At 36.4% G+C, this 72089-nt stretch overlaps 6 protein-coding genes and 1 pseudogene across 9 annotated transcripts; 1 reads left to right on the top strand and 6 right to left on the bottom strand.

Annotated features, from left to right (window-relative positions):
* The first annotated feature begins 21589 nt into the window (after positions 1–21589).
* Positions 21590–22800, top strand: LOC126693942 (uncharacterized). Its single transcript, XM_050389996.1, has 2 exons — positions 21590–21837; positions 22206–22800. The coding sequence occupies exon 2, from the start codon at positions 22211–22213 to the stop codon at positions 22658–22660; it is 450 nt and encodes a 149-aa protein (XP_050245953.1). The 5' UTR covers positions 21590–21837; positions 22206–22210; the 3' UTR covers positions 22661–22800.
* A 10863-nt stretch (positions 22801–33663) lies between these two features.
* LOC126696062 (B3 domain-containing protein At4g01580-like) lies at positions 33664–35520 on the bottom strand. Its single transcript, XM_050392846.1, has 4 exons — positions 35419–35520; positions 34406–34760; positions 34181–34308; positions 33664–33945 (listed from the first exon to the last, which is right to left on the bottom strand). The coding sequence occupies exons 1-4, from the start codon at positions 35518–35520 to the stop codon at positions 33664–33666; spliced, it is 867 nt and encodes a 288-aa protein (XP_050248803.1).
* Positions 35521–37803: 2283 nt separating this feature from the next.
* On the bottom strand, positions 37804–40154 carry LOC126696061 (uncharacterized). Its single transcript, XM_050392845.1, has 2 exons — positions 37884–40154; positions 37804–37809 (listed from the first exon to the last, which is right to left on the bottom strand). The coding sequence occupies exons 1-2, from the start codon at positions 40152–40154 to the stop codon at positions 37804–37806; spliced, it is 2277 nt and encodes a 758-aa protein (XP_050248802.1).
* Positions 40155–43305: 3151 nt separating this feature from the next.
* LOC126695033 (uncharacterized) lies at positions 43306–45483 on the bottom strand. 3 transcript variants are annotated; one of them, XM_050391641.1, is made up of 4 exons: positions 44943–45480; positions 44184–44287; positions 43959–44027; positions 43306–43384 (listed from the first exon to the last, which is right to left on the bottom strand). In XM_050391641.1, exons 1-4 carry the CDS (start codon positions 45023–45025, stop codon positions 43380–43382), a joined length of 261 nt encoding a protein of 86 aa, XP_050247598.1. In that variant the 5' UTR covers positions 45026–45480; the 3' UTR covers positions 43306–43379. The 3 variants fall into 3 exon arrangements, with proteins under 3 accessions (XP_050247598.1, XP_050247597.1, XP_050247596.1); XM_050391640.1 differs by having other exon boundaries at positions 43306–43395; positions 44943–45478; XM_050391639.1 differs by lacking the exon at positions 43306–43384 and adding an exon at positions 43558–43598 and having other exon boundaries at positions 44943–45483.
* On the bottom strand, positions 45185–52540 carry LOC126695032 (serine/threonine-protein phosphatase 7 long form homolog). Of its 2 annotated transcripts, XM_050391638.1 has the most exons (6): positions 51789–52540; positions 51529–51616; positions 47571–47969; positions 45738–46422; positions 45578–45637; positions 45185–45498 (listed from the first exon to the last, which is right to left on the bottom strand). In XM_050391638.1, the coding sequence occupies exons 1-5, from the start codon at positions 52532–52534 to the stop codon at positions 45588–45590; spliced, it is 1968 nt and encodes a 655-aa protein (XP_050247595.1). In that variant the 5' UTR covers positions 52535–52540; the 3' UTR covers positions 45185–45498; positions 45578–45587. The 2 variants fall into 2 exon arrangements, with proteins under 2 accessions (XP_050247595.1, XP_050247594.1); XM_050391637.1 differs by having other exon boundaries at positions 45185–45637.
* LOC126697998 (U6 spliceosomal RNA) lies at positions 50295–50405 on the bottom strand (annotated as a pseudogene).
* Positions 52541–59760: 7220 nt separating the features above from the next.
* Positions 59761–60869, bottom strand: LOC126695031 (VQ motif-containing protein 4-like). The gene has a single exon (XM_050391636.1). The coding sequence runs from the start codon at positions 60673–60675 to the stop codon at positions 59974–59976; it is 702 nt and encodes a 233-aa protein (XP_050247593.1). The 5' UTR covers positions 60676–60869; the 3' UTR covers positions 59761–59973.
* Positions 60870–72089: the final 11220 nt, after the last annotated feature.

Genomic DNA, 72089 nt, shown 5'->3' with positions numbered 1-72089 from the left:
TGGTTTGTTGCTTTGCTGTGTTTCTCTTTCTCTTTTCTTTTATTAATGAGTGGTTTATGTTTTTGTAGTCTAAATGCAAATCCGACCCCAAGGGAGCAAAAAGCTATTCCTCTAGTGATGATGTGGTATGATACTTTCCATCCCTCTTTACTTCTTTCTCTACTTGTTTTTCCTTTTGGGCTTGTCCATTCCTGCTTTTGAGTTGCCAATTGACACCCCTTTCTTTCCTTTCTTCTACAGGTGGAGGTGCCTCCCCCTGTAACTGGTGGTACCTCGCTAGAGGGAGTGGTGGTAACTCAGCCCCCAACTATTTCTGGGGTGAAGGAGGGACTCCCTAGTGGTGAAGTGTCTGGGGAAGCCAAGTAGGTAGTCAAGGATGCCGAGTCTGTGCAAGCTCCTATCTCTTTAGTTGTTCAAGATCCTGAAGCTACTCAAACCCATTGTCCCTAAAGATCCCAAGTTTGGGCAAACCCTTAGCCCAGCTGAAATTGTGATTACTAAGCAAACTGTTGAACTTGAGGTAGCTAAGGAATCCTTTGGGGCCACAACTTCAACTACAAGAACAGGTCGGCCTTATCTTGTCCTTCATTATTTTCTAAATATATTAGCATCTGCATTATTCATCTTCTCTGTTTCCTTCCTTTTTAAAGACACTGCTTCCTTTTTCTCAAGCTAAACCAGTACCTAGATTGCCCTTGAAGTTGATCCCACCTTAGAGACAAAGGCCTTTGAAGGTGTGCATTTTTTTTTTTTTTTTGCTTCAATCATGAGTCAATCCTCTATACCCCTCCCCTTCTTTAGCAATTTTGCTAAAATTTCCTCTCCTTTCTTTCAATGTGCAATGTGTTCTTCTACAGAGTTCCTTGAAAAGTCAGAAGGGCAAGAAGGCGAACCCCCCATGATAGTCGAGGTAGTGACTCAGATTCAGGAGGAAGTTTCACCACGAGAGACTGGTACTTGCTCTTTACCCTTTCCTTTTTCTCTCCTTCCTCTTTCCTACGCCTTTTCCTGCTTCATGACCTCATTGATTTTGCAGATGTTAATATGGGCACCAAGGAATCCAAGCTTGTGACTACTGAGGAAGCCAAAAGACCTCTCCCCGCTGCCCAGATTGTTGAGGCTCAGCCAGGGATCTCCCAGACCACCCCAAGGCCTGAGGGTCTTTCACTTTCTGAGGAAAAAGATGCAACGATAGAGGAAGCCCCAGAGATGGCTGTGCAGATCCCAACTCAGGGCTTCCTGCCTTTTGACTCCCTAGAGTTCAATAGCCATCCTACAAGTCATTTTCATCGCTTTGGGCCACCCTTCGTCAACTTCTTACGATTCTCTGTGCCTATTGAAGGCTTACCGCTCTTGGAGGGATTGCTTAAAGTCCACGGGGACTTCACTAGTGGGTTCAAGGGAGGTGTGTTCTTGGGGAATATTTTGATGGAGCTCCTCTGTGCTGTGCTGGTTTCCCTGAAGGATATGTCTCTTGATTCCTTATCTGAAGGGAGACTCTTAGAGTGGAGAGGGGTGGTGCAGGACCTCATGGAGGCAAGACTCAACCTGTCTTTTTTGTTGGAGTACCTTCAGTCTTTGGCTCATGCACTTTTTCAAAGGAAGGTCTCTAGGGACCTTGATGTTGAGATTGCTACTACTGAGGAGGCTTTGGCCCGTGCTCACAAGGTGCTGCAAGACTTGAAGATTAGAAAGCATTAGACCTTTTTTCTCCAACTACTTCCTCTACTTCTACAGTTCCTCGGGAGGGTTCTTTGCTAGCTGGTCTCATACCTTAGCTTTTTTTAAAAAAAAGAAAAAAAGAAAAAGAAAAAAAAGAAGAAGTTCAAGTTGTATAAGTTGTTCTAGGTACTTTGAGCTGTTAATTTTTCTTTTTCTTTTTGATATGTGAACTTCAGTGACTTCTTGCTTATAGTAACATGTACTTCATTTTCCTTTCATATGCTGTCTTTTCCCTTTTTCCTTTGTTTTCTTCCCTTTTTTTTTTGAAAACTAAATCCTGGGCCATGGTTTCTAGGGATTCACTTTGTGGTAGGTCCTGGGCCAGGTACTTTAGTGATTTTGCTCCTACACAGATCCTAGGCTAGGTACTTTAGATATTTATCCTCATCCAAGTCTTAGGTCATGGACCAGGTGGGCCCTTTTGTGACAAGTACTTAGGAGGCTTGTTTTTCCACTCAAGTCTTGGGTCATGTACTTGGGTCGATTCTGGTGTAGGTCTTGGGTCATGTACTAGAAAAAGACTTTTTCTTCCCTTTTTTTGAATCAAGTATTGACCTAGGTACTCAACCATGATCTTGGCCAAAATCAGGCCGTATTATATGTAGCACTATTTAAGCATAATTGTATGGTCTACTATAATTTTTGAAGGAAGATTTCATTGAAATTCCTCATAATAACTTAAAGACATAAGATGGAAATGAGCTTGCCATAAGGGGGCCCTTTTCCCATGGATTGTAAAGAAAAAAAAGTTGCTAAACAAAGTACTTGGTAAAACAAGCATATGACAAAAGATAATGCCTAATAACATAAAGGGTAATGAAACATTTAACGACATGAAGGATGACAAAAGGGTCCCTGATGTGCCCGAAATCTTTAGGTATAGTATTGCTTCAACCATTTTTCATTTGTGGGATTTGCCAAGGAGTTCCTATCCACCCTTGCAAGGTAATAATACCCGCTGTCGTGGGCTTCCTTAACAACGTAGAGGCCTTCCCCACTTTGGAGCAAACTTGGAGGGTCCTGGGATGTTTTTCCTTATGTGTTCAACTGCCCTTAGTACTAGCTGCCCCTCTGCGAAGATCCTTGGGTGTATTGCCTGCTTATATGCCTTGGCCATTTTCTGCTGGTACCTTTGACTTCTCCTCTTTGCAACTTCTCATTTTGCTTATATGCTTAATAAAGTACTTGGTAAAACAAGCATATGACAAAAGATAATGCCTAATAACATAAAGGGTAATGAAACATTTAGTGACATGAAGGATGAAAAAAAGGTCCCTGGTGTGCTCGAAATCTTTAGGTATAGTACTGCTTCAACCATTTTTCATTTATGGGATCTGCCAAGGAAGTCCCATCCACCTTTGCAAGGTAATAATACCCGCTGTCGTGGGCTTCCTTAACAACGTAGAGGCCTTCCCACTTTGGAGCAAACTTGGAGAGTCCTGGGATGTTTTTCCTTACGTGTTTAGCTGCCCTTAGTACTAGCTGCCCCTCTGTGAAGATCCTTGGGTGTATTGCTTGTTTATATGCCTTGGCCATTTTCTGCTGGTACCTTTGACTTCTCCTCCTTGCAACTTCTCATTTTTCTTCTAATCCTTCCAGGTTTACCAGCCTTCCCTTGGCATGTGCGTCATTCGCATCTCCTTGGATCTCCTCGAGCACCACCCTTGGTGTGGAGACAGTTAATTCTACTAGGTTGATGACCGTTGTCCCATAAACAAGGGAGAATGGTGAAAATCTTGTGGTTGTTTTCAGGGAGCTCCACTTTCCCCTGTACTCATGCTTCATTTTCTTCAGGATCTTTAGTATCACCCTATTAGTAGCCTTAGCTTGGCCATTTTCCTGTGGATAATAAGGCATGGATCTCTTGTGTTTAACATGGTATGCCTTTAACAGGCCCTCACATTCTTGTTTACGAACGGGGTACCATTGTCATTGATTAACCTCCTAGGGATCCCAAACTGCGTGATGATGTGCTCACGAATGAAGTTTGAAATTGCTGCTCTGGTGGCCTTCTTTAAAGGGATGGCCTCTACCTATTTTGTAAAGTGTTTGGTGGCTGCTAAGATCCATATGTGGCCATTGGAAGGTGGATTTATGGGCCCTATGAGGTCAAGCCCCTAAGTGTGGAAAGGCCATGGGGTAATCATATCTTGTAGTGTTTGGGTGAGTATGTATCGCATCTCCTAGTACTTGGCATGCATGACATGCCTTAACCAGCTCCTCGAAGTCTTTCTTTATGGTAGGCCAATAATATTCCGATTGTAATAGTTGCCTATAGAGCTTTCTCTTCCCTGGGTGACTCCCACCTTCCCTCGAGTGAACTTCCTTTACTGCTTCCCTAGCCTCTTTGGGCCTCAGGCATCTCAAAGGATCCCCATTATACCCTCTTTTGAACAAAGTCCCATTCTGTAGAAAATACAAGACAACTAGCTTTTTGAGCTGGTGAGCTAGCTTCCTGTCAGTTGGCGGGATCCCCTGAGTTAGGTATCCTACAAATGGAGTCTTCCAATCTTTTGCAACAAATACAACATAACTTTCCTCTTTGTCCACCGAGAGTTGGTAATTTTGACACTTTTCTTGTACAGTTGTTTCTTGTACAGTTGCAGCTTCTTTGTTCATGTTGGGCCAATAGTACCCCATATGCTATATCCTTCTATACAGACTGATTTTTTTGCGACCCCACATATATGGTTTTGTAATTCCTCTAGCTTCAACTTTCCTTATTTCTCACTAATACATTTGGATAGGATCCCTCTGGGCAACCTTCTGTATAGCTCCCCTTCTATCAAGGTGTAATCTTTCAATTCTTTAATACTCCCCTCACATTTTAGCTTTCCCACCTCTCTCTTTATCTCACTTCTCTTATCTTCTTCATCTGGTTACTCTGGAAACATCCTTTTAAGGGTCTTTGCGATAGAGTTTTGCTGCTTGCTTACCTTTATCAAGGTGCTTTCTTCCTTAAAAGGTATCTGGGATTCCAGGGTGGCTAGTGCGTCAGCGAACCAGTTTTCACTTCTTTGGGCATACTCCACACTAAAGGTCTAAAATTTCCTTTCTACCTTTTGTGCCCAAGTTCGATAGGATGCCAGGCTCTACTCCTTCAATGCAAAGTCTCCTTTGACTAAGGAGACTAGAAGATTGGAATCTCCCACTACCCTTATGTGCTTGATCCCTATACTAAGTGCTATAACTAGTCCAATCAAGTATGCCTCGTACTCAGCAGTGTTATTCAAACATGAGAACTCGAGTTTGAAGGATAATGGTACGGTGTCCCCATCTTCGCAGCTCAACACGACCTTTATGCCATTCGAGGTTGCTGTTGCTAACCCATTAAATCTCATGGTCCATTTCCTCCCTGAGAGTTCTACCACTGCCACTTCTCTTGGGATATCCTCCCTCAATGGACACTTTTCTTCTCTGGGGAACTAGGCCAGCAGATCTGCTATATCTTGGCTCTTGACGACCTTAGGGGTCCTTAGGCTAATGTCATATTAGGAGAGCAATATTAGTCACTGTGCTACCCTTTTGGTCAATAAGGGTTGATGGAGGAGTGCCTTTATAGGATGAGACTTGGTCACTAGGAGGATTTGGTGGGCTGAAAAGTAATGTTTCAGCCTTTGGGATGCGTAAATAACCACCAAGCATGCTCTCTCTATTTTGGGATACCTAATTCTGTATTTTCAAGGCCCTGCTTATATAATAAATAGGCTACTCATTTCTTTCGTCATCTTCTTAGGCTAGTAATGCCCTAATAGCTTGAGAATTAGATGCAAAATATAGCAACAGAGGCTGCCCACGTACTGGCGCTTGTAGGGTGGGTAGATGGTTCATGATCTATTGAATCCTTTGGAAGACTCCCTACTGTTTAGGTCCCCAGGTGAACTCAGCTTCCTTTTTCAACAGTTGGGATAGCTCACTTATGACCGAAGCTAGACCTGGCACAAACCTTCTGATGTAAGAGACCCTTCCTGAGAAACTTTTGACCTCTCTAACTGTTGTAGGCCTTTTCATGGTTGTGATGGTAGTGGCCTTGGCTGGATCCATACTTATGCCTTTGTGATGTATTAGGAATCTAAGGAACTTCAGTGCAGATACCCCGAAGGCACACTGCAGGGGGATCATGCGCAGCTTGTACATCCTACATCTTTCAAAGACTCGTTTAAGTACTTGGAATTGTCTTGCCCTGGTCTTTGATTTCACCACAATGTCATCCATATAATCTTCCATTTTCTTATGCATTATATCGTGGAATATGACTGTTATGGTGCGTTGGTACATGGCTCCTGCGATTTTAAGGCCAAAAGGCATTACAGTGTAATAGAAGTTCCCTATCGGGGTCCTAAATACTGTCTTTTCTGCATCCTTGGCAGCCATACGGATTTGATTATATCCACTATACCCATCTATAAATGAGAATATGGAACTTCCTGCAGTTAAGTCTACGAGGAGATTAATGTTAGGTAAATGAAATTCATCTTTTGGGCATGCTTTGTTTAAGTTGCGAAAATCCATGAAACATTGAATTTAACCATTATTTTTCTTCACAGGAACTATATTGGAGAGCCATTTAGGGTGTTGGATAGGCTTAATGAACCTTGCTGTCTGCAACTTCTTGACTTCTTAAGTGATTTTAGCCTCTATCTTAGTGTGGAAGACCCTAGATGGTTGGATTACTGGCTTGGTTCACAGATCTACATTGAGAGAGTGGACCATCGGCCCGAGATTCAGGCCAGGCATCTCATCATATGTCTACGCAAACACATCCACATATCTTTTTAATAATTCCACTAATTGCTCTTTTTCCTGAGCTGACAGTTGGCTGCTGATAAAAACGGGTTTTGGGGGTCTTGAACCGGCCCCCAGGTTTACTTCTTCCAACTTTTCTTTGGGCTGAATCTATGCTTCTTTCTCCGGATCCTCCAAGAACTCCTTTTGAGCCATCATGTAACTTGGTGGCCCGGAACCCTCCTACAAAGCGCATTCAGGTCCAGCGCACCTTCATAAGTGATATATCAACTTGCCCCTAGGTTCCCAGACTACCACACATTCCCAGGATCCTAAGGAGCTGACTTCCTTTTTTTGTCTTTTTTTTGTCCAGGAGATCCCTTAGGTCGTGGGTCCCCCCTCCTTCTTCTTCTTCCAAAACAGGTGCGCCGGGGGTCCCTAGTGTGGGACACTTGTCATTTGGTGCTAACTCGTTATAAAACATTGTTTCTACGAAGTTCACTTCTCCTTGATTGAAGGGATTCAGATTGGCAGGGATCCTTATGGGCCTCTCATTCAGTCTCTCTTTGACACACTGGTGGTACGTTGAGGGAATGAGGCGGTGCTTATGGAGCCAGGGACGTCCTAACAAAATATGATAAAAGCCTTCTGAGTTGATCACATGAAACTGAGTTAGAACTACTATTGAGCCCTACCTTTAAGGCCAATTGGACGTACCCCTCAGTGGATTTTGTTGCACCTCCAAATCCTGGTATCTCTACAGGAGCCCTCAAGATCCTTTTGCCAGCCATGCCAACAACCTTCAAGGTACTTAGGGCAATAAGGTTAAGTAAAGCCCCTGTGTCTATCAATACTCTTCTGATTTGAACACCATTTATGGTGGCTGTCAAATAAAGGGGTCATCAATGATCCGGGTACTCAACTTTTATATCTTCATCCGTGAAAGTTATTACATTAGTTGTTTCCAAGAAAGCTCGACTGGTGAGATTCTGCCGTGAAACACTCCACCCTTGAGTTTGCTGCTATGCTCACGAGGGACTCTGTCGCAATCCTCCTTTCTTCTGGTACAAATCCCAGTTGGTTGAATAGTGACCTGAACTTGGTGTTCTTCTGAAGGGTCTTGACTGTGTTTGGATGGAAGGATCCTTCCGACTCTTCTGCCTCCGCGTCAGCCAGGTTCCAATGAATTACCACAGCCACCACCCCCTTTCCTTTGTGATTGGGCAAAGGGTTCCTTTGCACCTCTAGTTCCTGTTGGGTAAGCTCCAGGGTCCCCTCCTTGAGTTTCTTGTGAAAAAGCCTTCAGGGGGTCCAACAATCCTTGGTGGAATGCTTGACATAGTTGTGAATTCTACAAAACAAGGGATTCTTCCTTTCTTCTTTAGTGGGTGGCCTAGACATGGTGAATGGTCTGACAACCCCATCCCCAATCCATTTGTCTAGGAGGTGGTTCAACTCCTCCACAGTACATGGGATCACAGGTGGTTCCTCGGTCACTTTTCCTTTAGGCCTCTTCCTCTTTTCTCCCACCGAAGCTGTCATGGCTTGGGAAATTGGTACTTTCTTCATTTTTATGGTTAATGCTGTCCTTCTGGTTCTTTATAGCAAGTCGACAAATTGGGTTATGCATAAGTTCTCCAGATTAAGTCTGTAGTCAAAGAGCATGTTGGATATATAGGTCTCCTCAAGCTCCTTTTCTTCACGATCTTTGTAACAGTCTAGGGAGATAACTTCAAATTTCTTGATAAATTGGACGGGATCATCCCCAGGCCTCTGCTTCACCATCTGAAGGCTTTGGAAAGTGACTTTATCCTCGTTTGGGTAGTACTTTGCACAGAATGTTTCCATCATACCATCCCAATTCTTGATGGACCTGGGCCTCAAGGTGGTGTACCATGTATATGCTCCGTCCACTAAGGACTTAGCGAATTCTCTCAAACATAGTTTTTTATCCATTGCATAGGGACTCATAGTGTGAATAAATCTACTCATGTGCTCTACAGCACTCCCATTCCTTCTATAAAAAAAGTGGAATTTTGGGGGTTCATATCTTTTGGGGTAAGGCTTGTCGAGGAGCTTCAGTGGAAATGAGGGATCTCGAGAAAATTACTTGGGGGCCCCCGAGAGTTTATCCATTTTTTGTTCAAGAAGGGCATTCACATTTGCTAAAGTAAGATATTAGGGATTGGCTCCCCCTTCTACTGTCGACCCTTCTTTTGGCTGGACCTTTTCCTAGTTGACCAAAAGAGGAGCATTGTCTCTAATCTCTTGAGTTATTCCTTCTTTGAGGAGACAGATTTCCTGCTAAAGGTCCTTCATCATTTCTGCCATTTGGACCATAGGATTTGGCTCTCGCATCTCGTGCCTTTGCCTTGAGACAACCTTGTGTTCTACTAGGGGTATCTCATTCCTTTGCCTGGAAGCCATTTCATTTTCTCCCATGGGCTCTGATGCCGCGGGTGGCATGTTGGCACTCTTGCTGTTCCTTGACCTTGATTCTTTGTGAAGGGATTAGGGATGGCAATTTAAATCCGATCCGTGGATACCCGGCCCGGTCCGACCCTAATGGGCCGGATTTTACCCGGTCCGATAAAGAATAGGGTCGGATATGGGTTTTTAAAAAAAAACCCGAAGCGGGTCCGGGTCGGGTTCGAGTTTTTAAATAAAAACCCGAACCCGACCCGAAACCCGACCCGTTTATGACCCGGTTATCCCAAAATTACAAAAAGACCCCCTTATATATATAGCTGTAATGAAAACCCTACTTCCCATTTTCCCTACCCCAGCCGCCTCTCATAAATCATAATCTGATCTAATTTTCATTTCATCCCCTTAGCCTCACGCCTCAGCCTCACATCTCCAGCTCGCTATCTCATGCACTCAATCACTGTCTCAGCTCTCTCACTCACTGTCTCACACGGCCACAAGCCCACAAGCAGTCCGTCGCCGATCTCACACTGTCGCCACACTATCACAAGCCTACAACTCTCTACTTTCTCAAGTCTCAACTCCGTTTGGCCTCACTGTCGCCGATCTCACTGTCGCACAACCCTCTTCAGTCTTCCCCTCTCATCTTCCTCGCCCATGGCCTCACGGCCTCGCTCCACTTCGATCTCCATCTTTTTCTTTTTTTTTTTTCTTTTTTTTTTTTTCTGGGTTCAGTTCGTCTCAAATTCTCAATATGAGTTTGTGTTTGTGATTGTGATTTTGAAAGGGAAAATCATAGATCCAAAATTTGTGTTTAGGATTTCTGTGTTTATGTTTGTGATCGTGTTTGGATTTCTGTTTGTGTTTGTGATTTTGGGCCGGAAAATCGTAGATCGAAGTTTGTGTTTCTGATTTTGGGCTTGGCTGGGCATGAGGGACGGGGCCCGCGGGGCCCGTGGAGGCCCGACGGGGCGGGTTTGGGGTAAAGAAAAAAACCCGTTTAATAAACGGGCCGGGTTCGGATTTCTGAGATAGACCCGCGGGTCGGTTCCGGATATGAAAAAACCCGGCCCGAACCCGACCCGTTGCCATTCCTAGAAGGGATTGCTTCTTCCCTCTTCTTTGTCCAGTCCCCAGTAAAGTCGCCTTAAAATGTGGGTTCTCATTTTTTACAGTACCTAGGCCCAGGTAGAAATAAGGATCCTGGGCCTTATACTTATGGTTTAGTGGACTGGGTTTGGTTCATCGCAACTGTATTGGGCTGATTACGAACCAAGTTGTGCACAAAACATGATTCTTACAACACATACACATTTATAAATACAAAATATATACGTATTGTACAGTAAGGAAACAGTAAAGGAATAATAAAAAGGTAAATAAGACGTTAGGGATTCTCAGAATGATAAATAATATTTCATTATTTTCTTGAGTTTTAGTACATTGGGTCCTTTCTCCACTGGGATACGTCACAAGTTCCAAATAAGTTCAAAAGTCATAGACTTAGATAGCTCTTTGTAGGCTTCTAAGACTTGTGAGGTTTGAATCCCTTTGAATCCAAGTGTATGCTCTAGTGCCTGTCTCAGGATCCTTCATAGTGTTTTCCCTCTTTTCTCATTTTTTGAATTCTAAAGAAGTTTTTCAAAGGATCTTTGTGTTCTGATTATCTATTGCTAATTGGTTTTTGCTGATGGCTTCACCCCCTTTTATAGTACATTCCTAGGGTTTTGGTGTACCATTAATTCCCTCCATTTGCTGTCTTGGGTACCAGAACCAATGTTGTATCAACAACATTGGTGACTGGTCTCTTCCTTATTTTCTCACTATTTTCCTCTTTTAAGGTTTCCCCCCCAAAAGTCCCTAGCTGACCTTCCTCTTTTGGGAGGTCCTAAAAGTTGATTTTCAATCTTCTCTTCCCAAAGCTTCTAGATGCTCCTTTTCAGACGCTCCTTTTCAGACCTACCTTTTTAGCTGCTTCACCTTTTGTCATTTTCTCTAAATGGGCAGATTCCTCCTTGTCAGACTGAAAGATCCCTAGCCACCTTCCTTCATGGTCCACCTTCTTGTGTTCCCCGAGGTACCGAACTTCTTTTCATGAAGTGTTGATTCCTAAGTCATTAACCTTTTTCTGAACCATTGGCGGCTGATGGGACATGCCTATCTTTGTTCCTTGTGTGCATGAGCATACTCCCTTAAGCCGTCCCAATCTCAACTGATCATTTTCTGCATTTTCCGAGGATCCCAGCTTTCTGGGAGTCCCAAGGTATCCTAGTCTAGTCCCTTTCAGGGCTCCTCAAGAAATTTTCCTCACAAAGGCTGGGTTGAGCTTCCTTTTTCCTTTTCCTTTCTTTTCTAAGGCCTAAAGCTTGCCCATTAATAGGTTTGGGCCTCCTCTTGCCTATTTTAAGTGGGCCTTGGTTGGCGGATTGGGCTTTGCCTTTTTTTGAGGGCCCTCTTGGGTTTTAGATTTCAATATTTGTGATGTTTTGGGCCTCAACACAATACTTGTGATATTTTGGACCTCAACAATAGCTTAGTGGCATAACCTCCTCTTTTTTATTAGGAGAATAATGTTTCAAATCCCCCTTTCCTATTGTACTTTCAAATTATAGATTTAAAAAAAGAAAAAAAAATTGATTCAATCATTACCTTTGAATAGTTGACGATTTGACGTTATGTTTCCTTTACATGTTTTAACATTTGGATGATTTGCTAACTTATACGGCCTTTTTTTTTTTTTTTAAATAAAAAAAAAAAAATTGGTCGGATCATGATTCAACTTACTTTTTACTCTAGGTAAACAAATTTTAGATTTGGAGTGGGTCAATGGGTTTGGGTCAATTTTGCCATGTCTATTCTTGGATAGGGAATTATAAAAATCCTTAATTGGTTGCAGTGTTCATAGAATTTCATTGTAGTTTTTTAATTGTGACAAATGCTGTGTTCTATTGGCAGAAAATTATTGAAAATTCTTCTTAACTGAAAAAAATTATTAAAATCTTATTGAGAATAACATGAGAGAAATACCGATATCTTAAAAAAAATTAATGTTCAATTTGCAGTATATTCTCAAAAAAAAGTGCGATGCAAAAAAAGAAAAAAAAAAAGATTTTAATTTTCTTGGGAAGTCCATATCATATGTATCCTTAAATTGTAATTTTGAAGTCGCAATGATGTATAACGGGCGTTATGGTCCCTTGGTAGTACGATGACATTAATTCCGAAGAAAAAAAAAATCATTGACGCGAAAGAAGCATTTGATAATTTAATACGTTTTTTGTTTTTCTTCCCCACTCTCTTTCTTTAATATCATCTACAAAGTGTAATGCATGCAATCATTCTTCTATTTCGGTTTTACGCAAAACCAATAATATAGGTGAAGAATAGGTCCTCAAAAGCCACAGAGAGCCCTTAAGTCATTTTTAGTGGAGGAGGTTTCAGCACAAATCAAGGTCATTTAATTGATTGTCAATGTCAAAATAAAAATTTTCAATTCCATACACCAAAAGGGCAGTGCCTTTCATTGCGCAAAATTATCAATGTTACTCGACCTGACTACTGTCAATTGAATGACAACTATCTGTTTAATGAACAAACAGATAGTTGTCATTCAACAGACTGTTTAATATTCCTTAAACCCATTGGAGAGAAATGACTGAGAACAGTACAATTAGTTTCTTGATCACTCAACTAATTAAAAACCTTAAATCAGAGTAACAACAAATTAATTATTTAATATACTTGCTTCAAAATGTGTATCAAAATCCAATTTGAGAGAGTTTATTATTGTTGTCCCAACAAGAATTGAATACAATCTGATCTTTGTAAATGAACCCTTCAAGCTGCTTAACATTCAAGTAGATAGAAAACACCTATTTATGAGAGATTTAGTGCACAAATAGGAGTGTCTCTTTCTAGCTCCTTCTTCACTACTACTCTTAATTACCTTTTCCTTAGAAGTTAAAATGTGATTTTTCACAAGCTATTTGACTTGGTTGCAAGTTCCTTCCCCCTCTTTTGAAGGTTTGCTATGTGCTGTATAACCTCAAGAAGTACTGTAGCCTTCTTCATTATCTGCGTAGATGTGAGTAGCAGATTCAGCTCTTCGAACTAAACCCCAGTCAGCAAAGAATAATCAAATTTAGATACAAGGCACATCAACAAAAACCCCCAAATAATACTATTGAGTCAAAGACATTTACAATGAGAGTAAATTAAAAGATTTCACTGTTTTGTTTTTATTTTTTTATTTTATTTATTTATTTTTATTTATAGATTCTATAATGTTTCAAATATATGATTTTCGTTTCATGATAATTGCTCTTTATCATCAAGCGAAGGCAAAGATTGATTTTTGGTGTAAGTAGGAATTGAACCCTAAATCTTTTATTCAACAACAAAATTTCATTCTTTTGTAAATATTTAAATATAGAGAATTCTATTCCTTCATTAATACAAATTAATATTTTTAATTCACTTTTTAATGGTTTGATTTCGAATTCAAATTTTTTAATTACAACACCACGTTTATAACTTTTCGTATTCAATTCATAATAAAAACCTTACCTCAGAGTAAAGGGTGAAAACTAACCAAAAAAAAAAAAAAATCATTAATTAATATACTTACTCCATCTTCAAAATGCGTATCCAATTTCAATTTGAGAGAGATTACTATTCTTGTCCCAACAAGAATTGAATACAATCTCAACTTTCTAAATGAACCCTTCAAGCTACTTAAAATTCAAGTAGATAGAAAACACCCCTTTATGAGCAATTGAGTGCACAAACAGGAGTGTCCCTTCTCTTTCATGACAACTTCTGTTAATTATCCTTTCCTTCAAAATTAAAAATGTGTTTGGCATGATTAATTTTACCAACTTATTTTACTATTCAGTTTATTTTTGATACTATTCATGGATCCCACTATATTATTTTAGGTAACTTTTATTTTTATTTATAGTATTTTCAGTAAAAAGTTTTCATTTTTAGTAAAATAAGCGGATCCCATGAAGCACCGTTAGCCTTCTTCATTATTTCTGCAGATGTGAGTAGTGGATTCGGCTAAACCCAAGTCAACAAAGTAGCCCAATCAAATTCAGATACATGGCATATCAACAAAAGATCCCAAACAATAACCATTGAGTCAAAGACATTTCAACGAGAGCAAATTAGAAGATTTCATTCTCTTTTTATTTATTTTTATCAATACAATAATATTTCAAACCTATGGTTCCACTCCATGATGATTGATCTTTATTATTAGGTCAAAACATCAATTGATTCTTGGCGTAAGCGGATCCTAGATCTCTTATTCGATGACAAGATTTCGTTCTTTTTAAATATTTAAACGCACTGAATTCTACTTATTCTTTAATGCAAATTAATATTTTAAAATCACTCTTTAAGTGTTATTTTCAATTCAAAATTTTTATTTACAATACCATGAAAAGTAGGGGTGGCAATTCATGTTCACGTGTTAGGTTCATGTTGTGTCGACCCATACCCATGAGTATTCGACTATATGGGTCAACCCTAACCCAACATATTTATTAAACGGGTCAGAATTTTCCAACCCTAACACAACCCATTTATTAAACGGGTTAGTTGTGTTGACCTGTTTACCAGATTTTATCAAAATGAAAAAAAAAAAAAAAAAAAAAAAAAACTAATTTTAGTATTAACCGAATTGATATGAATTATAAAAAACCAAACAAATAAATATTTTTAACATAAAATTCAAAAGCAACAAGTAACTGCATCACTAATAATCATTCAAAACTAAAGCATATCTCAATATCACAAATAATCAATCATAATATGTTAAAGAAAATAAACCACAACAACTAATCTATATATATATATATATATATATATATAATACTGAAACTTTTGAAACTTCTACAATTTTCCACGTCAGCACAATATTTTTAAAAAAATAATAATAATAAAACTTTTCTAAACCCTAAACCCAATGCTCTACTTCTCTATATTAAAACTTTTCTAACCCTAAACCCGATGCTTTGCTTCTCTATATTAAATAAAAAACGACTAGAGAGAGAGATATAAAGAATACAGAGTTTTTGTGACCATAAAACACAGAAAAATCTGATACGATTTAGAGAGTGTTGGAGAGAGAAACCTGAGGGAGGCCTCTTCGCTACTGTTAGACCGATCTTCCTCCATCTTCCGGTTCCACACAGTTGTCGGTAAGTTTCAGTTTCATGTTCTGTTCTATTCTATGTTGTTTTTTTATTTTTATTTATTTGGCTTGATATCTGGGTTATTAGACAAGAAGGTAGTGGAGCAAATTTCAAATCCACAATGTTTCTACTCTCTCTCTCTCTGAATCTTTCTATTATTTGCCTTTTGTTTTTCGGTTTTTGATCCTAGTTTCATATTCTAGGGTTTTTAGGTTTATTGTGTTTATGCGATCAAAATTTGGGTAGTCCTGATTGATTTATAATCTGGGTTTGCTTTCATTTGATTAAAAAATGGGAAATTTCGTTGTTTTTTTTGGGCAATTTGGGTTTTAATCAATGACTTATTATCTGATTTTTGTTTTCCTCCTTGTTTTGATTTTTTTAGTCAAAGATATATTTACTAATTTCAATTTTCGCTTAATTTCCTATTGTTACTAAGGGGTTTTGCGTTTTTGTTTTTTTAGGCTAACTTTATAATCTACTTGATAATTTAATGTGCTTTTGATTTTAATCCTATCAGGGGGTTTCTCTACTTGAAAAAAGGGTCAAAATTAATGAAGTCCTTGCTTTTTATGAATACAGGGATATGACCTTTGTTTTGATGCTGAGAAGAAATGCAAGCCTTTTGTTGTTAATTTTTTGTTCAAATTTTGTTTCAGGCCCTTTTGTTCTGTTATAGTTTTCAGCGATTTAATTTTGATTTCGTTTTTTTTTTTTTTCAATGAATATGTATTGTGCAGAGAGAGTTGGAGAGAGAGAGATCTACAGGCGGCCCTTCACTATTGTCAGACCGGTGCCCTCTAATACTAATGAAGAGATTGTTGTATTAATTGCTGATCTGACACAACCAGATGAAGCACGGAGATGAATATTATGTATATGAGATTGTTCTGGTATTGGATAGGTTCTTTTTCTTCTCTTTTAGTTTTATACTCTTGCACAGATTGTTTGTTCTTCTCTTTTCCATTATTATTATTATTTTTTTTATCTGAATGCAACCAAATGACCAATCTTTGGAACTCTAGCATTTTTTTTATATATGTTTTATTTAATTATTAGGTGTCTATATGTTAGGAGGAACTGGAGCATGACTATAAGAAGAAGAATGAAAAGCCACTTCAATCTGCATATTTTATAATTTTAATGAGAAATAAAGCAGTCATAATGAATCTAAGAGGAGATATGAAAAACTTGAAATCTTTGACTTTCAATTCTTTTATTCGTTTGTATATTATATGACTAAACATGTACCAAACATTGACTTTGTTATCATGCGATTGTTCATAATTGTTGGCTCATTCTAAGAAATCACAATGTGTATCACTATTGCACTCTTTTCTCTGTAAAAAAAAGGGGGGGGGGGTGTTTGGTATCAGATGCTAGCTGGTAAAAATAAGCTGAGTGGATGTGTTTTGTTTGATTAAATGATGGAGATTACTAACAAATTGTTTCTTATGATTTAGTATTTATTTGTGTCTTACACATTACAATTAGGTGTTGGATTTTGAAAATTTTCTTGGTTTTAATAATTGAAGGATGGGAGAGAGGAAGGTGCTAGACAAATACTACTCACTTGTCTTCAACCCAGAGGCTTTTGAGGGGTTAAGCATGCATGATGCTCCCCATAAGTAGATGTTATTGGTGACAATTATTTAGGTATTCGAAGGTTCTGATTCTACTTCAAATGTACAGATGCTTTGTTGAGCTTACCATCAAGACTGACCCACAAAATTTCAACTATATTGTTGAGTTTGGTGCTACCAAAAATTTTGAACTTGTTTGAAGAGGATGAGGTAAAATAAAATAAATAAAAGTCTTGCAATCTTTTGTACATATAACATGGTTTTTGACTAAATATTTTGATTATTCTTTTAATTCATTAGACAACAGCGACAATAACCATAAAAGAGAAGTTGGAGAGATGGAAGATGCAATGAAATCTTTAGAGAACAAAAGCCTTGGATTTGAAAAGAAAAATGGACATCATTACTACATTGGATGGGATGAAATCTATGAAGGTATTATTTGCTTTACCAATTCTATTTTTATTTATTAGGGTAGGCTATCATCTCACAATGCCACAAAAATGAATCTTTAAGTCTCAAATAGCCTCTGTAAAAGATTATATGATGATAGATCATAGTAGAAGGCCATGAAGGTTGTCTCTGGCCTTTCAGGTATAGGTTTTTATTTTTTGGGATGCTCTTCAAAGCATATACTTGGTTATGTGATGGCAATGTTTCTTTTTAATTTTCCTTCAAATTCACTCACTTCCTTAAAGTAATTTTTATTTGCTTTAGTTTATAATATCTGGGTGTTTATTTTTCGTTCAACTTTTATGGGTTCAGTTCTTTTTCTTTTATTTCATGGATTAAAACTTTTATGGGTTTAGTTCTTTTTCTTTTATTTCATGGACTTAATCAGCAAACAAGGTACCCCCACATGGTACTGCTCTTTCTTATCAATTTTCAGCTTCAATCTTCTTGGGTTTAATCCTTATTCAAATATGTTAAAACTTTTAAGGTTTTTGTTTTAATTGGTGGTAGTTGAGACTTGAGTGAGGATCTTGCAAAATATGCAAAAGTGTTAGTAGTAGGGGTTGATGGATTGGGCTATGAGCTACTAAAAGACTTGGCTCAATCAGGTTTCCAAAATCTCAAGGTTATAGACATAGATAGGATTGAGGTAATCAATCTCAGGAAAAAAAAAATCAAGTTCATGTTTTTTTTCTTTCTTTTAAAAAAAAAAAATCATCACACCCATGTCATAGGTAATTTAGAAGATGTTACCATATAATAATAATAGAATTTTTTTTTACAAAAAAAAGGTTATTTGGAAGATGTTGAAGCACTTGGGCAAAGTAGGTAAATGAGATCTATCAAGTATTTATCTTCCTATTTAATGATTAATTGTAAGCATATAAAACAGGCAGTCATGAAGGTTTCAGTTGCAATAGTGAAACTTGGGATAGTATTTAACATTTTACGGCTTTTACAGAAATTATGAACTTGAAGCAGAGGAATGAATTTTGTTGCCAAGTTGTGGTGGGTGTGAACCCTAACCCCTCAATTTTTAGCAAAGACAACATTCCTGGTGGCTATGATGTCAAAGTTTACTTCATGCTTTTTCATTTCATTTTTTACAATTTTGTGGAAAGAGTAATGGAATTGAAGTTGAATAAGACGAAAGAGAGAATCTTTTTTATGGTATGGCAACGGTATCTTCTGCATCGTCACAATTCGGCATTCCAACTTCTATGATTGGTGTAACTGTTTCTTCACTGTGTTGGCGTGCTTAACACAGCAATACGTGATGGAAATGTATGGTGCTGAGGACATAGATATAGTTGTTTCTTCAAGTAATTTCTATTTGAAACCAAGGTAAAGTACATATAGTTTCGATAATGTTTTATAGAAAGAGAATGATTGAAACTTTACTTTTAGATATAGAGCTACATTCCATTTGCAATGAGATGTTGACTCCAATTCCATTGATGATTTTCGAAAGTCCCCTCTCTATATACCTGTTATCAATAAGTTATTTATGAAATGTTTTCCACATTGTCATTTGACCCTTTGACAATAGATTAATAGTTTTGTACATGAGCTATGATGCTACTTAGATTGATTACTTGATGAACAAATTAGTCTCTTATTGGTTCTTTTAATTTTTTTTTACCATGTGGTTGATTAATTATCTTTTTATTTAACTAGCTCGTGCATCGCATGGGTTAGCGACTAGTTATATATAAAATCGAATCTTCTGAAACTCCCACAATTTTCCAGTCAGCACAATATTAAAAAAAAAAAAATGTAATTGAATTTTTTAAAACCCGACTTTGCCTTTCCCTTTCACGAAGACTCTGCCTTTACCTTTCACGATATTGTGCCTTCTCTTCCAGCTCCTCCCAGCTCCTCCTCAATCAGACCCACGACAAACCAACAACAAAGAATCATCGCATCACATCGCATCTGAAAACCCACCATACCCACCAACAGACATCTTCTTCCTCAAAATCGATCTCTTTCCTCAGACCACCCATCATGAACACTAAAAAAGCAATACAAACGTCAATATTTTAACATTTGAATTATTCTTTTGACATTCTTATGCTACAATCTCCTTCCCCCAAAACCCAAAACTCAGATCATTTAAATATTATCCACACAAAAAACCCATAGAGAAAAACGGAAGTCAATACCAAATAGCTGTTGTCACCTCCATCTTCTTCATCTTCTTCGCCAAGACTCCTTTCTTTTTGCTTTGTTTCTTTTTCCTTTCGTTCTTTTGTCTTCTCAACCTTATTTTGTTTTGTGTGCCTTTGCCTGACCAAGCCTGTGAAGCTTTCAAATTCAAGTTTATATGCCTTTACCACGTCCATCAAGTGTTAACTTCGTGCGCTTGCATTATTTACTTTATCATTTATATTATTTTATATTTAGTATTGATTGTTTATTTTATTATTTATATTATTTTATATTGAGTATTGATTGTTTATTTTATTAATAGTGCTATCTCTTTTGACAGTTCTTTTGATAGTAGTGATTTTAAATAGCTGTGCATATGTTTTGTGGTTTACAATGACCACTATTAGGGTCCGTTTGGATACAACTTATTTTTTGCTAAAATTGAAAACTAAAAACACTGTAGCAAAATAATTTTTAAATGTGTGAAGAGTGCCGTGTGTCCCATTTTTAATATATTTTTTTGAATAAAGTGGTTGTGGGTTCCATGAACAGTGCGTGAACAGTAAAACTTGTCTCTAAAAGCTGAAAAGCGTGAAAAAAAAAAGAAAAAAAAGAAGCAAAACACAAACGCCAGATGCAATAATAATTCCTATCCAAACACTCACTTAATGTTTTATAATTTTAATTTACATTTAGCCTTTTGTTTTTTTTTCTCTCTTTGTATTAATATGAGACTTTTTTTTTTTTTTTTTTTTTTTTTTTGTGTTTGGATATAATTTATTAAGCTTATGAGTTGTATTTTTGTTGTTGGATGGGTTAACATATTTGCTATTGTTGTGGTTCATCATGATTAATTAGAAATATTGAATAATTTGTTCTTTAAATATTGAATGTTAAACCTTCATACCCAATACCTTTCCCGTGCATCGCACAGGTTAGCGACAAGTAAGTTTATATACCTAAAGTTTGAAGGGTATATTGGTAAAATGTCATTTAATTAAACGGCTCAAATAGGTTTCAAGTGATGGACACTAACCCAACCCATTTATTAAACGGGTTAGTCGTGTCAACTCAAATATGACATGAACCCATTAAGCTTCAACCCATAACCTACTAATTTTGTGTTGTGTCATGTTGGATTCATGTGTTGTGTCCAACTTTGCCACCCCTAATGAAAAGTGTTTTTAACTTATCAGCAACTTGTAATTACATATAAGGATTGAAAGTTCTTCAGTTGTATGTTTTTGTTAAGCGTAATAGGAATAACTCAGGATCTGTTAATATAATAATTGTGTTGAGAATTAAGAGCAATAATTATCTCACGTATTAGATAATATGTATCTTCTCTTACACAATATGTGAGTCTCGCATAGTAGTGAGCTTGTGTGACAGAAGATGCATATATCTGATACAAGATACATTCTCAATTAAGAGATCGTGTTGTTGCCAAGAGTTTTGTGGCTTAACTTGTACCGCTACTTTTTAGTGTTTCCAACCTAGATATTTAGAGTCCGAATCCTCCCATCCAACTATCTAGTTATAAATTTTTTAAAAAAAAACATGTTGTTAGTGGCATAACCTTCTCTTTTTTATTAGGAGAATTGCGATTTAATTTCCCCTTCTCCATTGTACTATCAAATTTAAATAAATAAAATAAAATTTTAATTTGAGCTTGCACTTGCGCTTGGATAGTAAATGATAAAAATTCTCTTTTATTAGGAGAATCACAATTCAAATTCCCGTCTTCTCTCGTTATACCATCAAATTATTTAAAAAAAAAAAAAAAAAGGAAAAAACTGAAAATTTGCGTTGGGAAGTCCATATGTATCCTCAAATTTTAATGTTGAAGAATGGTGTATGTATACGGGTATTATGGTTCCTTGGTAGTACGATGAAATTATTATAGAGTGGATGGGATGGTTTAAACTTTAAATCTTATTGTTTCCTCTCAAAAAATAATAATAAAAATCTTATTGTTAATTCCAAAGAGAGAGAGAAAAAATCATTGATGTGAAAGCAGTCATAGATAATTTCTTACGTTTTTCTTTTTCTTTTTTCTTTCCCCACTTTCATTACTTAATATCAGGCCAAAATGGGCAAATGCCCTTTTTTCGGAAATTAAACATCTTTGTGCCCTCATTCTGAAACTAAATAGGGAAATGCCCCTCTTTTGTAACTCGATGATACTAAAATCGAGTTATATGAAATACTCGATACTTCAATAATCGAGTTATACACAGGTTTTTCCCGCACTGCTGTTATTTTTTGTTTTGAATCTCTACATAACTCGATTAGTTAAAAATCGAGTTAGTTATACTGTTATAAACCCTGATTTCGTACTGTCTTTGTGTCAGGTGGAGTGTTTCAATGTAACTCGATTCCTGGAATATCGAGTTATAAAGTATACTTGATATCCGTAAAGTCGAGTTATTCTCTTATAATTTCTGCACACCTTCTCCCACTCAGTGTGCCTTGCTCTCTGCTGAACTGAGGACTTTCTGCTGAACTGAGTTGGAACTCCTCCACGGATCAACAGCAGGTTTCTTCAAACTCAATTGAAATTTGTATCACCTCAGGTAAAAAATTCACATCACAATTTTAGGGCAATGTTATGTTCATTTGATATTGTACTAAATTTTGATTTTTTAGGTTGAATGAATGTGAAGTAAGTACATTGGTGTGATTTTGGTTATTTGTTGTAGTAAACGTTGGTGAGAAGAGAATGAAATAATTTCTTTACTATAGCAACATTTTGTATTGCACATAATCATCATTGGTCAGACATTTACAACAACATTTAGTGTTGAAGACAATGTGTAGACATTACCAACAATGTCTATTGTTTATGAATGTCTTTGTTGTATACCATTCTATGCAGGATTACATTATTTAGCAACAGTTGATACACACTGTTAACTTGATCATTTGGTGTTATTGTATTCAGTGTCAATGTCTGGTTCTGGCAACCCACAACTGTATAGGCCTCATGATGTGTTCACTGCTATGGGTCGTTGTTGGGTATTGGAAGATGAGTTCAGCTATCCAATCAATCCGAATTTGCGAAATAGTGCTTACGTTCACAATACCATGAGACAGGAGTGGGCTTGGTTATTTCGTGAACAACAAATGTTTTATGATGAGTTGGTTGGTTTTAAGTTGCCAGTGCCTCGGCGACTCGCATCAGAAATGCCCAGAGACAGCATCGACGAACTTCGTAAAGCATTGAACCGCATAAGAGAAGAAAATAATCGAATGAAGATACGTCTTAATCGATATCGGACCCAAGTTGAGATTCGAGAGTCAGTGCAGGAAGGGTGGTACGAGCATGCACAGTTCATGCAATCACTTCTTGCTGATCCCATTTATCAGTCAGACGTGGAGATGTCAGATGAAGAGTAATCGTGTTGTGTCGTGGTGTAATTAGATTTTGTTGGAGAACTATTTTGCTTAACTATGTGTTATATGTATGGTTGCATTTGTACTATGTAAACCTTATTATTGATTATGAGAAGCATGCACGTTATTCGTAATGTAGATTATTCTCACATAAGTCATAAAAGTCAAATATTCTCACACATGATGTTTTTCAATAAGCACGTACGACATAACACAGAAAACATAAAATAACTTACACTAACATTATTAACTTAACCATAGACATAACACACACACACACACACCACAGTGGCATTCATTCTGATAGGTAGTCCTCGTAGTTGAGGACATTGTTACGTTCTGCCGGAGTGAGTTGCCTGTTTGTTGCAACGGCTTGCTCCTCCGCCAATTGTAGCATATGATACCTGGACCTACGAAGTATCATAAGATTGTTTTCTTTTTTTATTTTCGTCACTGCACGCTCATATTGGTGCATGTTTTGTCGTGGCAGTGTGAGCGAGCTACGCTCGACAAGAGGCGCTCCGATTTGCAGGAGATCATTGTGCAGAGCGTTGGACTCGTTCACGCGAAAGTCCCACTCCTGTTGCAATCCGGCATAGTATTCCCTCTCGTCAGAATCTCTTTGCGTTCTATAGTTATTTGGAAAACGAGGTAGCATCCAATTACGCATTGACATTGGAAAATGTGACTTTAGATCGGTATGTGTAGAAGTTTTGCAAGGGTAGATGTATGTAAATGGGACTTCGGTATGTGTAGATGTTTTGCAAGGGTAGATGTAAATGGGACTTTATATAGGGGTTTTGCAAGGGCAAGTATTCAGGTGGATGTGAGTATAAGTATTCACGTGAATAAAGATGATATGAGTTGACAGTATATTGTTCAGTGGCGTCTGTTGGTGCATGTGATTCGTTGAGGTAGCTGTCGAGTTACACTATAGCTTGTGCTACAGTAGCGGGCTGGTGATGTGTACTGCAAAAGAGGTTGCGTATTTATTCACGTGAAGACTATTCAACATTGATGTGCTTCATCTGACATGATTTGACGAGACAATGTTGAGCTGTGTTAAATGTATCATAAACTTCTCAGGGATGCTATAGGTACATCCTTTAAAAATGCTGCATTGCAAAAGGATGCATAGCTGTGTCAGGTGTCAGGTGGAGTGTTTCAATGTTACTCGATTCCTGGAATATCGAGTTGGAACTGAGTTGGAACTCCTCCACGGATGCGTGTAGGTGATATGACTGGATAGGGTTCAATAGTGCAAAGCTATTGAGCAGCACTACGAACATCAATGTAGCAATAGGACCAATAACACTCGAAATTGATGCACAAAATTTTCTGCGTTGCTATGTGTATTGACGTGAGTGTGGATGGGTACTTCTGGTCAGGGTTCAACAATACTGAGCTATCCACCGTAGCTACAGTCATTGCTCCCTATGGTGGAATTTGGCAAGTGTGATTGAAGAAAGCTGATAACAACATTAGGTTTTGTAATGGTTGGCAGGATTTCGCTGAATACCATTCTATCTGTTATGGTTATTTTTTAGTCTTCAGATATGAAGGAAATTCAAGCTTCCATATTGTTATATTTGATAAGACTGCCATTGAGATTCAATATCCACGTAGGAAGAATTGTAAATTGGAAGATCATCAGGTAAAAATATCAAAAACTTAGATGAAGATCATACAAACATTTCTTCCTTAATGTACAAACCCATAAAACATGAAGTCAGAGAAAAGTTTGTTCTTAAAAAATTACAGATTATGTCCAGAGGAAGAAAGAGAGAGAGCAATCCAAGCAGCCAAAAAATTGAAGCCTAAAAATCCTTCTTTCATGGGTATCTCGTGGCCACATAATATGGTGAGCCTTTATACATAATGTGATTATGATGTTCTCTTAAATATGGCTTGGAAACATATATGGGAAGCAAGTATATTATTGGGAAGCAATTTGTCACACATCAATGTCTTGTGCTATTACCCTCCATCAAAACCTATTAAGCAATGAGATTCGGGGAAGGCTGGGTTGCATTTTCGAAAGACAATAATTTAGAAAAAGGAGATGTCACTGCCAATGAGGTGATCGAAAGGACTCCTGTTGTGATTAGTGTCTCAATATTTCACTTGGTTGACCATCAGAGTTTGGACAAGGATAACCTATTTAAAATTTAAACTAGTGATGTTTATGCTTATATTTAATTAGGGACTTTGATCAGTACTATGGTTTATTTCTCTGACCAGTTTGGTATGTCTTGTTCAAAACTATTCAGAATTCCTGTGCTTCATCTGACATGACTTGTTGAGACAGCACTGAGCTGTGTTCAATGTATCATAAACTTTTCAGCCATGCTCTGCATCCTTGAAAACGGTGCATTGCAAATGAAGGCATATCTGTGTATTGACTGGACAGGGTTGAACAGTGCGAAGCTGTTAAGCAGCACATGTAGCACTACGAACAACATCTGTGTACCAATGTTGGACAGCTCACACCCAAAATTGATGCATAGCCAATTCAGGGATGCTCTGCCTCTTCGAAAACGGTGCATTGCAAAGGGTTGCACATATGTGTATTCACGTGAGTGGGGATGGGTACGTGTGGTCAGGGTTCAATAGTTTCGAGATGTTGAGTATCACATGCAGAACTACATCAATCAAGTGTAGCAATGATGGACAGCTTACCCCCAAAAATTTGCTTACACTTTTGAAGGGTCCTCTGCATCCTTGAAAATAGTGCATTGCAAAATGTTGCATATCTGTTTATTCACGTGAGCATGGATGATATGACTGGACAGGGTTCATTACCGTCGAGTTGTTGAGCAGCACATGCAGAACTGCGAACATGACTTCGCCGAACAGTGCCGAGCTGTGTTAGCCTTTTCCAACCTCACTTGCCAAATGCTAGTATTACGAGCAGTGAGTGTAGCAACAGTGGCTTGAGTTTTATCCCCCTGTTTCCCTACAAACTTTTCAGGGAGTCTTTGCAGGTAGAAAATGTAGTTACATTTTGTCAACATCAATGTAAAATTACATGAAGAAAACTATGCTTCCAAGTTTTACATCAATGGCTTCCGATCATCACAATTGCAATATTAGGGAGCTTTCAAGCAATGCTACAACAAACCAATAACTTGAATGAAATATTTCAAAGGCTGATCAGGCTTTTAGGCCTTTACTCTATTTTTAAGCAAACCAAATATCGTTGTGAGAGTGTGTTGGGTGAGCCATATGGATTTTCAGTGAGTGAGTGGTTAGTCTGGTTTGGACGAGTCTTTATGTAATGTATCTATATAAAGTAGGACACTATTAGAACTAAGATACACAGATACATGCATATTATATCGTGACTCAAAGAACTCATATAAAAGAATTATTCGAATTATTGAATCATATGCGCGGTTGGTCTATGTGGTTTGGATCAGTCTGTATGTATTGAATCTATTAAATTTTCCTACAAGTAATGTGCAATAAATATAATTTGGAGGCATTTCACTTCCTAAGGTTTTCCCTACATTACAAAGCAAAGGACATTGTTCGTCCATGACCCACATTACTTGAATGTAGCAACAAAGAACACGTATGAAAAAAATGAGAAAGTGATTTCACATAAACTTAGCCAAAAGTAATAAACAGTTAATCTTTAGAGTTGCAAAAGTTGAACATACATAATCATCATTTGTCACACATTAACAATAACATCATGTATTGCACATAATGTGTAGACATTAACAACAACGTCTAATGTTCGTAGGTAGAAATTTTTGGAAATCATCATTGCTTGAATCTGAGAAGTCTGAAATATCTGTTTCATCATCTAACGCTGTAATTTCATTAATAGACTTCATGGCTCGCTCTTGCGCCTTCCCCTTTAGATGCTTCCTAGCTTTTTGGATTGCGTGAAAACGGTCTAGTCGCCTTTGCATTTGATTGTTCTCTTGTTCAAGACGAGCAACTATGTTGGCAGGTTCATCTCTAGGTAACTCGGCAGAGCGTGCCTTAGGAACTCGTAACCCGTGCCATCGACAATACACCTCTAACTCACACCTCTTCTCGTATAGGGTTGACCATGGTGGTTCTGCTATAGTGAACTCTATTGCGGTGGTATCTGTACTTAGTTTTGTAGGTTTGCCGACCATGATGTGTCCGACGCTTCCAAGACTCTCATACGTGTATATTGGCATATTAACGAAATCTCTCTTCTTTCCAACCCATTTTCCTCCATAGTGGTCTGTGTATGTATGTAGTTGTTGATCTGTTGGAACTTGTGATGATGCATTTGTTGAAGTAGGTCCAAACTTGTTTCGCATTGTACGATTTGATGTTGAGGCATTGCGACTCATAGCTTAATCAATCTACGAAGTTAGCGGGGTAGAAAGTTAACATTATATCACTGGTGCATTTATAACCTCATTTCACGGTCCAGGCATTACAATTTCACTTATTAGGGCCTGTCATGTCAAACCCTTCAGGAAAAACACTATATGAACAAGATTTTAAATGTTCCTAATGTCACATCAAAGGTGGGCAGTAGTTGCAACAGTAGATGTAAATGAGACATTTGTGCATCCAATTTCACAATTCTGTATTCACGTGAGTGTGGGTGTGAAACAGTGTCGAATTGGGTATCCACATCGTGTAGAGCACCGAACATGACTTGACTAAGCAGCAGCGTCTGTTGGCACATGTGCTGCGATTGAAGGAGTTTGATATGACTACAGTTGGTGCTACAGAAGCAGGCTGGTGACGTGTGTTTAGAGTTGGAACTTGGTCACCTTCAAACTTCGCTATATTAATTGTGTTTTTTCTTTCACCAGCAAGTTCGCAATATTAATTTATTAATTATGTTTGGTCTTTCACAAAATAAATTATGAAGATCACAGTGTTTTCTGTGATTTGGTCATTTTGAATGTCTGTAAACATGATGGTGTGTAAATATGACGGTGTTCATTATCTTTGGTCATTAAACATTTACAGGTTAAAAGCATCACTTTGGTCTCAGAACCATCACTCTTACAAATTACGTAGCGCCATAGGTCATGTACAAGTGTACTTTCTCTTGTAATCGTAGCCAATTGATGTGAGACTGCATTTGAGGGAATACCTACTTACTCGACTATTCGATCAAACATCGTGGTCAAAGACTTGTCGGTTTGAAGCGAGGCCCAATTTGGTCTGAATACCACATCTGTTATACCGTAGATGTTGGTGGTGGCTTGAGCTCCTGGTTATATCTGTTTAATTGTGGACTTTACCTTTACAAAATCTTAAACATCATTAGTCATTGTCGTTGGTCATTTTCAAGGATGGTAGTCAAAACGCTCTTCCCATAATTCGTGACTGTTGGTTAGAAGAGATTGCATATAGGTAAAACCATGTTCAACCCTGAAACTAAGCTCTCAAACAAACGCGTGCCATAATAATTTACAGGTTGAAAGCACCACTTTGCTCTTAGAACTTTGATGTTAGTGGCTTGAGGTCACTGTTATATCTGTTTAATCGTGGTTGGTCCTTCACAACATACTTAAACTTCACGATGTTTATTATCTTCAGCTCACTGTTATCTAATATACATGGGAAGAGCAAACCACTTCAGGTTTGGATTTCTCATATTTGATTAAAAAAAATCCGTTAGACCTAATGCTAGAGTGAATGAGGTCATGCCAAGTGTCGCTTTTATATTTTTCGACGAGTCTGCACTGCAAGGTTTCATCAATAAATTTTGTAATGAAAATATGATGCATGAGGAATAGTCCAGGCGAGGATCAAATTCAGAATAATATAATTGCTGATTTAAGATCGACAAAAATATCCAATTAGTGGAAAATACATGTAAGCTCAGCAAAACCTCCAATAAAAATAGTTGCCTGAAGTCAAGATATAGCTTCAGCCATTGTTCCAAGGAAAATCTCCTAGGTGGTTCATCGTTAATATCAAAACCTGTAAACGAATTGTGCTTTCACAAAACCTTCCATTTGTATTAATAATTACTATAATCTAAAAACACGTGAGCGTCGTACAGAATTATGAAATAAATGTTATTTACACACAGACTTGGATCTACTTGATATTATATAGAATCACATAATAACATAAAAAATTCTTAGACCATTACATCCATTTCAATAATACTAATGATAGTAACGATGGGCATGAAACTAACCATCATATTAATATATCAAATTACTTTCAACGGATACCATGTTCTTCAAATTGCCACTAAAATAAAAAAATATAGAACTGTCATACAATTCTCCAAATATGTTATAGCAACCACGAACTGAAAATCGTCCCCCCCTTGGGTACAATACCCAATGGGAATCATCAAGAGTCAGATGGTGTAGAAGGTGGAACAAGACGTCTATAGTGAGCTAAGTCCGCTCGCATAGCTCCAACCTCGGCAAGAAGACCATGTAGAAGCTGACCATGGGCTGCCTGAGTCGTCATAATGGTCTCCATCATAGCATGAAGAGAGGGAGGAAGAGGGCATGTATGCGCTGCATCAACAGTGTCAACATCTATCTCATCATCACCATCCTCGGCAACAACAGATGTGGGATCCCCATACATGTCCTCATCTTGAACATCTCCAATAGTAGACCGTACTCGTGGTCTGTTGGATGGACCAACACTGAGGTCGACAACCTTCTTTTGGGCAGTTCGCTGTTTCAGAAATTTGGCTCCTATAGGGGCTTGGATGTGAACCAACTCGTGGGAAGGAAAGTTCTTTAATCCTAAATATTTGAGGACCCTATGGATGAGAACTGGGAAAAACAAAGCATGCCTCTTATACTTGCTCCTACGCACCTTGACAATGGTTTCGATGAAAAGGGAAGGAAAACAAATGGAACTATTGGTGACAAGGGCGTAAAGCAAGATACACCTGTCTACAGGGATTGTATGGATATGAGAGATAGGGAAAATATTGTGACAAGCTATCCTAAAGAAGATATAATTAAGCTCAGTCAACTCACTTGAGCTAATACTTCGGCCAGAATCCCGAATGTTTGATCGTCCACAAAGAACATCCATAACATCATCAATACGAGGAGACATAGAGTTTGGATAAGTAGGTGTACAAATTATAGGTACATCAAGGGCTTTAGATACGTGCTCCCTAGTTATTGTAAACGGTACACCACGTATGGACGATGCCACCTTGTGACCACCAAGATCCTCATGCACCGATAGATTCGAATAGAATTCTCTAATCAAGTCAGCTGGAGGGGGTTGTATGTTTGTACATAGGGACAGCCAATGCCTAGACTGTAGATTCTCACGAACAAAAGGATGCAGCTCCTGTAAATTGATTTGCCTTTCTCCCCAAATACGCCTACGCTTAATCAAGGTTTCAAAGGTTTGCTCATTTTCTGGCGTGAGGAACCTTAATTGATCAAACACCACTTCAGGTTCGGATGCAGCTTTGCATTTTCCCCTCTTAGTCCTCTTCGGACCCATAACTAATCGATGGTCAGTAGTGCAAACACGATCAGCTCACACAAAAACAGAACCAAAATGAAGTTTGAAGCAGAGAACAAAAATTGAAGAGTAACCAGCTACCATGTGTAGAAAATCATGCACACAATATACTGTCTAGAGCAGTTTACAACAACACAATGAAAACCAAATATTCTTATTCACGGGTTGTTTAGTTGGTGCAATAATTGTAATGCATTTTGGTCCGAGTCAATAATTTGAAGTTAGAGACCTAGAGTATATAACAGAAGTCTTATCATATAGGAAACATACAAGTGGATTTAGGAACTGACATATATCATACCATCGTAGCTACATGTAGTAAGTTTCACCAGCTTCTACAAAAAACAGAAAATAAATTGCACAATGTACAGTTCAGACATACAACCAGCATATATCTATACCACACACATATGGAGCCACTGGCAAGTTCATTTTGTGGAAGGAAGACAACCTATGACATAGGCAACCTTACTAACAACAATGCATTTGACTAGGCAAACACCCAATTTCATCACAATCTTCATAGACATAGACATAGAAGTGTGAAGCATCAAAATGCAAAATTTGAGAATAATGCACCAACAATGTGTAATTTCAAAGACAGCAACCGTTAAAAGAGTCTTACTATGTAAAATCCTCGACGAATTTGCGCGGGAAATTGTGGGTTCTAGCCGGATGAAGCGAGAGCAATCGAAGATGTAATTTCGGACAGCTGCAAGTTCTGCAGAACTGGGGAAGAGTTAATAAAAATGGGTAATAGATTGTAATGTCCATATAACTCGATATTACTATAATCGAGTTAAATGCAATCAAATTTTCAGCACAAGGGCTTGCACATAAACCGACTGTCTGTAAATCGAGTTATGTGTAGCACAAATAACAAGAATCCAGTTAATGGTGGAACGGCTTTCTCATAACTCGATGTTACAGAAAACGAGTTAATTTCAAATGACTCGATTATAAAGAACTCGAGTTATTTTTATGGGCCCCCAGGTATTTGGACTGGTCCAGATGCGGTCCAAGACGAATCGAAGTTTAAAGGTAGGCCTGCGACAATACTCGATTCTACTTGAATCGAGTTCTGTGCAGTGGACACTCACAAGAAATCAAATTCCTCGAGATTTGGAAAATCGAGTTACATTGTACACATGCACCCACCCAGCCCATATATTTGGACTGGTCCAGATGCAGTCCAAGAGGAATCCAACTGTATATGGCTACCTCGCACAAAACCGAACAAATAACATAGTACTCTGTTATTTGCAGTAGAATATCTCAAGAATGCAATTTCTGTGTGTAATGGCTTGCATATAAATGGCGACATCATAAAGCGAGTTATTTGCAGAGTTACTCAATTTTGTAGAACTTGAGTTATTTTCACTGGTCTCCCTTAATCTTCCTGTTAGGTGTAATCATTTGTCAACATTAATTGACAATAACAAGTAGTCTTCTAATACATGTTCCAAAAATCATGCGGAGCCTTTTTATTAAATATTTTTTATTTACTTATTTTTTAGTGGTATGATTCTCAATAAAATGTAAGTTTCACACTTTTTATGAAAATTTCAGCAAGAAAATGGATTTAGAAATAATCCAGACTCATGATTCCTTATGACAATGATAGAATTACTTGCATTTCTACCGTGTGGATGACCCACTTTCATAAGCAGTTAATGGCAGCAGTTATGATAGGAGTTTGACAGATGTTGTTTGCAGGTTTGTTTAGTTCAAAGATGATGTTTTTCTATAAATTTTGGTGTTTTGAATGCTTCCGTGTATCCTAAATCTCTCTCCTTTTTTATTTTCCCCTTATATTCATCCTTGCGTTTGCAACACTACTGTTCTTTTGAAGGACTACTGCAACAAAAAAAAAAAAAAAATATCATCCATTTTGTGTAGATTTGATTTCAATATAATTTAATTATCTTATCCAGAAGCATGAGTATGGTCTCTCGAATTTTAATGTTTTTGTACATGCAGGGAGCTTGGCATTGGAATAGTTCCATACAGTCCTCTTGTTCGTGGTTTTTTAGCTGGCAAAGGAGCCGTGGAAAATTTGGCTGCAAATAGCGTATTGGTACATATTTCACCAGTATTTTGTGTTATTCATTTGTATATTAGCAAAGATTTTTCAGGAAACAATGATATTTTTCTTTGAGCAACGATTCATCAAGTTTTTTTTTTTTTTTTTTTTGAGAAAGAAGCTGACTTATTTTATTAACTTGAAACAATTACATCCAAATCTAAAATCGAAACAATATGCGATGGGACATCTTCTATCCATACTTGAAAATCTGATATGCGTAATGCATTTTTCGGCAGACTATGAGCAACCCTATTGTCGTTTCTCTTAACATGAGAATACAACAATCGTTCAAAACTATTAGCAACCCTTTTCACATCATCTACCAGTAGACCTATTGGAGATAGGCTACACTCTGTTGACTTCAAACCTTTAATCTGACCGAGAGAATCTCCTTCGAGAGTAGCTCTTTGAAAACCCAACTCACGCGCAAATGTCACTGCCTTCAGAGCAGCCAGCGCCTCAACCTCATCAGGCTTGTAAGCTTGATGAATTTTTTCTGAACAAGAAGCCATCACAACTCCATTATTATCCCGAATTACCACTATTGCCGCCACTTGAAATTGATTTCCCTTGGAATATTTTTTCAAGGCATTAATTGGATTAACTCCAATTGTACATGCTAGCTGGCTGGTAGACTCCAAATTGGGTGTAACAATTCTTGCCAATAATAACTCTTCATTATTATTTATATTTGCCAAAAACGTATCCTCCTGTAATACCTCCACCGAAATAGAAGGTGTATTAATTGAGTTGGACTTATTGCTAATTGGCGTGGACTTTGGCAGCACTAAATCCTCAATAATTGCAGACACTGAAGCCCAATCCAGCTGCGTGGCTGAGGGCAGCATTAATGAGGGCGTTACTCCAGGAGTTGTAACTGAAGTAACGTTCCTCCAACTTCATCTATAACATTTGAAAAATTGCTACCAAGTGAAATTTTGAAAATTTAGCTTTCAAGCTTTTCAAGTTGCCACATTATATTGATTGACACAATTGATGGATTAACTTCTCACTTATTTTATAAACATCTAAATTTGCAAACATCTATAATAATGACTACAAATTATTGCACATGGTGTTATTGTATTAAAGTGTTACAATATATACAAAACATACAACAATGTCATCTGAAAAGAACAAAATCCTATAGCAATAACAATGTTGACCCCCCTAAAATAAAATCCAAGAGTCGCCATGCAAAAAATGCCAAAATCCAAACAAAACCGTAGAAAAAAATACAGCATCACATTCATTTTAAAATACATATGAAAGTTCATCATAGTAATTAAAAATTTCCCAAGAGTGAAACTCTAAACATCACAAAAGTACCCAATCAATAAACTTGCAAACTGGGATGAACAAAATAGGGATGAATAGTAAAGTTGCAAAGTAAACACACTCTAAACATCACATAATATTATCATCACTTTGCATCCACCCTAACCACTTAGTCTTGGCACTTGAAAATGTGGACGTTTAACACAACACCGTCCCTCATAATCAGCTCAAATACGCAAACATCTCCTACTTGCAAACTATTTTCCCTCACAAACGCAGACCAACCAGCTGATACGACACATGATGAACCCCCACTTCGTTCATAAATGTATAGCTTCACAGGCCATAATCGGTCCACAATCTGGAGCTTGACAGGGAGTATACTTGCTTTGGTGTAGTCCTTGGTAAACCCGTCTCTTGGTAAGTAGTTGATAATGTGTTGGGGTAAACTCTGTACAAGGAACAATAATAGATATTTAACAAATATATTCCAGCAACAAGTATCTAATTGATCTACATCTTTTCACCTAAAAACACAAATAAGAACAAATCATTACCAACAAAATGTCCAGCCACAAGTATCTAGTGTGACAATCTTTCTAATTGATCTATGAAAAATGACAGTTAATGGGAGTTGCATTTCTAAATTACAAAAATATTCCATTTTACTGAAGCTAAAAGCTTACCGCACGATCCTTGCCATTAATGTAGGATGGACGCATGGTAACAGTGAAAAGGGGATTTTCTGATTTAAAAGCATTGGCTATAACAAGATTTTTAGCTACACCACCGTCTTTCTTAGGATGGGCTGATCCTGAAAGAAGTTGAAAATACGAAGTCATGCACATAAAATTAATAGAGCAGAAGCTAAACAAATCAAGCAGTTGCTTACAAAAGTGTAACATTCAAACCTGAACCCTCTCCCCTATAAAAGTGTTTGATGATTTCAACAGAGCTGTCATCACTCTCATCATCTTCGATCCTATGATGTACATGTTGTTCGTCGTCTAAAGTATAGTCTATTTCTGTTGCAGTGGCATCAAATATGAGTACATGAAACTGTGAATTTCCTTCATATTTGAAAACCAGCAAGTGCCCCACGGCTACACCATGAGAGCTTGCAAATTCGGACCAACCATTTTGAAACCAAACCCCCCCAGCATGTTGTGCCAACTTGACTTTCCATTTTCTACCATTTGGAATAGTGAGAAAGGCCATATCTGACAGGTCCACTCCAAATTTCTGCACGAACTTATCTGGAATCCGCTGTAAAAAGAATCTCCATAACATAAATGCAGGCTAGGGAAATAAACACATGCAATCAATCCTTATACACAATGCTAGAAAATAAAAGTTTGAATGACCCTCTTATACTTCTTAGTTACAGCCCCCCACCCCCACACAAAAAAGAAAAGAAAATCAAACAAAATAAAATGTAATCCTGCAACATATTGACGTTATATTTAATAGCTATAACAGTAACAACTCTTATGAATTTTGAAACCAATTTATACAACCTAATCTTATAACCAAAATAACCATCAACCTCTACACTTTTACATTTCTCTGTTGTTGTTGAAATGTAAAAAATTTTGGGGAAATGTTGTACATTTGACAGGTCCACTGCAAAAGAATATATATTAAACTGTGAATTTCCTTCATATTTTTCCTCAATCTCTACCATGCGCTTATATCCCTGTTCCATTTTTTGTTCATATCTACTTGTACGATGCAAAAGTACTCTGTTATGTGACTGTGTTCTTCTTAAAGTGTAACCTACGTATTGCAAAATGAAAGTTTTTCTGACTACATGTAACAAATGTACATATTTCAACAATCACAAATAAAGAAGATGAAGTGTTCGAAGTGTATTAGCATATGATTTTCAGACAATGATAGAATTTATAAATTTGAGCATACTTACAAGCTTTCCTTCCTGAACAGCATTCTGCAGAATAATCTTGAAAAAGTGTGGGGACCGATCAGCAGGACCATCGTCGTTGTCTCTCCGCCATTGAGAAGCCATTGTTCTGGTTCTCCAAACTTTCGCTGAGAAGAAGTTGAACAGTTGCTGCTTCGTACGTTTGAGCACTAAATAGTGGGTTGGTCATACACATAACCCGACTATTTAGAAATCGAGTTATGTGTACTGGGACTAAAAGGAGTCCATGCTGTGCGCAGTGTATCTCAGAGGAATCCATGTTGTGTGTGGTGGTTTGGAAGTCCATTTGAAGTAACTCGATATCCTGAACATCAGGTTAAAGTAGAATTACTCGATATCCAAGAAATCGAGTTATATGGGACTAACTCGCTTATAAAGAAATCGAGTTAAGTTACATGGGAAATTGGGAATAACTCGGCAACAATTGTAGACAACGGTCTTCAACGTATCTCGATTCTAAATATATCGAGTTCCTCTCAACAGAACTCGGTAACCACTAAATCGAGTTACGTTGACTGGGCTTCCTGAGCCAGCCCAGATAGTTGGACTGGTCCAGAGGCAGTCCAAGAGGAATCTAAGTGGAGACAACGGCCTTCAACGTATCTCGATTCTATATAGATCGAGTTACTCTCAACATAACTCGGTTACGACGAAATCGAGTTAAGTTGACTGGCCTTCCTGAGCCAGCCCAGATAGTTGGACTGGTCCAGAGGCAGTCCAAGAGGAATCTAAGTGGAGACAACGGCCTTCAACGTATCTCGATTCTATATAGATCGAGTTACTCTCAACATAACTCGGTTACGACGAAATCGAGTTAAGTTGACTGGGCTTCCTGAGCCAGCCCAGATAGTTGGACTGGTCCAGAGGCAGTCCAAGAGGAATCTAAGTGGAGACAACGGTCTTCAACGTATCTCGATTCTATATATATCGAGTTACTCTCGACATAACTCGGTAAGGATGAAATCGAGTTAAGTTCACTGGGCTTCCAGCCCAGATATTTGGACTGGTGCCAGAGGCAGTCCAAGAGGAATCTAAGTGGAGACAACGGTCTTCAACGTATCTCGATTCTATATATATCGAGTTACTCTCAACATAACTCGGTAAGGATGAAATCGAGTTAAGTTGACTGGGCTTCCTACACCAGCCCAGATATTTGGACTGGTCCAGATACAGTCCAAGAGGAATCTCCAACGTAACTCGGTACCCTATAAATCGAGTTATGTTGAAGGTAACTCGGATATCTAGAAATCGAGTAACTCAGATACTTGACAATTGAGAGTGGATACAGTCGTAGGGGGTTGAAAATGGACTGCAACGTAACTCGTTATCTAGAAAATCGAGTTTCATTTAGTATAACCTTTCTACTTGTAGTTTTGCTTGCTACTTGCACTGTTCACACGCATTCAGTAACGTGCTTATTCATGGTTAAAGTGGACCTGCTGACAACCATGCTGTGAACAACAAGTCATCCATACAAATCATAACCAACCACATCCATCAGTAACATTCCCCCATTTGCATTACGCGAATGAAAAAATCATCCATATATACAAGCTTATTTGTAAGTAAAGAGCCTCTAAAGCTTTAATCAGTTGATGTACAAAAATAAAAAGTTCCATTTCTGCATTTTAAACAGTCATAGCAATTGTAAGTTGAAACTTGGACAGCATCCGCCAACAATGGTTTTAGGCAAACATGGAGTCATAGCATTTGAGTGACACCTTCTTTTTGTTCTTTTCAGAAGTTGCCTCCTTTCTGAGGAGTAGCCAACACAGAAATTAGTATACAACCCATGGTAATCAATAAATTGAATTGACAAATATAGAAGAGCATTCAAGCTTGCCTGCTTAAATGAGGAGCATCTACAGTTACACCTTGCGGATTGAATACAAATCTGCAGCAAAACATATACAGTTAGGGAAATAGAGACCTCATGAATACTAGAATATGTACACCACAAACAATAAGATTGAAAGAATACTACAAATTACTGCCCACATCTTAATTATAACTCATATAATGTAATATCTAAACATGTAAAGAAGAATAACTTATGATACCCCCTTGTTACTAAGATTTGTAATTCTTACCTGCTACATAGCACCATGGCTTGTTGAAGCCACATTTCGAGTTGGACATGTACGACGGTTATGACCCTCTTGGCGACACAACCCACACTTCAACTTTGGTCCATTCTCAATCCACAATGAGGTTGGCAACTCCCTATCCTCGTCATCCATCTCATTGCGGATTCTCGTGGACTTGGGCCGACCTTTTTCACGGATCAACCGCTGGTTTGGCATTACGGTTCTCCTTTCTGCTGGCTCCGGCCATTCTAACCTATCTTTTAGTGGTTGGAATATAGGCTCATAGCTGTGATAGTGTTCTTCAAGGCGGTAGAAATGATCCATATACTCAGTGGCATCATGGTTGTGTTTGGCACAAACTGCTATCAAGTGGGAACAAGGGATCTTGTTTGCTTCCCATTTGCCGCACGTGCATGTCATGTCTATGAGGGAAACCCTATGGGTGTGATCTCCCCCGCCAGTGTTCAACAGTGAAGACTGTGTCTCCACTGTATATAACCGTTGTTGCGCACTCATCCTTCTAACAATATGGAGCTTCGCCTTCTCTTGATTTTCCTCGAACTTGTCATAGGCATATTTGCACCACACTTGCCCCTCTTCCAACTTCTCTAGGGTTTTGTTTCGACGTTCGTCAAAGTATGAGTTCACCTTGTAAAATGTAAACTTCACCATTGCAGTTATGGGCAAGCTACGTGCGCCCTTAAGTACCCCATTGAAGCACTCTGACAGGTTGGTTGTCATTGCCCCATATCGGTGCCCATGGTCGTGTACAAGTGTCCACTTTTCTTGATTTACCTCCTTAAGATAGTCGTACGCAGCCGGGTTGACATTCTTGATGCAATCCATGGTGTTCTCAAACTTCCTAACTTGATTCGCAGTTGCTGCGTTCCATACCAAGTTCTTCAAGGCCACACTATTGAAGTTAGTGTTAACATTGCTTACTAAATGGCGGAGGCAATACCGGTGATGGGTTAAGGGCGGTTGCAAGTAGCCCCTAGTGGTGTCATCGAAGCATGATTGTATCCCACGATGCCTGTCGGATATTATACACAAATTGGTGCGGTCTGTAACATAGGTCAACAGGCATGCCAAGAACCATCCCCATGTCTCCGTGCTCTCGCTTTCGACAACGGCAAATGCGAGTGGATAAACCTCGTTGTTACCATCTGTTGCCATTGCTATCAACAGCTTTCCTTTGTACTTGCCATAAAGGTGCGTTGCATCTATGCTTATCACCGGCCTGCAATGCCTAAACCCTCTAATACACGGACCGAAAGCCCAAAACGCGGAGTTGAATATACAAGTCCCCGGGACATTGGGGTCACACTTTAGTGTGGTCACAATATCCGGATCTGCATCAGACAATGCAGCTAGAAATCGTGGCAATTCTGCGTACGACTCGTCAAAATCCCCGTAAATACGTGCAACTGCCTTCTGTTTGGCTTCCCAAACATTGTACATAGTTACATCATGCCCATGCCTTGCATGCAACATACTACGCAAGTCCCTTACCTTTCGGGTTAGGTCTTCCCGTACATACTTCTCAAGTGCAATGGAGATGAACTTTGAATCCATCATCCGCCCATCAGTTGGTAGCTGGAGGGATGAGCAACTATGGGGACCCTTACATGTACTGATAACCCACATCCCGTGCTTCTTGCTGCAATTGGCCCGAATTGACCACAGACATGCCTCATTCTTACACCGCACTACCAGCCTATTGGTGTCAGACTTGATGACCTTGTATTGCTTGTTATGCTCCACAGAGTAGAGGGTCAACACATATTGAACAGAGGCTTTATTCTTGAATAGCATCCCCCTTGCTGGGTGGTCATCTTTATGCCAACTTGTAAGATGTCCTGTACCCAATGCAGGTGATGGGTCATTAATATTGTCCCATGTGTTTGATGTGAACCATTCTGGGATAGGAACTGTTGTAAGGCAATCTTCCTCGTTATTTTCAATCAGTGGTACATCTAAGACCTCCGCGTCGTCCACTGGTCCATCTGTATCAATGAACTCTTCATACACATCTCGGCTGGCATCAATATCAATTCCCCCGTCCATATCAGCTTGGACATGCTCATATGTGTGAGTAGACCCTCCCACATCATGTGTATTGGTGGCGCCCACCACTTCGGTGTTGTCCAAATGATCTATTGCACATGGTTGATTATTGTAGGGGAAAGGCGTGGCATAGGCAAAGGGAGGATGCACGTCAACCGACAATGAGTGTGGCTCTTCCACCCCACTGGCATGCTGTGAACTTACACTACCATGGAACCCAACAGCCTCAACAGTTACATACAAGTCAGACGCTATGAACTGGGGGGTCCGCTTAATCACTGCCCACATCATGTCCACGTCAGCATCGCAACCCAACAGATTTGAGTTGTAGACAACCTGAGTACTCACAAGTATCTGGGGGGCACGGTACACAATGGATATCTTATGTGACTCCTTGTCCAACCGTAGAGCTTCCATTATCTTCCGGTGCATTTTTCTCAAGTGTGTTCCCCATTTCAACTCAATGAACTTCTGCTTCACTGACTCGCCTTTATAGGACAGCCCATGCAAGTCATGGAAATACTGTTCCCCATCATAGTAAACGTAGAAGCAGTGACGACCCATGGCAGACCTGGATAAGGACAATTAATTGTGGTTATCATGCAGAAGATAGGGGGTTATGTTAATGCAACAGTAATTACTCTTTTACAGATGCACTATGATGCTATCCTAATTATAGGTGTACACACTTGATTCGTTTGAACACAAACATTGGCCTTTTAGGGGAGACGTGCCACAACAAAGAATTAGGGTGTTTGTAAACTCGCTTGGTAAGGATGCAATATGGAGTAGGAAAATGCAAACATGGTCAGCAAAACTTGTTCACCTCGCAGGCTTTCTTTTTCAGAACCCACACAGCAAAGACTTTCAGAACTGAAAGAGCCATACAATTTAAACCTCAGTATACATTACACATCATTAGTGTGTAGTTACGAATGAATGCATATGTCATCATATGAATTCACCGTACAATGTTTGTTTATATATATGTTTATTTAGAATGATTATATACATATTTCCCAAAAGAGTTCTCAAAAAAAAGTATTATATACATTACTATATAAAACTCGACATATTTAGGAACAATATGTATACAATGTCACTATCACACACACATACACACATATAAGATTATTCTCACATAAGTCATAAGAGCACACAATAATTAATCGTTTCTTGGACAATTTTTTGCAGGATTTTCAATGCACTAACAGTTTTTGCAATTCCTAACAAAAATGTTTCAAAAAATTGGTGCCCTAAGCACATACATTATATGTAAACATACCTATACATGTGTGTGTGTGTATATATATATATATATATACATGTGATCATATATGGGTAGGTAGCTTTGTTTATATTTACATATATTTGCATATACATACATACATACATGTATATATATATATATTTCCCCTTATATGTGTGTGTGTGTGTATGTGTGTGTATATATATATACATATATTTGGGAATGCCACATATACATCTTATTATATGGGTAAGTACGTTTGTCTATATATACATATATCTATACAATGTTTTCTTTATGTATATATATACACACACATAATGTCAGAATAAGACAGTTGTAGAAAGCAATCCAAACCCTTAAGTAGTTATGTAAGTCAATCCATTTATAAGTAGTTATGTAAGTGAATATATACCTGTCAGGGAAGATGTGCCAGAACAAAGAAGAAGGGGACCACAGCAACAGCACGCCTGGTGAGGATGCAATAATGACAAGGAAAATGGCAGAAGAGTTAGCAAACTTTGTTCACCTCATAGGCTTTCTTTTTCAGAGACCAGACAGTGAAGGTTTTCAACACAGATAGAGCCAGACACGTGCATGGATTCTGAAATGTGGGGAGGGGGACAACATGACTCGATATTAAGTACATCGATTTTATATAAAACTCGATACCACATAAATCGAGTTACTGTTGACAAGACGTATTGAAATGACGGCATTTCAGAAACTCGGTTAATGAGAAGTCGAGTTACATGTAACTCCGCATGCTATAACTCGATTTCTATGGAATCGAGTTGTGGCCCCATTTCCACTACAAAAGCTCACTTCACACGTTAGAAGGTGCAGCCATGTTATTCTAGTGCAAAGAGTTCCCACCATTGCGTTTTTGTAGAGCAGGATGGGACGAACCTATGTTGTGTTTAACGGTCGTGTTCCAGGCATATACGACAGTTGGCTAGATGCGAGTAGACAAGTTCATAAATTCCCAAACGCCAATCACAAATCATATAAAGATCGAAGGGAAGCCGAAGCTGCATACATGGAGTATTTGCATGGTAATGGTATGGGCGTGCATGGTGGTGTGTCTACGTCGTGGGAAACTCCAAACATATCAACCTCAACTCCACCTAGCACTTCTCAAAGCGAAGGAACCAACTATGGCAGTGGAGACATTAGGCACACTTTGTTAAGGTATCAGTTGGAAGTTGCCATTGAGGAGCGTGACCACGCAAGGAGGATCGCAACGTTGAGTGCAAACATGTTGAATGAAGTGGTGGCTCACGTTGTGGGGGATGATGAAGTTGATGCACCCACGAGACAACGTACGGATGCATGAATGCAAAAGTACGACTTCTTGTTGTGGTATTTAGTAAGATATGTATACTTCCAAGTACCATCTGTTGTCATGTGTGCTTTAAGTAGAAGTGTCATCGTTTTCCAATTGTTTCACTGACAGATATGTATATATGGAAAAATAACCTTATTATTTTTGTTTTTGGACTACTTTGGTCTTATTCGGTCCATTATATCTACTTTGGTCTTATTCGGTCCACTGTGGTTTCTAGGAAAATCGGTGTACTACATTCTATTTACTCTATTTGATCCTATTCAGTCACCTTTGGTCGTACCCCGTCTATTTGATTCACTGCAGTCCATTATTGTGTACTTACAAAATACTACATCAGCCTATACACAATGAGCCACGATTAACGAATGTACATGACGTAAAAAACAACAATGAATTGCATAACCTCTACATGAACGATTTGGAAATCCTCCTCGTTGGAGGATTCACTGCAATCCATACCAATCAAAGAAAATTCAAAGTTTAAAAAAGCTAGGATTGGAATTATTCATACATGATAAATCGTCCAACATTAGAAAATTATCTAAATTCTTCAAGTCAATACAATGAGCCTATACACAATGAGCCACGATTAACGAATGTACATGACGTAAAAAACAACAATGAATTGCATAACCTCTACATGAACGATTTGGAAATCCTCCTCGTTGGAGGATTCACTGCAATCCATACCAATCAAAGAAAATTCAAAGTTTAAAAAAGCTAGGATTGGAATTATTCATACATGATAAATCGTCCAACATTAGAAAATTATCTAAATTCTTCAAGTCAATTCTGAAAATTTTAATAGCCACAATATAGAAAGTCCAGAACAAAATGACCATGAATAAAAATTGACACCAACCAACTAAAAAAACAAATAACACAGCTATATAAAGGTTCTTGAATCCCAAACACAGTAAATAAAACCCTAAAATTATGATGTACCTTGTAGTATTATTCTGAATTAGAAAAAAAATGAACACTTAAAATTTAAAAGTTACGTAATCTCGTGAACATTACATGGAATACTACAGGTTTCAATAGATACATTACAATGGTCCCTCTAGCTAGCTCCACTGGACAAAACAGGTTCATCTCTATGAGAGTGGTCTTGCCATTGCCAATTCTGCCAACAATACGTATTTTGTGCCCTTCCTCAAATGTGCAACTGATCCCCCTCAGAACAAGTGCATCAGCCTATATTTGATCTGTTTTATCAATGATATATAAAGCCATATTATAAAGCCAAGTTTGAAGCAAATAACACAACTCTCAATCATGTGAAGATAAATAGAAAACCAGTCAGATTGGTAATGAATGCCAAAGCATTAGTCCGCTTAGATAAAGTCCGGAAGAACTTCAAATCAAGAATGCTTGCACTTCCGTCAAAAGTGCAAGCATTCCTTTCCCACTAAATACTCCACAAGAGACAAACTCAGTATCATCATGTCTAAATTTTTTAGCAATCAAACCATGTAAAGCACTAAACATATGAGGATTACCCATGTCAACAGTTTGGTCAATTAATGCCAACTTATACATCAGAAGTCTTATTAAATGCTTCTTCCACTTCTAACTTATAGGAAGCTCAAAGAAAATATGTTTGATGATCACCAAACAGACATGTAAGAAGAAAATTTTACAGCATCGTTAGTTTGCAAAATCTACAATTATTTTCATTCCCACATGATTTCAACACATTGCAGATAAGGATATATATATATATATATATATATAAAGCACAATGAAGGCAAATAAATGGAAAAAATACCTGTATGCCCAACAAAAGTATGTGTACATTTGCTTCCTCTCCAAAGTTTTAAAGTTGTATCACTTGAACCTAAAATCGTGGTAGCATAAAAATGAACCCCATAAGTTCATAGTGAAAGACATTCGTAGTTGATAATGCATTCCAATCTGATGTAACCAATTCCAACTACCAACAAAATCTAAAACAATATCTAGCAGAACAGTCATCTACTTAATCATATTATACCTGTAACAAGCTCGCCTGAAGGCAGCTTTATGAGTGCTTGGATTGCTGCCTTATGAGCCTCCCAGGATTCTGAAGGTTGGCCACTTCTCCAACGTCTTAATGTGCTGTGGTGAAGGAGACATTAGATACTAACCGAAAATTATTGAGAAAAATGCATATACCTTTGTAAGCATAGATAATAATTCAAACCCAAAAAACGGCAATACACAAACAATAAAAGTAACATTCAAACAGTATGCAAATTTTTCATTAATGCCTCCATCATTTCATTAAAGCAAATGATGGACAAGATTTGATTCATTGGCCAATGACACACACAACATATATATATATATATATATACTGAAAATCATAAAATAAGAAGGCTAATTGATGAAAAAATCAATAATCAATTAAATGTTTCTCATTGGGTTCCCAATTTGCTACCAAAATGAAAAGGTAATATATACAATGATAAATAACAATTACAAACCCCAAGAAGCAAAAGGAACAAAACATGCACACATAACTAAGATTTTTGCCGTTTTCAGCTTTGGGTAAGTTATATTGTGAGCTGCTCTAGAACAATGCTAGAAAAAAATATAAATTCTATTCTCCAAAGTTCCTACTAACGAACTTGTAATCAAATGTACACAGATCTAATCATTCTAGAGAGGAGGGGATTTAAAGGAGATTAAAATTAATAAAATGGGAAGGAGGATGTACCAATCTAGGAATTGTAGGGAAGGCGAATCAGAAAATTAGGAGAGAGACACATACCTAGCCAAGCATTGTAGAGACTCGGATAAATGATTTGCTACAAAGGAGTTGGTTCTGCCATTGATCCGCATAAACTTCGTCATCAAACTCTTTTACAGAAAGTATCAAATTACTTCTTCTTGCTTATCAACAATACCACACATTTGTTTCTCACAAAACTAACAAAAATAAAAAAACAAATTACTCTCTTACAACCCACTTTACTGTAGCTAACAACATACAAAAACACAAGAAAGTTTGGCTTCAAATGAATACCAATCCAGACATTTGTCAAATTGCAATCAAAACTCCAAGTGCAGAAAAACTTCCTAATACATCAATAAATACAATACGCCTTATGGGTTTTCTCCAAAATATCAATTTCTTGACAACAAACACATTGACAGCCAGTATTCTCCCCAAGCAATGATCCAGAAATAGATGCACAGCCACCAAGATTCTCCCCAATTAGTAGAACATTTTGCATGCTTATTCCAGTCACCTATACACATGAAGAATAAGCACACAAGGACAATCCAGCTCAATGGCCTTTTCGTGTCCACCATTGCAGTTAGGTCTAAAAAAAAAAATACGACTTTAGAAGAAAAGTGAAACGTAACTATGCAGTCACCTATAGGTAGGAAGTATAAGCATACACTAAGGCATTTAATGATCTTTTCGTTTCCGCCCATATGCCCTGACAGGTCTAATCTTACCTGTTTCATCAGACACAACAGCATAATTAAATTAACATAATCAATCAAATGCACAGTACAAGTAGCTCAAGAAGATGGGAAGTGTAGACGAAGTACATACCATCACCGGTCCCGCAATCGGGAGCATGCGCACGCGGGCGTCGCGATCTCCGCAAAGCCTCCACCGGCTCAATGTCCTCAGCCGGTATCTGCTCAATCTGTACAGCCTCTCCGTGGGCGGTTTGAGATGGAGCTGACATGGTGGGGTCCACTTGCACTAGAGGTGGGGTGGGCATGCCTGGTGTGGGGACAAATATGCATCCACCATCATGGGCAGATCCACTGAAAACTGGGGGCGACATACGAGGAGGGCCCTCAAAGTCCGTGCTAGCACCATGGGATGTAGTGTGGGCTGGAACAGTGCCCTGATGATCGACGCTATGGGATGGCCCAGCACCATCGCCAGGCGTGCATCGCGGTGTCCTGCCGTCGTCATCAGACAGTACCCAATCAGTGCCAAGCCATGCCTCTTCTACACCCTCCTCATTCCCTTCCTCGTAGATGGGAGCCGACTCGGTCGTACGGCTGCGACCAGCTTGACCACCTCCACGATGTCCACCCCCACGAGACCCACCACGTTGCCCGCCACGAACTGGGGCCTGTCTATCAATGTCAACTGCTTCTGCAAGCGCATTCGCCAATTTAAGTCGGCCTAGCTCCTCCACAAGCTCTAGTGTAAATGTAAGGTCAGTGTGCATGTCAGAACCTTCATCGCACCTCGGTATAGACCTAATCATCGTCCGAACCTACAAAACAAGGGCGTCATAAAAGCAAGAACGCAAGTATGATGCAAAACTTGGATAAATCTGTTCCAAAATCAAAAGAAAAAGTAGCAAACATAGCTAATGAAATCCTTATATTACTTATAATTATGAAGCATCTTTAAAAAGACAGTGTATAAAAATAGGGGTTGGCCCCCCCTGTGCAAGAATTTATAGTTCCAACCCAACACTCAAGAGGTTGTATGTTTCCTGTTATGTTTATCGTTACGCAATCTAAACATTGAGATAATACTTCTAAAAAACACGTATAGTTGGTTGTACATAAGTTCAATCTTAGCATAAGTGAAAATATCAGAATTTCACTTCTGTATCTAGGCTTCACGAGATTTACAACTCCATTAATATCACATTGCAATCAGGACACATATTTTGAAGTTATTATTTCCTAACGTACACGCCCAAATCAAATGAATTGAAAATATCAAACGCAAGCTTCAAGTTTCAATTAAGGGAAGTACCAAAAACTTAGAACATATATCATACTTGAATCTAGTATAAATGCACATCTCCTTGCTGCATACTTGCAAGATTTTAAATGACCTTTAAGCTGTTGGGAATTGCATTCTACCAACAGTTTAGTAAGGGACTTCCCAATCCTAGAGGTAATATCTATCAAGGAATATGTAATACATTAATCAGTCCTGGAGGAAAGGCTATCTAAACTATCATGAAATGCGAATTTATCACTACTACACAGAGTTGCACCGTCCATTTTAAAGTACAAGCCAACCAAAAACAAAAAAAAATTAAAAAAAATTAAAATAAAATACAATAAAACCCAACCCAACCTACCCTTTTTAAAAGTTGAATGTAATTATATGAACAAAGGTGTGGTCATCATTAGTCATTGCCCATTAACCATTCCTCATGCAAACAAATTGGATCAAGACAAATTCAGTTTGTTATGAACAACTTAAATCATGCAGTATTTTGACTTTAAAACATAATGACATGTCATGCAGTATTTTTTCACTTTAAAACAACATGACAGAGAAACTTATAGAGATGTAACAACAATAACTATTGTGGACTTCAAAATATGCATGATAAATCTGCTGAGGATATTTAATCCAACAATGGTTTCATCCATAAAATAGGAATTGTTGCCTCACCATGAGTTCCCAATACGCAGACTCTGGTGTTATGTACCGCCTTGTGTGGCGATTGTACCACATCATGTACTCAACGAGATACGTATCATCATCGTCTAGGAGATTGGACCCGCGAACTACATTCACTCGGTTGGCCCATTGCCGAATAAAGGGATCATGTTCTACCTCCCAGTTCTTCTCCCATTTACCCTGAAGGGATATCTTGTGAAGGGTAGTCGACGTATCCACGACACTTGGAACTGGTTGCTTCATCCCAAACTGACGGAGGACTCGCTCAGGATGATGCCACTCCACTATCCAAAAGAATATCAACGGCACCTCGGCCCTCCAAATATGCTGCCCAGCAGTGCAATACGCAGGTAGGGAGCCTAGCGTATGCGTGTACGGCTCCCATACAATCTGCATAAGTAGATTATGTTTGTGATAGTGAGACATCATACTAATTTAACATTATGTAGGTGATATGTAATATGCAAAGCATGGAATTTCTAGCTTCTAGTCGTACACAAAATCTTCAGGGATTATTGGGCAGAAACTAAAAGAACAACAAAATTGACCTGCAAAAAATATTAAAAGATCTAGGTTGTTCATGTCCACCATTTTCAGCCCCATGTTCATATGCTGGACAGGGTTCAAAGCTAACTGACACCATCAAATACTAGGGTTTTCAATCTGAACCAAACTTAGAGGAGGGTACTACAGCATCCTTATGGCTGTAAGATGAATCCAAGTTGATGATTTCGCAAAATCTTTTTATCGTAATAGAAATATTGTGCTACATTAATTGCATTAGTCATTAACAATGTTTCAATGAATGAGAACAAAATGACTATTATAAGGTCTACTGAAGACATTGCATTTCAAGTACCACTTTATATTGCAAGAAATGGAAGCTATGTAAATTATTACATGGTATAATCCTCATCAAATACTGTTATTATATTTCTATGTAAATATATATTTCTTATAAATTTTAGTGTTGGAAATTACGTAAGCCTTTTAGTTATCTCAAACTAATCATGTCAATGTCTAAAATTACATTCCTCTTGAAGAATATGGTGATCAGCATATTTTGCACGCTTCTAAAATTATATGAATAAAGTACTCGTTAATAATCCATAGCTTTTAATAATTTTAGGACTATTAAGGCAGCTAAAGTGGGGACAACTTAAGGAGTTGCATGCTGCAATTAAATTGTGCTCTCCAACTTTGGTGCAAGGAGCACGAACTAACTTTTCATTTAGGTCAACAACAAGAGGTAATGTGTCAAGCGTCTTTATGTTTTCTCATATATCACTGATTAACAATTATTTGTTTCTTTAAACTTAGGCCATTGTTTTCCAAGAAGACAATCGAGGCTGTGCATATTCAAAATATACCACTTGAATACGTAAATCGAAGTCAAACAGTATTCTACTAGACTGTAAAAATATAACCTTCAATTCAGCAAAGGTAATTTATAACGTACAATGTAACAATGTTTTTTGCATCACAATAACAATTTTTGTAATCCTGGATACCCCTATGTTAGAAGAAGAAATACTAAATTGTCTACTTATTAGGCAGAGCAATAACTATGGTTTTAAGCTCATAACATTTTATTAATTAATTACAAGTGATTTCACAAGCTTAATTACAAACCGTACAAGCTTAAATTACAAACCACCTGCAGCACCAGTGGCACCAATGAATTGTAAAGAGCTTAGATTCACATTGACTACCTATGAAAACACCATCAACTAGAACATCCCAAACAGATGTTTAGATAACATAAAAGTTTATATTAACCTTAGATGGTCACTTAATACTAAATATTGCTATGTTCTGTCACAGGGGTAGTGAAATGCATAAACTCCAAACATTAGTAAGTTTTTGAAGGCAAAGCAACAATTGAGACTATCTTCGGTGCTCACTCTGGCATCCTAAACAACCCCAAATCTCACAAAGGGTTTAACCTATACCCTGGACTCTCGAGTTCCTACTGGGAGGGCACTAATGGCTTTGTATTTTGGAAATTTCACAGTGTGGACCCAAGCAATGACAACCATCCAGCATTGGACAAGGACAAGCTATGGCAATGGCTTAGCCTATGGTCACTCTATGACATTCAAGTCAGAGTAACTCCATCCTTTAGTTTGCTTAATTTCAAATTTCAATGAAAGCCAGAGAAGTGATCATGTGTTTTACGGGCCAATGATCAATAATGTCATCATTCCCTCTGTTTCTGTACTTAGGCCAAAAATGCAAACTTGGGTTATATTTTTGCTCTCATGTCATGATTACACAATAATTAGATAAAATTTTCGTAGTTTAACATTTGCAGCTTTCCCAACGTTCTAAATTTAAAGAATTTTATCATTTTATGAGATTTAACAGCCAACTATATTACAACAGTGAAGAGCAGCTCTAACTCAGCAAATTTAATTCAACGAAAATCTGGAATATAATTGTGGTAATATCTAAGTCAACCACCAAAACTATAGCGAATCCAGAAGGTGTGAAATATTAATAAGCTTCAACAGTTCTAAAAAAAATTTCTATTTTAAAGCTTTAATATTGAAGTATAACAACTATCAAAGATTCAAACTCTCTCTAAAAGAATTATGAGCACAAGTCTGGGCTAACCTGTTGAGCAAGACTCCAAAACGCATGTAAAGAAGCAGAAAGTGCAAAAACAACGAAGAAGACAGTGAAGCAGAATTCACACAAGGATTAGGGAAAGAAAAAAATTTGGACCATTTCTCGATTTATGCGTGTCATCCTTGCGCAGGGGCCATGCGTTTTGAAAATATCATTTGTATTCTAATATGCCTTGATTCCCTTGTTCTGAAAAGACCCATATTTGTCAAGTTTATAGTTAGAAATTTGTTGTTTAGAATTTAATTGACCATGCTGGTTCTGCGTTTACAATCATTCGCCTTATATAAAGTCTTAAGAAATATTGTTTTGAAATTTTTTAGTTCATTTTCATAGCAGGCTAAAAGTTCTATTTTCTCATGTTAAGTAGGTTGAAACGGTGTATAATAACATAATCAGAAAATGAACACAAACTTTTGATTCAGTTAGTAGCTGGAAAGAATTTAAAGATGTCATCGTCAGTTTCGAAGATGCATCATTAAAATCAAATGAATTACTTGAGCACACAAATACAACCAAAGACAAATCTGATCATCTTTGGTATACTATTAGGTAAATTCATTTCTCATTGAATTATAACCAATTACATAATCCAATATGTGCGTCTTCTCTTCATTGCATCAGCTTAATGACATTTGTAACAATTGGTGGAGTTTTTGTTTTTTGGTTGCAACACAAGTTTGAACTCACTGCCTTGCACTAAACGAAGACTTCATGCTCAATGTTTTGCGCATGTTGCACATGCTTCAAACATCTTGGAAAAGGGACAATTTATTCTGTGTTTTTTTTTTTTTTTTTTCCGTGTAAATCACAAACGTTTCCGTACATAATGAAGAATATAGCCAAATTCTACTTTATATATATATGACTAAATTTATATATAACCCATTGATTTAACCCAACTTAACCTGAGTCATGTTAGTTGGGTTGCATTGGAAAAAACCCTTCAATCCAACCCAATTTGGAAAAAACCCTTTGATTTAACATTCAAGAATTTTTTACTTTTGTTTTACTTTATGTAAGGACGAGCAAGTATTCATGCAGGTGCTACAAATGGAAGTTCTAATGTGAAGTACTTCACGATGGACATTCCAATTGAGTTAAATGATGGGATGGAAATCCAAGTACCAAACAAAATGATTGGATGGTATTATGAAATCAACTCATTCCTACAACAATCCAAGAATTCAAAATAATATAAAATTGAGGGAAACGAAAATAAAAGCATGTGCGGTGCATTTGAGGAAAACGTGCTCGGCCCGTAGTTATAAGAATTGAGGGAAACGTGGTCATAAGAATTCAAACTAAATTAACCGAATACCTGCTCGGCCCGTACTGTAGCCAGTGACGCCCGGTACGCAGCAAGGACGTGTGTGGCATGCTCTGCGGTGCATTTTGGCCCGCTCCACCTACCAAACATGAGATGTCGACAAATGCTCATTACTGAACCTTACATTTAACAAACTTTGCTTTTATATTTCACATCCATATACTAAGCATTGATAAGTTTCTTTCGTTTGTTAGTTTGGCATACTTTTAATTATATGAAAGAGACAAATAACGAGAACTCAATGAACGTACCTAATGGCAAGGGGCCCTGAGTGCACTGGCGGTAGAGGCGGCCTCACAACAGGGCATAATTGTGGGAACCTTGAATAGGCCCATAGCTGCACCAACAAGAGTGCTCCTCCAATCTGCATCGCATCCTTCTTCGATGCACCACAAAGTTGCCTATACAGCCAGGCCAATGCTGCACTACCCCAGCTATACCGTCTCGCATTGCTGACTGGGTTGAGCAACTGCAGAGGCAGCAGTGAGACCCGGTCCGCAGACCTGTCCATGAACAAGAGGGCCCCCATCCGTACAAGTAGGTGGTAGCGGGCATATTGCTGCACGACTTCGTCAGCAGCGTCCACAACTAAGGGAGCGGCAAACTGTGCATCAAGCCAGGTGTATCTTATCCTCGCCCCAGCAAGGGTAGACTTGTTTGAGTTTGGTATCGGGGGTGGAGGTTTATGGCCCAACAACTGTTCGCACAGCTCACTCCATTTGTAGTCTGTCTTCCCAGTGACAGGCAACCCATCCACCGGAAGCCCCAGCATCACCTCCATATCTTGCAAGGTGATACCCATTTCTCCATGGGGTAAGTGGAACGTGTGCGTCTCCGGACGCCACCGCTCAACCAACGCCGTGATCAAGGCGTGGTCGACCTCCATATCAGGAACCTTGAATAAACCAGTCAACCCTGCTGCATCTATGTGTTGCATGATACGTGGATCTAACCCACCCTGTGGCAATACACATTTACGGCGTCGAACCTTTATCATGCCAGGCGCCTCTTGCACACGGACGAGTATTCTGTTAGGAGATTAAACACGAGGTAATTATAAAACAAACATGTATTAATAATACTACTACATACCTCGTCAGCGGCGCACCTCCAAAGTGGACTTGACCGATGATTCGGCTGCTGGGCCAACTGGGTATCCACATCGGGTCCAGGCCGCACTCTATCTAGTGCCTGCATATCTGACATGGCAGCAAATACATTGTTAGCAATTTTCTAACAAGTAAACCACATTTAATATAAAATAAAAGCATAGATTCAGTAAGACATTATATTTTGAGCACAAGATTTTCAACATCACTTCTTAAATAAATAAGAACTTGCCATAAAAAAAATTATTTCAGAACTATTTAAATCACTTCTTAAAGCTTCGGATAATTATTAATTAACTATTTCTGAAAATATAAGTTATAACACCACTCGATTTGCCAAAACCCCTCATCAAAACCCCAAGCACATTTAAACTCATTAATGAGAAAATCATCATTGCAGCATATAAAAGACAACAAAATTCTCATCTTCATTAGTAAATTTACTACTTCCTTAAGTTTCAACAAAATAATCAAAATCCCACACAAAACGCAACCTAACATTAACCAACGTCAGAAAATATTTCAGAGGGAGAGGACCGTACCTGTAATCAGCGGCGGCGGGAACCAACGACGACTGATGGAGACTCGAGGAAGAGTGGGGAAGCCTGATCGCAGAGCGAGAGAGACAGAGTGTGGAGAGAGAGTGATGGCAGAGAGCGAGGGAAAGAGAGTGTACAGAGAGAGTGAGTGACTGAATAGCGTTGTGAGACGTTAGGGTCCTATTGATTCAAACCGCTGAACATAACTCGATTTCCAGTTTCCCGAGTTATGGCCGTCTACACAAACATTTTTTTATTCGGGAAAATTCGAAAGGTCAGACTAACTCGACTATAATAATATCGAGTTATTCATTAAAACTCGATTTCTATATTGTCGAGTTACAAAAGAGGGGCAATTCCCTATTTAGTTTCAGAAAGAGGGCAAACGAATGTTTAATTTCGAGAAAAAGGGTATTTGCCCATTTTCTCCCTTAATATCATCTACAAAGTTGAATGCATGCAATATTGCTATCGTGTTCATCTATTCCGGTTTCACTCAAAACCAATAATATTTGTGAAGAAAATAGGTCCTCAAAAACCAAAGTGAGCATGTAATTCATATTTAGTGGAGGAGGTTGATCAGCACAAATCAAGGTCATTTGATTGTCAATGTCAAAATAAAATTTTCAATTCCTTAAAACCAAAAGGGGCAGATGCCTTTCTTTGTGCAAAATTATCAATGTTACTCGACCTCATGATTTACTGTCAATTGAATGACAACTATCTGTTTAGTATTCCCTTAAGCCCGTGAAGAAATGACTAATAACAGTACAATTAATTTCTTGATCACTAAACTAAAAGCCTTACATCAGAGATTCAGGGCAAAGAAGAAAACTAACACAAAGTTAATTAGTTAACACACTCACTCTGCCTTCAAAACGTGCATCAAATTCCAATTTGAGAGAGAGGTTACTTCTGTTGTTTGAAAACGATCTCAACTTTGAAAATGAACCCTTCAAGCTGCTTCAGTTGTAGATAAAAATCTATGGGTATCAGATTATGACTTGACAGTAAGAATGGGTTTTAAACTTCTACTATGTTTTGGACAAAACTTAGATACAGTTTTTAACTACTTTTTTTTTTTTTTTTTTTAACTTTTATTTTTTATAAAAAGTTCTCAATTAAATTTAACCATGTAATTGAATTGATTAATGAGTCACATAGTTGAATTTAATTATCTTTGAAGAAAATAATATTTTTTGTGTCGAATTGGTTAGTACAATTAAATGGTTGAAATTTACTTGGAAAATCTAAGGTATAGACTGTTTAAACTAAAACCAATTTTTGATTAATCTTGGTTTGTTAATTACCTTTTTAGGTTACTCGAAATGATTGTGGACGGATTGTTATTACCTCAAGATGGTTCTCAAGATATTATTACTAGCTCGAAATGTTATCTGACCTCAAAAACTAGAGTCTAGGGTTTGGAAATGCCTAACTTAATAGGACTTTTGAAATACACACAAATTAACAATTAAAGGGAATGAGAAATATTTAAATGACTAAGTTACTTAATTGACTTAAGCAGTATACAACATCTTGAAATCAAAGAGCTCAAAGTAAATCATCTGGATTGAACTAAAACTAAGGCAAATAATCCTGAATAAAGTCATATCATAGGAATTCAGTTGATTCAATCCTAAAACATTGGCCTGTTTGGTAATCAAGGGCGGAGCCAGGAATTTTTGTTTGAGGGGGCTAAGTTGCAACACTAATATATTTATCAAGACAACCCTCCACACACACATATATATATACACACACTTTTTATTTATTTATTATATACATACACATATATACACACACTTTTTTATTTTATAAGTTATATATATACACACACCCAACAAAAATAAAAGAGCTTAGTATTTTCAATCAAAATTATGTTAGATGACGATCTTTCATAAAATTAATAAAATTCATTTTTACCATTTTTATAGTGAAATTGTTAAAAATGTTCATTTTCTATACAAATTATCAAATTTTATACTAATGTAAGTAAAAAATCATTCAATTGAACTAATGAAAATTTCAAAAACATGAATGATCCAAAACTTTCAAAAACATGAATGATCAAAAACTTGGAAGAACAAGTTAGGCTCCAAATATATTTGAAACCATCTTACTTTAATTCATTATATGGCAACTAAAGAGACATTTTATGTGTAGTTTTAATGACAAGATTTTTTTAATGAGTCAATGACTTGTTAATCACTATATAACGGGTTAAAAAAGATAAATTCAAATATGTTTAGTGTCAAATTTTATCAAATATTTAACAGATATAAGAGCTCATTTTGCAATAAAAAATATAATTGCGAAAAAAAAAAGTTGTCTTTATAACTATTAGACTAATTTTTTTTTTAAGAGTATAATTGGATTAATTCAAATACTTGGAGGGGCCACTCTTATTTTTGTAGACTAAATTTTAAAAACATTAAAATAATTATATATATTTAAAAAATTTCAAAATTTTGGGTTTCAATCTACCTCCGCCCCTATTGGTAAGTATACTCAAACACACATTTTCAGTTTTTTAACAACGTTATACACGTTTTCACACACTTTTTCACCTACATGTATTTCAAAAAACTACAAATAACATTACTAAAACTCCTCTATCAAACGGGCATTGCATCGAAATGGATGTTCATACCGATCAAATTGCCACAAACATGAACATATCACATCAAACTTAAAAATATTCACAAATATAAGTAGGAAGACATAAACTTACGTATCCTATACTATGGTCGTTGTTATGTGCTCAGAAATAAGTTCTCTGATTTGTTCGTGAGGTTTGTGGCGTCCTTCTTTGTTGAACAAAGGCCTTTATTTGTATCTTAGAACTGGGCAGTTATTTCTATCTCTACCACCACATGTCCTTTCTCTGTCTTCTTTATTTTGCCATTTGTCCCACGTTTGTAGTTTGTAACCGTTGAGGCAACTCTTCAACAACGTCCCATGATCTCTCTTATCAATGGCTACCTTATTACTGGGCCTTAGTCATCATTGGTAATTAATACTTAGTCCAATGCTCATCAGAATTAATATTACACAGTCATAACAGATTGTATATATATATATATATATATATATATATATTTTTTTTTAAAAGGTAAATAATAGAGGAGAGAGAGTCGGGACAATTTCCACATAAATCCCAAGATTGAGAGTATGTAGAAGTAGAAGGCAAGCATTTGGCTTAGAAGTCGTTAAATAAAACCTAGAACATACAACTTGCATAAAATATATATATATATATATATATATCTTGGCAGTTACTTTAGGCCCCACTAATTATTGGGCCCTGTGTCCAGATACAAAGACAATTTGAGATTACGAAGGAAAAGAAAAAGTCTTCACAGTTTCTCCGCTTTTATTTTTTCCAACTTGATAATACTCTCTCCTTTTCTTCTTTTTCAATCATCATAATCACAAAGTCTAACTTTCTCCTCCCTTTGTTTTTAACCTTTATTGTGTTCCCATTTACTTTAGCTGGTCTCCCATGAAATATGAATACAAACTACAAAGAGATAAAAATAACAATTTCCTTTTACAAAAAAATATTTGTAAAAAGGAATAAGAATTTGCACGAGTTTAATTATAATTTTTTTAAGACGAAAATGCACTTTTGGTCCCTAGATTTTGGGCCTATTCTCAATTTGATCCCTAAATTAATTTAGCTCCTAGATCAGTCCCTGATTTTTAAAATAGTCACTGCCGTCAACCCAGTGACAGAAAATGCTGAAATGGCAAACGGAATGCACGGTTTGCTAATGTGGCTAATATATATATATATATATATATAACATTTTTTAAATGCCATGTTAGCATTTAAATTAATAAAAAAAGCCAGCCCTAAGAAATTTTTTTAAAAAAATGTAAATTAAATTTTTTAAAAAAACCTTAAATCAAATTTAAACTAAATCATTTCTTAAAAAATAAAAATTCATAATCGTTTTAATTCTTTTTTGTTTTTGTTTTTGGTTAACCACATCAGCTTAAAAAAAATCTTCTACACTCTCTACGACTAATCTCAAACTCTCTCTCTCTCTCTTCACCCTACACTCTCTACCACTAAGCTCACAAGCTCAGCCTTCTTCTCCTTCTCTATTTCTCTATTCTTTTTTCCTCATCTCGGTCTCCCTCTCTCTGAATCGATGATTTTTGGTTGAGTGGTGACGTTTCGATGGACGTGGCTTGCCGTGGGTGGGTTCAGATTGGCACAAGTGGGATTCAAATCGCCGTGGGCTGGCGTGGGGCCATTGGTGCTCGTGGGTGGTCGTGGTTTTGCTCACCTTGGGCTGCCGCGAGTCTTGGGTTTGGTGGTTGTGGTAGAAAATGGATCTGATTTGGTTTTTATTTATTTATTTATTTATTATTATTATTATTTGGGTTTGTGGGTATGGATTTGGCAGTGGAGGATGTTGATGGTGGTAGTGGTGGTGGCAGTGGCGGCGGATGGTTTGGGTTTTGGATTTGGAATTTGGATTTTGTTTTGGGTGTTTTGAGTTTTAGTATGGGTTTGACTCTCGGCGGTGGATGGTGCTAGGTTGATCAGCGGTGGGTTTTTGGTGGTGATTTGTGGTTGTTGTGGTTGGTGGTGTGGGTGATTGTGATGGTTTTTTTGGTTGTTGGTGGTGGTTTCAGTTTGTGGGTATGGATTTTTTGTGCTGAGATTGATTTTGAGTGGGTTAGTCAATTGGGTTTGTCTTGATTTGGAGAAAAACATGAAGAATGAAGTTCATGTTTTGGGTTGGAGGTTTCTGGGTTTGAAATTTTTCTGGGTTGGAGGTTTGATGATTTTTCTGGGTTGGTTTTCTCATGTGGGTTTGGGTTTGATGATTTTTTCATGTTCTGGAGGTTTCAGTGGACGATAGAGATTTTGTATGAAATTTTGCATTGTTTTGGGTTTGATTGTCCTCTTGTTCTGAGTTTGATTGTTCTTGGATTCGAGAAAAACATGAAGAACAAGTTCTTCTGTTCTTACCTCCTAAAAAATAATGAAAGCAACAATAATAATAATAATAATAAAATTAGATTTAAAAGTTTGTTTTTTTTTTCTCTCAAAAAAAAAAGTTTGTTTGTTTGTTTTTTTTTTTTTTTTAATTTAGTTTGAATTAAATTGAAATTGAAAAATATAAATTATTTTTATTTTTTTAATTAAACTGACATGGCTTTTTTTTAATTCAGAAAATGCTGACATGGCATTTAAAAAATGTTAAATATATTTTTATTATTATTATTTTATTAGCCACGTCAGCAAACAGTGTATTCTGTTTGCTACCTCAGCATTTTCTGTCATTGGATTGACTTAAAAACGATTTTTAAAAATCAAGGATTGACCTAAGAGCTAAATCAATTTAGGGACCAAATTGAGAATAGACCCAAAATATAGGGACCAAAAGTGCATTTTTTTTTTTTTTTTTTTAATATAGCAATTGATAGAAGAATATTTTGTATCTGCATTAGAAAAATGTTCAAGTTTATAGATGTATGTATCTGCTTCAATCTAGCATGCTCCTTTTCTTCCTCATCTGTCTCAACCTATAGACACCTTGATTTCTAAGATCAATGGTCAAGTTATACTGAATTGTCTATACAACCCGTAATTGTTGGCCACTAAAAGAGTCTAAAACCCCTCCATCAAGGAAGAGGATTTTATTTTGCGATGCCCAAGAATTAAAGGAGTTTAAAACGCCACCAATAGTATTTTGTTGGCCTGATAAATTTGAGTCTTTACATAATTATATAAATGGATAAAGTCATTTTCAAACAGAAAATCTTTCTTGGGGAACTCTAAGAACACCTTTAGGTAGAAATGGACTAATTGGTTGAGTTATTAGGACCAGTGTTTTGCATAATGCGAAAATTGGAAAGGATCAAATGCATGGTATGACTGTGTCATCAAGTAGAACATTCAAACTTGCCTAGATAATAGCTCGAGTGAAAGGGACCCAGAAGGGCCATAACCCCTTCACAAGTTGACTACAATATTCAAAGCACCAAACTTTCAGTACATAAAAAAATTTCATAGTATATCCTTCTTTCTTAAACAGTCCTTTGCCTTTGCCAATAAATGTCACATGACCTTTCCAATTTCTCCACCCTCTATTATCTTCTAACTCAGAACGAACAAGTCCTAACATAAACATTCTGAAAACAATTTTAAGTTTTTAAGTGTTAAAATAATGGTAGTGGGAAAAATGGAATTCATATTTACTGTTCATATGTATACAAAGGTTCAACTTCAGATCAGCTATACCTGTTTAGCAGATAAATGACTTGCTGTTGACTGAACATAACCTAAGTAGAAAATATACATGAATTGCTACTTTGTAATTGTTTGTAAAAAAATTTTGCTAACTTCTTTATAGCTCAACTTAATTGACACCTCCTGATATTTCTAACTAGATTCCACAATTATCGAATTATCAAATAAAAAATATATATATATATATATTATGTAGTTCTTCACCTAAAAAAGAAAAAAAGAAAAAAAAAAGGCAGATTCGAAACTCATCCATGGAATTATATGAAGAGAGAGACAGAAGACTTAAACCCAAAAAAGGCAATTGACCCGAGCAAAATCTATCTCATGTTGATAGTTCTTAATTATGATAATATAGCCATAAAATTTCCAAAAAAAGAAAAAAAAAAAAGCATCTTTACCTTTCTATGGAAGAGAGATCAAATTGTACAATTAAAAAGCAAGATGTCTAGTTGTGATTGAGAACCATGCATCCAATTCCAAAACCCACCAATTGATACAAGAAAATGAACTTTCTTCAGGAAGAAGACCCCGAAACTCTTGGTGAAGTAAGAGGAAACAAAGGCAAAAGCTGTGGCTCAGCGTCTCTAGGAGTTGTGATCGGTGATGGATGCAAGTAAAACTTTTTCTCAGCGATGGCTTTCTCTTCCTCTGAGGAGCTCCCAAGAGAAGGTGAGGAGGATTTGTCAAAAGGGTCTTCACCATTTAATGGGGTAACAGGGCTAAGAGCAAGTGAAGGAAAGTCAAGCAGACTTGGAGACAGAATCTCAGGCTTATTACGTGGCGAGAACCCAGCTGTCTGATGAGCAAAATTAGGTATCAAAGTGTTGATCATGAGGCTGTTTTTGAGGTTGTTCCTTCTCTCATAGAGTTTGAAGCCTTGTTGTTTCTTTTGTGGAGTTCTGATGGGTGGTATGCTATGGTGGTGATGGTGGTTTTTTGATGATGATGATGATGATTGTGGTAGTGGATCTTTTGAAGACTGTTTGGTTGAGGTGGTGTCTGATGAGCCTGTGAGCATTTGGACAACTTGTTTGAAGTTTGATGTGTCTGCTTGTACAAAGGTTGTTGGGTAAGGGTTAGAGTCAGATCTGGGGATAGCTTTAGGCGTGAGAGGTGGTGTGGGATTTTGATTTTGGAACCCATTGCTTACATTGCTAGTTGGGGAGTTTGTGGGAGATGGGTTCTCTCTATCTTGGGGTTTTGAGGTGTTTTCCATTGATGGGTATTTCTGTCTCCAACACCACCAAGAGAGAGAGAGAGAGAGAGAGAGAGAGTGATTAATTTGGGTGGAGAACAAGAGATGAAAGAGTGAAAACCAAGGTTTGATGGAGGAAGGGTTTGCTTATGTGCTATGTTTTTGTTTTGACGTGCTTTTGTTTGTCTTTCTAGAGTCTTTAAGAGGACTTGGTAGTTTCTATGTAGTCTTTCTCTCTCTTGAAATTGCATTGTCTTTTTAGGTAGGTGTTGGAGTTGATTGGTCAGAGAGAAAATGCCCAACGGTTTCTTGGAATTTGATTTTTTTTTTTTTAAATAAAAAATAAAAAAGGGTATTGGTTGAATTAGGAATTTTTTGGCCATCAGCAGCATCTGTGCCACCAGTGGCAAATTTATCAAATAATACGTCTCTTTTTATGTGTGTGTATATACACACACAGACACAACTAGCATTGACTTCAGGGCCCTGACTGAAGAGACTCTTGTGTGTTGTTAAGAGTAATGTGTATGTGTGTGATGGGATTGAAGATGATGAAAATAGCATTTGATTTTGATACACAACACCCATCCATTTATGAATTTTGAACATTTTTGTGCGCGTGTGTTTCACTCACAAATAAGATGAGGATCAAAGTGGTTGAGAAGTTGCTTCCATTAGTATTGGAGTGTGACCAAGTACAGTGATAGGAAGAAAGAGAGAACCTTACAACCTCACTAATATTATGAGCATTAATAAAAGTCAAGATTCATCATGTAAAATTTGGTCAAATCTATAGTGCGCAGCAGACCCATCAAGAAGCAAACTTTAAGCTTCCGTTTTTGTTAGTGATTTGTTTGTACCACTAATTTTCCTTTTTTATTCCTTAATTGTGGTTTAGGGAATGATTTTTTTTTTTTTTTAATTTTCTTAAACTGTCATGTAACACAACTTTAGAGAAAATTTATACGTGAAGTGACACCAATTTTCTTTTTACCTGCTCAATTCTAAAACACCTTCATATAATGCTTCCCATCATCATCAATTTTTTTTACAACAATTCAAATTTCAAAGAGTAGGATTATCAAGAACGTATCATTTTGTGTGTAGATAAGATAAATAACCATAAATTAGAAGTGAGAGAGAGAGAGAGTTTTGTGATTAAAGTACCTTCTTTTTGCGTATAATAAAACTTTAAAACATCACTTCAGTGATTCCATTTGTGATGTTAGAATTAGAAGCATGAGAAATGGCATAAGAAAATATAAATAATTTCATAGTGAGTTAATGCATTAGCCACTAGATAATTAGTATTTTTTATGCTAATCATTTATATGTGAATAAGTTCGGTTCCAAAGTAGTGTTATACTACCAGCAAGAGCAGTAGTCAGATTCTAATTCGCATTCTCTAATACATTTCTTAATATGTTGTTCCGTATCCACGTTATATAGTGAGTGGTTCTTAATTTTGATCACACTTATATTTTCAGAAAAAAGCAATAAAGGAAAGAGAATCAAATTCTTATTTCTATTGGAGAGAGAGAGAGAAGGGTGGGGGACCAAATGCAATGGGTCATAACCATAATCATTATTGTTTGCATTGTGGAGTCCCTAACATACTCCATCAACCATGTAAACGATGGTTTTATTAGCTTAAGTTGTACTATTGAATTTATGAGCAAGTAAGAAACTCAAAAAAAAGGTACGATTAATGAGCTTCTGGTCTGTTTGCACACTGCCTCCTTTGTGGGGTTTGATCCTTCTTATTTACCCTTATCAAACTAACGAAGGATTGAAATTTAAATTTTAAACGCTTCTATTAAAAATATCAAAATATATTAGTTGAGTTATAAAACTCTTATGAATGAAGTAAATTAAGAAAGTCGGATAATCAAGTACTATCTCTCTCTTTTTAACAAGAGCCAAACCTTTGTTCATAAGTAATTAAATATGACCATGGGTTGAGGCTTAAAAATGAGAAATAAACAAACAAAAAAGTGTATTTAAGGAAATAAGTTACTTTATTTGTTTAAAGCCATTTTTTTTTATATAGAATTAAAGCCACTTTTTATTTCACATTTTATGCAAAATAATTTTTTTAATTAAATAGATAGAATTTAAATAAATAAGTTAGCAGTAAATAAAAGTTGTCCTATAAAAAAGAATATGCAAAGAAAATTTGGGTTTTTTTTTTTTTTTTTTTCAATCATTGGGTTTTGGGTGACAAAGAGCATCTTAGGAAAAATTATCATTGAACTCATATTCAATCAGCATGATAATTTTGGACAGGAAAATAGCTAAATCATAAAAAAGCAAAATGAAAAAATCAAAGTGGGGAATGAGTAGGTTTGTGAAAAGATGGGTAGCAATGAGCACATGACAGCAATACACTAGTCTTATGTTACATTACATATCATTGACGCAATTGCATGAGAAGATGACTCTTTCTCTATCTCTCTCTGGTTTCTTCTCTCTACTTTGGCTCCAGACTTTAATGTCCCAATGTCAAACACTCATTAATTGTCTTTTTCCTTTTACTGGAGCCTTGTTTATCCCAATCTGTTTTATTTTATTTTTTTTGGCTGAAAGGAACCTTTATATCCTTTCGTTGTTACATAGGCTGCCTATGCCTTATGGTTGTTTTGTTAATCTCTCTGTCAAATTTGTTGTGTTTTCTTCTTGGATATTAGTCTGTGTTTCGATAAATAAGTTCATTATATTGTTTTATAAATTAACTAAAAATAATTAAATTAAATTTGAGAAAAAAAACTTGGTGAGTTCAAATGAGATAGATAAAGTCACTTGTTGTCAAATAAGAGAATTAGGGTACGAAACCCATCTATGCCAAAAACTAATTAATATCTTAGCTCAATAATAGAGAACAATCATCATAAAGTGGACGTTATAAATCAAACTACTTAGCTCTTCTTAAAAAAATTTATACTCAAGCCAAATGAACTAACTAATCAATTTGGGCATGCAGAATATTTGCTGAAAATGTTTATTTGTAGAATATGATTAAGGTGCAATTGTATCAAAAAATTTGAAGCTTTAAAAAAACATATAATACTAAATAAGCTTTAAAAATTGGGGAAAAAAATTGTGTTTGGATAATTTGATGAACTCATCAATTTCATTAACTTATTTAATTTTGTTGTACAATAATACAAAGATGAAAAAGGTGATCATTTAAAAAAGGGGGATGAAATTAAGCTTAATCGACAAGGCCACAGGATCATGATCATGCAATTACTAGCAAAATCTTGGCGATTGAACTTCATGATTTTCCTTTTCCACATTTCTTTTGTTTTTTATCCCCTTTTTGGATCTCGAGAAAGCAGGATAAAGAAATTGTCAAAATGTTATTATTAAAATTTCCTTTAAAAATGTTATCATTAAAAATAAAGAAGGAAAAAGAAAAGGACAAAAAGAAAAAAAAATGTTGAAAAATAATAAATATGACCTAGTCTAGTCCAAGTAACTTTTCCCATAATCCAAACTAAATGAGACTGGATAATGGCCCTTCTGATCTCATCTGGTCCATTGTCAAAGCGCAAATGTGCACATTTGAGTCATAAAAGCAACTGTTCATCCCAAAACACAACAGGATAGGATTATATCGTAGTCATTACTTCTAAAACTCCACTTCACTTAGATTAACATTGTGCAATAACTTTTTTTATACTCTTTTCTTAGTATAAAAAAATTGCTTAAATTAGGTCGTGCATTGCCTTTAGGGTAACATGATATTTCATTTTCCTCGGGATGGGAGCTACTAGTTAAATAAATTTGCACTTAATAAAGCTTTGGGCACCATGCTTTATTATATATATATATATATATATATATATATATATATGTATGTATATAATTCAAGCCTGTTAAGTTAACTAGTAAACAAGAAAAAGTTACATTAATGGCTGCCACAAACTTTATCTAACATAGAGCAAGAAAAAGCCACAAAGAGAGTCTATTAACACATTTTAACGCTTCAAATGAAAATATTCAAGATTTAAATGACTAACAATCACTTTCAACGAAAACATACAGTATTCAAATCCCGTTTACTAAACTATCGAAAGAATTATCCCAAGAGCAAGTACCTTATGTGCTTACAAAAAAATGCTTGAATACCAAAGACATGGTATGGGCGTATGGCATTCATGTCAATTGGTCGACACACTATGATCAAAAATCCGACAGTAAAGCATAGGAACGTAGATAATAAGTAGTAGTTAATAATAGAAACAATAATAAAACTAGTTAGTCTCTCAGGTTGGCCGGCTAGCTTGACTAAAGTCTTAAACAAATGCAAATATGAGGTGGCTTTTTATTTTCTTTATTTATTTATTTTTTTCTGGTAGGTTTTTATTTTATTTATATGCTGTAGATGGGTGACCATTTTTGTGTAAGAATCTTAGTTTGATTTTGCTGACTTTGTAGGGTCCGCCAACCTTAGTCTTATTATTATCTCACCGTCACAGCAGGCCTAAGCTTATGTTAGGCACGTGTTTTTTCTACAAATCCGGCCAATTCTTAATTCCAAAATACGTTTTTCTATTTTTTATTTTTATTTTAAAAAGGCTAAAATAAAATTCACTTGTGAATGGTTATTTATATCCTATATATGACGCAGTAATAACATAATTGAGTAATCAATTTAACATTAATTGGGCCAAATTCATTGACTTAAAAAAATGTCTCAAAAAAATTTCAATTTATTGTAGGTCTAATTATAGGGGACGGTTCTAACTTGAGAGATATTAATGGGAAAACAAGTACATATTAGTATATTACTCTATGTGGGCCACACACTTAAATTTCTAACCCAAAAAATAAAAATGTCTCCAACAATTTCAACTTATTGTAGGTCTAATTATAGGGGAGGGTTCTAACTTCTAACTTCTAACTTCTAATTAAGAGAGTTATTAATGGGAAAATTATACGTTCTTAATTGCTATAATTTAAGGATTTAACAGTTGGATTAATTGATTGAAAGTAGTTCAAGAGCTTTGTGACTTAGGAAGATTGTCAAATTGTCTGATTTTTTTTTTTTTTTTTGGATACAAAGCTTTGAAATACATTCAACCAAACAAACAAATTTGAAGTACAACAGAGATGACAGAACGAAAACATGAACAATCAAATACAATCCGCCTGAATCAACTCAAGCAAAGCAGGAGGACAAACCCCCACCCACACCTGAGAGGCTTCACTCCTTCTAGCTAGATGAACTAGCTCATGGGCAGCTCTGTTGTACTCCCTATTCAAATTGTCTGATTCTCTTTGTGGAGAGAATCTAAATTCAAATTCTCACTTTTATAGAAAAAAAAGAAATCAATTTCAAGTATGACAATGGGATAGATTTTTCATACCTTGTCCACTTTTTTTTTTTTTTTGAGAAAGAGACCTTGTCCACTTGATCCTTCATAAGATTTTATTTTATATTTTTGGGCCATAGAGATGATTTGGAAAATGCAGTTTAACATGACCGATCTATTTCACATGCGATTTAATTTAAATTTGTGCATCTAGTATCTTCAAGGCGACTCAATAATATAAGTGAATGAGGCCGTCACCTAAACCTCCAAGTAGAAAAAAAGCTTTTAAATTTTAACCAATAGAGTTATTTCTTTAATTGTAATAGTATTTATTAAATCCAAATATTAGCCAATAAATAAAATAATTATTTTTATCAAATGAAAAACAAGAGAGAGAAGTGCTATGTCCACAATATTTTTGACAACAAATCTTAAATGGTAAATTGTTACTGGTTGTTATTGGTAGGAAAAAAAGTAATTTTAGTGGTAGATTTAAATTAGAACTAGTAACAACTTAACACCTAGGATTTTTTTTAAAAATATTGTGAATGTAATACTTATAAAAAAAAGAGTAATACACAAATTCTAAGTAGTAAGTTGTTATTGGCTGATATTGGTGGGCAAAATAGTAATTTCAGTGGTGGGTTCAAATTAAAACTATTAACTTAATACCTAGGATTTGTTATGAAAATGTTGTGAATGTAGCACTTTTCAAAAAAAAAAAGCAATCTAAAAAAAAATTCACAACATTTTTCACAATAGTAAAGTTGGAAAATTTTTATTAGTTCTCATCTATGTCCACCACTAACATCATATATTTACTTACTAACATCATATATCTATCAACTTTCTAAAAAAAAAAAATTTACATGATTAATTAGTAATTTTGTATCTAAAACAAGAAAATAGAATTTAAGTAACTTAAAAAAAAAAAAATTTAAACAGTCAAATTTAAATATATAAAAAGCCTCAATTTCGTTTTGTGTAAAGCCACCAAATGCATCAAGTTGCTCTTAATCTCGTATTGATATTCTAGCGGTTTAGGGCAAGAAGGCGAACCACCCCATAGGCTAATATGACTTTATATTTTGATAAAAAAAAAAAAAAAAAAACCCTTAATAATGTAAGCTAGTCACTTGTAGTGCATATATTAATTGTACCATTTTTTCTCTTATAATTATTTGTATTTGTATGTTTTTTTAGGAATTGGGGTGGTGTGGGGGAGAAGGTATATGGTGCAACGGATATATATATATATATATATATATATATATATATATTTATATATATCATATAAGGGTGGGTTCTACCCCTATGTGAGGAGGGGGGTCGGGTTACACTTACAGTAAGGGTTGGACCAACCATTTGGCCATGCCCATTCTAGTATACTCCAAAAGGTGAGAATCAAAATTGCAATCATCAATTAATTGATCTAAAGGCATTACTTGAAGCTCAATGGCACTAAACTAGTCGAGACCCTAAGTTCTTCGGACAAACTACGTCAGACCATATTTTTCAAATTTATCTATAATACCATGTATGTATGCTCAAGCATAAATGCGTGCGTCATATATAAATTTGCTGATTTTTTTTTTTTTTTTTTTTTTGAGAAATAAACTAACTGTTAAACATACACACTTAATGTCAATATATTTAAAGGATTTATTTGGTCCATAACAAAGCATTACTGCAGCAGGGAAGCGGGATTCGGCTTGATTATCCATCATGGAAATCTCAAAGAATCATGATGATGCATCGTAACAGGATCTACAGAATTAGGGATATATTGAGCCCTTAAAAAACACAATACAGACACACAAGCAATGTAGACAGTTTCTTGGTGGGTGAGTCAGTTGTCCTGACTCGAACATTCTGATAGAGAAAGATTGAAGACCTTGACTTGGTGTCCCTCTTGGATAGAAGAGCCGAAATCTTTGATTTATCTGTGAGCGAGGGAAAATTGTGTTTAGACATGGATAAATTATTGTTTCTTATAGACAAAGCTGGATGGCCCTACCCTTGCTTCCTTTAGTTGCTCTCAACAATGACTATCACAAAAACAAGTAAAGGGACATGGCATCTTCCATGATTAGTGCATAATATATGTCATGTGGTAAACCCTAATAAAAATAATAAAACTCGAATCACAATAAGTGATATCAACAATTATATATTTGTATAATATTACTGTGAAGAAAATATTATATTGTTTTGAGAAATCTTGCATGAACTTGTGCAACTAAATTCTTCACTCCCATGAAAATTGAAACTTCTGCCAACTATAAATGTGCTTCAATTCCCTCACTTAAATTTGCTTTGAAAAAACTTGATTCTGTTCTGAATATAATAAACCTCCCTATCAGGAAATTGTGTTAATATGTTATACCCTTAATTAAAGCAGTAATCATGCTGTGCGAAGTGAGTTGTGAATGGCCAAAAGGGATTGTACCCTCAAGGCCTCACGCTTTTAATAAATCTTTTTATTTTAAGCATTTGCACCTTTCAATCCTGATGTAGTTTTATTATTGGGTCCAATTAATGTGTGCCCTAAGGGTACATATTAAGTTTTCTATTTTTGGAAAAATTTTCTTGAGAATTGAAAAAACTGTCATTACTTTTTCAATTCTCGAGAAATTTTTTACTAAAAATGAAAATTAATGTGGGCATATATTAATAAAATCCTTATTAATAATAGGTTCCTTTAGAAGAAGAAGTACCACAGTACAAATATTAAGTTTTTTTAATGTCGAAATTGACATAGTTTGAACCGCGCATTAGGTAGAAGGCAGTAACTATCAAAGTATCAACAATGACATCAGTACTACTTGGAATATTGAGTGATTTTATTTTTATTAACATTTCTATGGGGGTGATGGAAGAAAGGTTGCAATCACATGATCTACGTTAAAATTTGCACCACAATGCTTCTTTCAATAATGTTTCCATACAGAGAGATAGCCCTTCCAAGAAATTGAACCCTCTTTAATTTGGTGAAGTCCATGCTGCCCTCAAATTAGAAATCCATCATTATCATCTCACTTTTTATTGTTTTTGAAGGAGACTCTATCAATATTATTGAACATTTCCAGAATCCTTTACTCAATCCTCCATGTTTTATTATTCTTTTTTGCCTATTGTATAGCTTCTCTAAACTCACTATCCTGTTGGGATTTTTGTTTTGTAAACAAGAACATTAATCGGTTTACCTACAATTTCGCTCGCTAAGCTGCTCACTTCTTATTAGTTATCAGTGTGATTGAAGATCTTTAGAATCCTTCAGTCAATCCTCTGTATTTTGTTTTTCTATTTTTTTTTTCTTTTTGCCTATTTTATATGCTTCTCTAAACTTACTATCTTGTTGGGATTTTTGTTTTGTAAACAAGAACATTAATTGGTTAGCCCACAACCTTGCTTGCTAGGCTGCTCACTTTAAGTGGGGTGGGTCCTTAGATTATCTCTTCTCTTCTTGATCGGATCTCTTCCCTAAGCGCTAGTGATGGATTCATCCCCCCTTTTGCCTTCATTTATAAGATATATCTTTACTTATTATTATAAAATGAACTTAGCCGAACAAGTGGGAAATCATGCTCAGTTGCTCCATTATTAGTTAATTGTCAAATACACAAATTTTAGAGAAAAGTGAACATTTCAAAAAGTTACTAGAATTTATAAATTTATTTGATTTTAGTTATTAATAAGAAAACATGCATTCTTTACAACAAAAAAGGATATTATAGAAAAGTAATGCTTTTATTTTGTAGTGGACATAGATTAAGAGATAGCATAATGTAAAGGAAAAAGATAATTTACATTATAACCCTATTTTTAGAAACCAAATCAAACCCTAGATTTTTAATAGTGTCAATTTAAACTTTCAATTAAACCTGAAAATAAAATGTCACCTCAAAATTAAAGTTTAGACCATTCTAAAATTCTAGAGTTTGATTTGAAACTATCAAGCTATAAGGTTTAATTTGAATCTAGCCTTGAAATATATGGTTTAAAATTAATTTACACATTGAAAAAAGTTAAGGTAATTATATATTATAGGATTGAGAGAGTATTTATTTATTAATCATTATCATACCAAATACTTTTTTAATGATTCGATATTACAAATTTTTTTTTTAATTTTATAGATATAATAGAATTTTAAATATATGGTGTATAATTGGTGCTTTCCAATGTTCCTCTTTTTTGTTTTTGATACAAGATAAAAAAATTGACTCTAACCTAAACTAAGTGTATATGTGTGTGAAACTCCCTCCTAGAGATTTGAACCCCGATCCTTGCCCTCCACACCTCATAAACACTTATACTTGTGAAGTGACCATCGCACTAAAGATGTGCGATGGTGCTTTCCAATATTCCTAACAGAGTAATTCAAGGTTCAAATCGGCCATTCTCGTTATAACTACCGAATAAGTCTTAAATATTCAAACGTTACTTACAAGTTATAAGTTAGTAGCACGAAGCTTCCAAAAGCATTTCCACTTTCAAGTCTATCAAACCCATTATAGCTAAGGTCAACATAAAACTGCTCCTTCCGGAATTTAACGAAATAAAGTTGCAACTTCCAGTTCACATTTTTTATCGTATCGTGTGTATTAATGTATGTGAGAAAACAATAACACGTTATAACTTACATATAAAACTTCAAATTTTTTCTACAAGCAACAATAACAACACTATGGCTAAAGAGCCTTGACTTAGAAACTAGCTAGTTGGAGATTTGCTAAAAAATATCTTGCCTAAAAAATATATGCGGCGGAGACGAATATTCTGATGACCAATAATTTATGGTAAAAAAAGAAAAGAAGAGAAAAAAAACATAGTTATTGTAAATATTTTGATCTTGTTGGACTAGGTCACTTGTATTAGGGACATTGAGGATGGGAGGGTTTGGGGGACCACTGAGACTTGAGGTCCATGTTACAAGGTTCATGAATCAATGAATATTTCACACACAAGTGTGATACTACTATAGCTGTCTTTGTCTTTATTTTATGTTTCCTCTCTGTTGTCTTTAAAGTCAAAAAAGTTATTATCATCAATGCCAATCAGAGAATATGATGAGAAAGTTTGAGTTTTTGCAAAGAAATAAAACCCAACCAAAACCCACCCAACTCCCACTATTCATTCTGCTTTTACCTTTTTTTGTATATGCACACCAATATTTCACTCTTCCCCCTCCCAAACACAAATGATTTGGTAGGTTATGATTGATGTAAGAATATCTTTATATGCTTTTATTTATTTTTTTATTTTATATATATGATCGTTGTAAAATGTTTCACCACTTTTAAGAAAGGCTAAAAAAAAAAATAGTAATGTTAGAGATAATACAAATTTAAATACATAGGATTTACAACTAAATGTGTTACCAATCACAAAAAATGATTTATATAAGAAAATGCTATAGACACTATAAATTTTACTACGTAAACTTTTACAAATTGATGTGATAATGAATATTATTGGTAGACTACAACATTTTATTAAGTGCATATTTGAATTACTTTGTGTAACTGATGATACATCTTTGTAAGGGTAAAATTTGTAGTATTCCTAGCATCATTCATTTAAATATTTATTTATTACTTCTTAAAGTGCCACTGATTACATTCATTGTTACATCATTTGCAAATTTTTCTAACTTGATCAGTATTAAAGGTGAGTTGAGCATCAGTTTTAAGCTTTAAACTTTTATATATAGGTTTTTAAAACTTCACTTTTTCCTACATTTTCTTGTTTTTTCAAATTTTTTTTAGAGTATAAGCATATTTTAGTACACTTTCAAATTATTTAAATAATATTTAAATATAAAAAGACCTACTTAAAGTGATCGTTTTCCGCTCCAAACGTGTTGAGCCCTCGGCCCTGGTCTAGACCTCATCTAAATTAAGATTTTTTTTTTGGGGTGTGTCCCTACATCTAGATTGATTGTTTTTAGCATGATGGGATGTGTCGGCTGTGACAAATGCAACTGGATTAGGATAGGTGAATCCTGCTGGCAATGTTTGATATATATTCTCGAGTCTCTGAACTTGGCAGAGCAGAGTTGAGCATCCCCACTTGCTAGTTGCTGCTAAACGTGTCAAACCATCTCTCTAACTA

The sequence above is a fragment of the Quercus robur genome, chromosome 8 (assembly GCF_932294415.1).
Source record: "Quercus robur chromosome 8, dhQueRobu3.1, whole genome shotgun sequence".
Classification (NCBI taxonomy): Eukaryota; Viridiplantae; Streptophyta; class Magnoliopsida; order Fagales; family Fagaceae; genus Quercus; species Quercus robur.
The sequence above is the reverse complement of the archived record's forward strand: the minus strand, read 5'-3'. Positions and strand labels throughout refer to the sequence as shown.

Bases quoted from the DNA above. Each gene is read 5' to 3' on its own strand.
- LOC126693942 (XM_050389996.1), top strand. From the start codon at position 22,211: ATGTCTGGTTCTGGCAACCCACAACTGTATAGGCCTCATGATGTGTTC.
- LOC126696062 (XM_050392846.1), bottom strand. From the start codon at position 35,520: ATGGCTTCTCAATGGCGGAGAGACAACGACGATGGTCCTGCTGATCGG. The intron at 34,761-35,418 runs GTAAGTATGCTC...TTCTTTTTACAG, and splicing joins CTGTTCAGGAAGGAAAGCTT to CGGATTCCAGATAAGTTCGT. The intron at 34,309-34,405 runs GTTTGAATGTTA...AACTTCTTTCAG, and splicing joins TTATAGGGGAGAGGGTTCAG to GATCAGCCCATCCTAAGAAA.
- LOC126696061 (XM_050392845.1), bottom strand. From the start codon at position 40,154: ATGGGTCGTCACTGCTTCTACGTTTACTATGATGGGGAACAGTATTTC.
- LOC126695033 (XM_050391639.1), bottom strand. From the start codon at position 45,025: ATGACGAAGTTTATGCGGATCAATGGCAGAACCAACTCCTTTGTAGCA. The intron at 44,288-44,942 runs GTATGTGTCTCT...CCTTCACCACAG, and splicing joins TCTCTACAATGCTTGGCTAG to CACATTAAGACGTTGGAGAA. The intron at 44,028-44,183 runs GTATAATATGAT...CCACGATTTTAG, and splicing joins TTCAGGCGAGCTTGTTACAG to GTTCAAGTGATACAACTTTA.
- LOC126695032 (XM_050391637.1), bottom strand. From the start codon at position 52,534: ATGATAAAGGTTCGACGCCGTAAATGTGTATTGCCACAGGGTGGGTTA. The intron at 51,617-51,788 runs GTACGTTCATTG...CATGTTTGGTAG, and splicing joins TCAGGGCCCCTTGCCATTAG to GTGGAGCGGGCCAAAATGCA. The intron at 46,423-47,570 runs GTGAGGCAACAA...CTTGTTTTGTAG, and splicing joins CTGCGTATTGGGAACTCATG to GTTCGGACGATGATTAGGTC.
- LOC126695031 (XM_050391636.1), bottom strand. From the start codon at position 60,675: ATGGAAAACACCTCAAAACCCCAAGATAGAGAGAACCCATCTCCCACA.